This window comes from Lampetra fluviatilis, chromosome 75, assembly GCF_964198595.1.
Source record: "Lampetra fluviatilis chromosome 75, kcLamFluv1.1, whole genome shotgun sequence".
NCBI lineage: Eukaryota > Metazoa > Chordata > Hyperoartia > Petromyzontiformes > Petromyzontidae > Lampetra > Lampetra fluviatilis.
Window position 1 is genome coordinate 1,127,311 of NC_136349.1, and position 70,459 is coordinate 1,197,769.

Consider the following 70,459-nt stretch of genomic DNA (forward strand, 5'->3'; position numbering starts at 1 on the left):
TCGCTGAGTGTGGAGTCGCTGAGTGTGGAGTCGCTGTGTGTGGAGTCGCTGTGTGTGGAGACGCTGTGTGTGAGACGCTGCTGTGTGGAGACGCTGTGTGCGGAGACGCTGTGTGCGGAGACGCTGAGTGTGGAGACGCTGTGTGTGGAGCCGCTGTGTGTGGAGACGCTGTGTGTGAGACGCTGTGTGTGGAGACGCTGTGTGTGGCGACGTTGTGTGTGAGACGCTGTATGTGGAGACGCTGTGTGTGAGACGCTGTGTGTGGAGTCGCTGTGTGTGGAGACGCTGTGTGTAGACGCTGATTGTGGAGACGCTGTGTGTGGACACGCTGTGTGTGGAGACGCTGTGTGTGGAGACGCTGTGTGTGGAGACGCTGTGTGTGGACACGCTGTGTGTGGAGACGCTGTGTGTGGAGACGCTGTGTGTAAGACGCTGTGTGTGGAGAAGCTGTTTGTGAGACGCTGTGTGTGGAGAGGCTGTGTGTGGAGAAGCTGTGTGTGGAGATGCTGTGTGTGGAGACGCTGTGTATGAGACGCTCTGTGTGGAGACGCTGTGTGTGGAGACACTTTGTATGGAGACGCTGAGTGTGAGATGCTGTGTGTGGAAACGCTGTGTGTGAGACGTTGTGTGTGAGACGCTGTGTGCGGAGACGCTGTGTGTGTGAGACGCTGTGTGTAAGACGCTGTTTGTGAGACGCTGTGTGTGGAGTCGCTGTGTGTGGAGACGCTGTGTGTGGAGACGCTGTGTGTGTAGACGCTGTGTGTGGAGACGCTGTGTCTGGACACGCTGTGTGTGGATACGCTGTATGTGGAGACGCTGTGTGTGAGACGCTGTGTGTGGAGACGCTGTTTGTGAGACGTTGTGTGTGGAGAGGCTGTGTGTGGAGAAGCTGTGTGTGGAGACGCTGTGTGTGGAGACGCTGTGTGTGAGACGCTCTGTGTGGAGACGCTGTGTGTGGAGACACTTTGTGTGGAGTCGCTGTGTGCGGAGACGCTTTGTGTGGAGACGCTGTGTGCGGAGATGCTGTGTGTGAGACGCTGAGTGTGAGATGCTGAGTGTGGAGACACTTTGTGTGGAGATGCTGTGTTTGTGAGACGCTGTGTGTGGAGAGGCTGTGTGTGGAGACGTTGTGGTTGGAGACACTTTGTGTGGAGACGCTGAGTGTGAGACGCTGAGTGTGGAGTCGCTGTGTGTGGAGACGCTGTGTGTGGAGACGCTGTGTGTGTAGACGCTGTGTGTGGAGACGCTGTGTGTGGACACGCTGTGTGTGGATACGCTGTGTGTGGAGATGCTGTGTGTGAGACGCTGTGTGTGGAGACGCTGTGTATGAGACGCTCTGTGTGGAGACGCTGTGTGTGGAGACGCTGTGTGTGGAGACGCTGTGTGTGGACACGCTGTGTGTGGAGACGCTGTGTGTGGAGACGCTGTGTGTAAGACGCTGTGTGTGGAGAAGCTGTTTGTGAGACGCTGTGTGTGGAGAGGCTGTGTGTGGAGAAGCTGTGTGTGGAGATGCTGTGTGTGGAGACGCTGTGTATGAGACGCTCTGTGTGGAGACGCTGTGTGTGGAGACACTTTGTATGGAGACGCTGAGTGTGAGATGCTGTGTGTGGAAACGCTGTGTGTGAGACGCTGTGTGTGAGACGCTGTGTGCGGAGACGCTGTGTGTGTGAGACGCTGTGTGTAAGACGCTGTTTGTGAGACGCTGTGTGTGGAGTCGCTGTGTGTGGAGACGCTGTGTGTGGAGACGCTGTGTGTGTAGACGCTGTGTGTGGAGACGCTGTGTCTGGACACGCTGTGTGTGGATACGCTGTATGTGGAGACGCTGTGTGTGAGACGCTGTGTGTGGAGACGCTGTTTGTGAGACGTTGTGTGTGGAGAGGCTGTGTGTGGAGAAGCTGTGTGTGGAGACGCTGTGTGTGGAGACGCTGTGTGTGAGACGCTCTGTGTGGAGACGCTGTGTGTGGAGACACTTTGTGTGGAGTCGCTGTGTGCGGAGACGCTTTGTGTGGAGACGCTGTGTGCGGAGATGCTGTGTGTGAGACGCTGAGTGTGAGATGCTGAGTGTGGAGACACTTTGTGTGGAGATGCTGTGTTTGTGAGACGCTGTGTGTGGAGAGGCTGTGTGTGGAGACGTTGTGGTTGGAGACACTTTGTGTGGAGACGCTGAGTGTGAGACGCTGAGTGTGGAGTCGCTGTGTGTGGAGACGCTGTGTGTGGAGACGCTGTGTGTGTAGACGCTGTGTGTGGACACGCTGTGTGTGGATACGTTGTGTGTGGAGACGCTGTGTGTGAGACGCTGTGTGTGGAGACGCTGTTTGTGAGACGCTGTGTGTGGAGAGGCTGTGTGTGGAGAAGCTGTGTGTGGAGATGCTGTGTGTGGAGACGCTGTGTGTGGAGAAGCTGTGTGTGGAGATGCTGTGTGTGGAGACGCTGTGTGTGAGACGCTCTGTGTGGAGACGCTGTGTGTGGAGACACTTTGTGTGGAGACGCTGAGTGTGAGATGCTGAGTGTGGAGACACTTTGTGTGGAGACGCTGTGTTTGTGAGACGCTGTGTGTGAGTCGCTGTGTGTGGAGACGCTGTGTGTGGAGACGCTGTGTGTGGAGACGTTGTGGTTGGAGACACTTTGTGTGGAGACGCTGAGTGTGAGACGCTGAGTGTGGAGACGCTGTGTGTAGAGTCGCTGTATGTGGAGACGCTGTGTGTGGAGTCGCTGTGTGTGAGACGCTGTGTGTGGAGACGCTGTGTGCGGAGACGCTGTTTGTGAGATGCTGAGTGTGAGATGCTGAGTGTGGAGACACTTTGTGTGGAGACGCTGTGTGTGGTGACGTGTGTGTGCGATGCTGTGTGTGAGACGCTGTGTGTGAGACGCTGTGTGTGGAGACGCTGTGTGTGAGATGCTGAGTGTGAGATGCTGAGTGTGGAGACACTTTGTGTGGAGACGCTGAGTGTGAGATGCTGAGTGTGGAGACGCTGTGTGTGGAGACGCTGTGTGCGGAGACGCTGTGTGTGGAGACGGTGTGCAGAGTCGCTGCGTGTGTGAGACGCTGAGTGTGGAGACGCTGTGTGTGGAGTCGCTGAGTGTGGAGTCGCTGAGTGTGGAGTCGCTGTGTGTGGAGACGCTGTGTGTGAGACGCTGCTGTGTGGAGACGCTGTGTGCGGAGACGCTGTGTGCGGAGACGCTGTGTGTGGAGACGCTGTGTGTGAGACGCTGTGTGTGGAGTCGCTGTGTGTGGCGACGTTGTGTGTGAGACACTGTATGTGGAGACGCTGTGTGTGAGACGCTGTGTGTGGAGTCGCTGTGTGTGGAGACGCTGTGTGTAGACGCTCATTGTGGAGACGCTGTGTGTGGACACGCTGTGTGTGGAGACGCTGTGTGTGGAGACGCTGTGTGTGGAGACGCTGTGTGTGGACACGCTGTGTGTGGAGACGCTGTGTGTGGAGACGCTGTGTGTAAGACGCTGTGTGTGGAGAAGCTGTTTGTGAGACGCTGTGTGTGGAGAGGCTGTGTGTGGAGAAGCTGTGTGTAGAGATGCTGTGTGTGGAGACGCTGTGTATGAGACGCTCTGTGTGGAGACGCTGTGTGTGGAGACACTTTGTATGGAGACGCTGAGTGTGAGATGCTGTGTGTGGAAACGCTGTGTGTGAGACGCTGTGTGTGAGACGCTGTGTGCGGAGACGCTGTGTGTGTGAGACGCTGTGTGTAAGACGCTGTTTGTGAGACGCTGTGTGTGGAGTCGCTGTGTGTGGAGACGCTGTGTGTGGAGACGCTGTGTGTGTAGACGCTGTGTGTGGAGACGCTGTGTGTGGACACGCTGTGTGTGGATACGCTGTATGTGGAGACGCTGTGTGTGAGACGCTGTGTGTGGAGACGCTGTTTGTGAGACGTTGTGTGTGGAGAGGCTGTGTGTGGAGAAGCTGTGTGTGGAGACGCTGTGTGTGGAGACGCTGTGTGTGAGACGCTCTGTGTGGAGACGCTGTGTGTGGAGACACTTTGTGTGGAGTCGCTGTGTGCGGAGACGCTGTGTGTGGAGACGCTGTGTGCGGAGATGCTGTGTGTGAGACGCTGAGTGTGAGATGCTGAGTGTGGAGACACTTTGTGTGGAGATGCTGTGTTTGTGAGACGCTGTGTGTGGAGAGGCTGTGTGTGGAGACGTTGTGGTTGGAGACACTTTGTGTGGAGACGCTGAGTGTGAGACGCTGAGTGTGGAGTCGCTGTGTGTGGAGTCGCTGTGTGTGGAGACGCTGTGTGTGGAGTCGCTGTGTGTGAGACGCTGTGTGTGGAGACGCTGTGTGTGGAGTCGCTGTGTGTGGAGTCGCTGTCTGTGGAGACGCTGTGTGTGAGATGCTGTGTGTGAGAGGCTGTGTGTGGAGACAGTGTGTGTGTGAGACGCTGTGTGTGGAGACGCTGTGTGTGAGACGCTGTGTGCGGAGATGCTGTGTGTGTGAGATGCTGTGTGTGAGACGCTGTGTGTGAGACGCTGTGTGTGGAGTCGCTGTGTGTGGAGACGCTGTGTGTGGAGACGCTGTGTGTGGAGACGCTGTGTGTGAGATGCTGTGTGTGAGAGGCTGTGTGTGAGAGGCTGTGTGTGGAGACAGTGTGTGATGACGCTGTGTGTGTGAGACGCTGTGTGTTGTGACGCTGTGTGTGTGAGACGCTGTGTGTGGAAACGCTGTGTGTGAGACGCTGTGTGCGGAGACGCTGTGTGTGTGATACGCTGTGTGTAAGACGCTGTGTGTGAGACGCTGTGTGTGGAGTCGCTGTGTGTGGAGTCGCTGTGTGTGGAGACGCTGTGTGTGGAGACGCTGTGTGTAGACGCTGATTGTGGAGACGCTGTGTGTGGACACGCTGTGTGTGGAGACGCTGTGTGTGGAGACGCTGTGTGTGGAGACGCTGTGTGTGGAGACGCTGTGTGTGAGACGCTCTGTGTGGAGACGCTGTGTGTGGAGACACTTTGTGTGGAGACGCTGAGTGTGAGATGCTGAGTGTGGAGACGCTGTGTGTGGAGTCCCTGTGTGCGGAGACGCTGTGTGTGCAGACGCTGTGTGCGGAGAAGCTGTGTGTGAGATGCTGAGTGTGAGATGCTGAGTGTGGAGACACTTTGTGTGGAGACGCTGAGTGTGAGATGCTGAGTGTGGAGACGCTGTGTGTGGAGACGCTGTGTGTGGAGACGCTGTGTGTGTAGACGCTGTGTGTGGAGACGCTGTGTGTGGACACGCTGTGTGTGGACACGCTGTGTGTGGAGACGCTGTGTGTGAGACGCTGTGTGTGGAGACGCTGTATGTGAGACGCTGTGTGTGGAGAGGCTGTGTGTGGAGAAGCTGTGTGTGGAGATGCTGTGTGTGGAGACGCTGTGTGTGGAGAAGCTGTGTGTGGAGATGCTGTGTGTGGAGACGCTGTGTGTGAGACGCTCTGTGTGGAGACGCTGTGTGTGGAGACACTTTGTGTGGAGACGCTGAGTGTGAGATGCTGAGTGTGGAGACACTTTGTGTGGAGACGCTGTGTTTGTGAGACGCTGTGTGTGAGTCGCTGTGTGTGGAGACGCTGTGTGTGGAGACGCTGTGTGTGGAGACGCTGTGTGTGGAGACGTTGTGGTTGGAGACACTTTGTGTGGAGACGCTGAGTGTGAGACGCTGAGTGTGGAGACGCTGTGTGTAGAGTCGCTGTATGTGGAGACGCTGTGTGTGGAGTCGCTGTGTGTGAGACGCTGTGTGTGGAGACGCTGTGTGTGGAGTCGCTGTGTGTGGAGTCGCTGTGTGTGGAGACGCTGTGTGTGAGATGCTGTGTGTGAGAGACTGTGTGTGGAGACAGTGTGTGATGACGCTGTGTGTGTGAGACGCTGTGTGTGGTGACGCTGTGTTTGTGAGACGCTGTGTGTGGTGACGTGTGTGTGAGATGCTGTGTGTGAGACGCTGTGTGTGAGACGCTGTGTGTGGAGTCGCTGTGTGTGGAGACGCTGTGTGTAGACGCTGTGTGTGGAGACGCTGTGTGTGGACACGCTGTGTGTGGAGACGCTGTGTGTGGAGACGCTGTGTGTGGAGACGCTGTGTGTGGAGACGCTGTGTGTGAGACGCTCTGTGTGGAGACGCTGTGTGTGGAGACACTTTGTGTGGAGACGCTGAGTGTGAGATGCTGAGTGTGGAGACGCTGTGTGTGGAGTCCCTGTGTGCGGAGACGCTGTGTGTGGAGACGCTGTGTGCGGAGACGCTGTGTGTGAGATGCTGAGTGTGAGATGCTGAGTGTGGAGACACTTTGTGTGGAGACGCTGAGTGTGAGATGCTGAGTGTGGAGACGCTGTGTGTGGAGACGCTGTGTGCGGAGACGCTGTGTGTGGAGACGCTGTGTGTGGAGACGCTGTGTGTGGAGACGCTGTGTGTGGAGACGCTGTGTGTGAGACGCTCTGTGTGGAGACGCTGTGTGTGGAGACACTTTGTGTGGAGACGCTGAGTGTGAGATGCTGAGTGTGGAGACGCTGTGTGTGGAGTCCCTGTGTGCGGAGACGCTGTGTGTGGAGACGCTGTGTGTGGAGACGCTGTGTGTGAGATGCTGAGTGTGAGATGCTGAGTGTGGAGACACTTTGTGTGGAGACGCTGAGTGTGAGATGCTGAGTGTGGAGACGCTGTGTGTGGAGACGCTGTGTGCGGAGACGCTGTGTGTGGAGACGCTGTGTGCAGAGTCGCTGCGTGTGTGAGACGCTGAGTGTGGAGACGCTGTGTGTGGAGTCGCTGAGTGTGGAGTCGCTGAGTGTGGAGTCGCTGTGTGTGGAGTCGCTGTGTGTGGAGTCGCTGTGTGTGGAGACGCTGTGTGTGAGACGCTGCTGTGTGGAGACGCTGTGTGCGGAGACGCTGTGTGCGGAGACGCTGAGTGTGGAGACGCTGTGTGTGGAGACGCTGTGTGTGGAGACGCTGTGTGTGAGACGCTGTGTGTGGAGACGCTGTATGTGGAGACGTTGTGTGTGAGACGCTGTGTGTGGAGAGGCTGTGTGTGAAGACGCTGTGTGTGAAGACGCTGTGTGTGGAGACGCTGTGTGTGAGACGCTCTGTGTGGAGACGCTGTGTGTGGAGACGCTTTGTGTGGAGACGCTGAGTGTGAGATGCTGAGTGTGGAGACGCTGTGTGTGGAGTCCCTGTGTGCGGAGACGCTGTGTGTGGAGATGCTGTGTGCAGAATCGCTGCGTGTGTGAGACGCTGAGTGTGGAGTCGCTGTGTGTGGAGTCGCTGTGTGTGGAGACGCTGTGTGTGAGACGCTGCTGTGTGGAGACGCTGTGTGCGGAGACGCTGTGTGTGGTGACGTGTGTGTGCGATGCTGTGTGTGAGACGCTGTGTGTGAGACGCTGTGTGTGGAGATGCTGTGTGTGGAGACGCTGTGTTTGGAGACGCTGTGTGTGGAGACGCTGTGTGTGAGACGCTCTGTGTGGAGACGCTGTGTGTGGAGACACTTTGTGTGGAGACGCAGAGTGTGAGATGCTGAGTGTGGAGACGCTGTGTGTGGAGTCCCTGTGTGCGGAGACGCTGTGTGTGGAGACGCTGTGTGCGGAGACGCTGTTTGTGAGATGCTGAGTGTGAGATGCTGAGTGTGGAGACACTTTGTGTGGAGACGCTGTGTGTGGTGACGTGTGTGTGCGATGCTGTGTGTGAGACGCTGTGTGTGAGACGCTGTGTGTGGAGTCGCTGTGTGTGGAGACGCTGTGTGTAGACGCTGATTGTGGAGACGCTGTGTGTGGACACGCTGTGTGTGGAGACGCTGTGTGTGGAGACGCTGTGTGTGGAGACGCTGTGTGTGGAGACGCTGTGTGTGAGACGCTCTGTGTGGAGACGCTGTGTGTGGAGACACTTTGTGTGGAGACGCTGAGTGTGAGATGCTGAGTGTGGAGACGCTGTGTGTGGAGTCCCTGTGTGCGGAGACGCTGTGTGTGGAGACGCTGTGTGTGGAGACGCTGTGTGTGGAGACGCTGTGTGTGAGACGCTGTGTGTGGAGAGGCTGTGTGTGAAGACGCTGTGAGTGGAGACGCTGTGTGTGAGACGCTCTGTGTGGAGACGCTGTGTGTGGAGACGCTTTGTGTGGAGACGCTGAGTGTGAGATGCTGAGTGTGGAGACGCTGTGTGTGGAGTCCCTGTGTGCGGAGACGCTGTGTGTGGAGATGCTGTGTGCAGAATCGCTGCGTGTGTGAGACGCTGAGTGTGGAGATGCTGTTTGTGGAGTCGCTGAGTGTGGAGTCGCTGAGTGTGGAGTCGCTGTGTGTGGAGTCGCTGTGTGTGGAGACGCTGTGTGTGAGACGCTGCTGTGCGGAGACGCTGTGTGCGGAGACGCTGTGTGCGGAGACGCTGAGTGTGGAGACACTTTGTGTGGAGACGCTGTGTGTGGTGACGTGTGTGTGCGATGCTGTGTGTGAGACGCTGTGTGTGAGACGCTGTGTGTGGAGTCGCTGTGTGTGGAGACGCTGTGTGTAGACGCTGATTGTGGAGACGCTGTGTGTGGACACGCTGTGTGTGGAGATGCTGTGTGTGGAGACGCTGTGTTTGGAGACGCTGTGTGTGGAGACGCTGTGTGTGAGACGCTCTGTGTGGAGACGCTGTGTGTGGAGACACTTTGTGTGGAGACGCAGAGTGTGAGATGCTGAGTGTGGAGACGCTGTGTGTGGAGTCCCTGTGTGCGGAGACGCTGTGTGTGGAGACGCTGTGTGCGGAGACGCTGTTTGTGAGATGCTGAGTGTGAGATGCTGAGTGTGGAGACACTTTGTGTGGAGACGCTGTGTGTGGTGACGTGTGTGTGCGATGCTGTGTGTGAGACGCTGTGTGTGAGACGCTGTGTGTGGAGTCGCTGTGTGTGGAGACGCTGTGTGTAGACGCTGATTGTGGAGATGCTGTGTGTGGACACGCTGTGTGTGGAGACGCTGTGTGTGGAGACGCTGTGTGTGGAGACGCTGTGTGTGGAGACGCTGTGTGTGAGACGCTCTGTGTGGAGACGCTGTGTGTGGAGACACTTTGTGTGGAGACGCTGAGTGTGAGATGCTGAGTGTGGAGACGCTGTGTGTGGAGTCCCTGTGTGCGGAGACGCTGTGTGTGGAGACGCTGTGTGCGGAGACGCTGTGTGTGAGATGCTGAGTGTGAGATGCTGAGTGTGGAGACACTTTGTGTGGAGACGCTGAGTGTGAGATGCTGAGTGTGGAGACGCTGTGTGTGGAGACGCTGTGTGCGGAGACGCTGTGTGTGGAGACGGTGTGCAGAGTCGCTGCGTGTGTGAGACGCTGAGTGTGGAGACGCTGTGTGTGGAGTCGCTGAGTGTGGAGTCGCTGAGTGTGGAGTCGCTGTGTGTGGAGTCGCTGTGTGTGGAGACGCTGTGTGTGAGACGCTGCTGTGTGGAGACGCTGTGTGCGGAGACGCTGTGTGCGGAGACGCTGAGTGTGGAGACGCTGTGTGTGGAGACGCTGTGTGTGGAGACGCTGTGTGTGAGACGCTGTGTGTGGAGACGCTGTGTGTGGCGACGTTGTGTGTGAGACGCTGTATGTGGAGACGCTGTGTGTGAGACGCTGTGTTTGGAGTCGCTGTGTGTGGAGACGCTGTGTGTAGACGCTGATTGTGGAGACGCTGTGTGTGGACACGCTGTGTGTGGAGATGCTGTGTGTGGAGACGCTGTGTGTGGAGACGCTGTGTGTGGAGACGCTGTGTGTGAGACGCTCTGTGTGGAGACGCTGTGTGTGGAGACACTTTGTGTGGAGACGCAGAGTGTGAGATGCTGAGTGTGGAGACGCTGTGTGTGGAGTCCCTGTGTGCGGAGACGCTGTGTGTGGAGACGCTGTGTGCGGAGACGCTGTGTGTGAGATGCTGTGTGTGGAGTCGCTGTGTGTGGAGACGCTGTGTGGAGACGCTGTGTGTAGACGCTGATTGTGGAGACGCTGTGTGTGGACACGCTGTGTGTGGAGACGCTGTGTGTGGAGACGCTGTGTGTGGAGACGCTGTGTGTGGAGACGCTGTGTGTGCGACGCTCTGTGTGGAGACGCTGTGTGTGGAGACACTTTGTGTGGAGACGCTGAGTGTGAGATGCTGAGTGTGGAGACGCTGTGTGTGGAGTCCCTGTGTGCGGAGACGCTGTGTGTGGAGACGCTGTGTGCGGAGACGCTGTGTGTGAGATGCTGAGTGTGAGATGCTGAGTGTGGAGACACTTTGTGTGGAGACGCTGAGTGTGAGATGCTGAGTGTGGAGACGCTGTGTGTGGAGACGCTGTGTGCGGAGACGCTGTGTGTGGAGACGGTGTGCAGAGTCGCTGCGTGTGTGAGACGCTGAGTGTGGAGACGCTGTGTGTGGAGTCGCTGAGTGTGGAGTCGCTGAGTGTGGAGTCGCTGTGTGTGGAGTCGCTGTGTGTGGAGACGCTGTGTGTGAGACGCTGCTGTGTGGAGACGCTGTGTGCGGAGACGCTGTGTGCGGAGACGCTGAGTGTGGAGACGCTGTGTGTGGAGACGCTGTGTGTGGAGACGCTGTGTGTGAGACGCTGTGTGTGGAGACGCTGTGTGTGGCGACGTTGTGTGTGAGACGCTGTATGTGGAGACGCTGTGTGTGAGACGCTGTGTGTGGAGAGGCTGTGTTTGGAGACGCTGTGTGTGGAGACGCTGTGTGTGAGACGCTCTGTGTGGAGACGCTGTGTGTGGAGACACTTTGTGTGGAGACGCTCAGTGTGAGATGCTGAGTGTGGAGACGCTGTGTGTGGAGTCCCTGTGTGGGGAGACGCTGTGTGTGGAGACGCTGTGTGCGGAGACGCTGTGTGTGAGATGCTGAGTGTGAGATGCTGAGTGTGGAGACACTTTGTGTGGAGACACTGAGTGTGAGATGCTGAGTGTGGAGACGCTGTGTGTGGAGACGCTGTGTGCGGAGACGCTGTGTGTGGAGATGCTGTGTGCAGAGTCGCTGCGTGTGTGAGACGCTGAGTGTGGAGACGCTGTGTGTGGAGTCGCTGAGTGTGGAGTCGCTGAGTGTGGAGTCGCTGTGTGTGGAGTCGCTGTGTGTGGAGACGCTGTGTGTGAGACGCTGCTGTGTGGAGACGCTGTGTGCGGAGACGCTGTGTGCGGAGACGCTGAGTGTGGAGACGCTGTGTGTGGAGACGCTGTGTGTGGAGACGCTGTGTGTGAGACGCTGTGTGTGGAGACGCTGTGTGTGGCGACGCTGTGTGTGAGACGCTCTGTGTGGAGACGCTGTGTGTGGAGACACTTTGTGTGGAGACGCAGAGTGTGAGATGCTGAGTGTGGAGACGCTGTGTGTGGAGTCCCTGTGTGCGGACACGCTGTGTGTGGAGACGCTGTGTGCGGAGACGCTGTGTGTGAGATGCTGAGTGTGAGATGCTGAGTGTGGAGACACTTTGTGTGGAGACGCTGAGTGTGAGATGCTGAGTGTGGAGACGCTGTGTGTGGAGACGCTGTGTGCGGAGACGCTGAGTGTGGAGACGCTGTGTGTGGAGACGCTGTGTGTGAGACGCTGTGTGTGGAGACGCTGTGTGTGGCGACGCTGTGTGTGAGACGCTCTGTGTGGAGACGCTGTGTGTGGAGACACTTTGTGTGGAGACGCAGAGTGTGAGATGCTGAGTGTGGAGACGCTGTGTGTGGAGACGCTGTGTGCGGAGACGCTGTGTGTGAGATGCTGAGTGTGAGATGCTGAGTGTGGAGACACTTTGTGTGGAGACGCTGAGTGTGAGATGCTGAGTGTGGAGACGCTGTGTGTGAGACGCTGTGTGCGGAGATGCTGAGAGTCGCTGAGTGTGGAGACGCTGTGTGGAGACGCTGTGTGTGGAGACGCTGAGTGTGGAGTTGCTGTGTGTGGAGACGCTGTGTGTGGAGACGCTGTGTGTGGAGACGCTGTGTGCGGAGACTCTGAGTGTGGAGACGCTGAGTGTGGAGACGCTGTGTGTGGAGACGCTGAGTGTGGAGTCGCTGTGTGTGGAGACGCTCAGTGTGGAGTCGCTGTGTGTGGAGACGCTGAGTGTGGAGTCGCTGTGTGTGGAGACGCTGTGTGTGTGTGGAGACGCTGTGTGTGGAGACGCTGTGTGTGGAGACGCTGTGTGTGGAGTCGCTGTGTGTGGAGATGCTGTGTGTGGAGACGCTGTGTGGAGACGCTGTGTGTGAGACGCTGTGTGTGAGACGCTATGTGTGGAGATGCTGAGAGTCGCTGAGTGTGGAGACGCTGTGTGGGGACGCTGAGTGTGGAGACGCTGTGTGTGGAGACGCTGTGTGTGGAGACGCTGTGTGCAGGATAAGTGAGGTGCAAAGTAGATGAGACATCAGTGACTGTACAGATAGTTATAGGAGTGCCTACAACTGGCGCAAGAATAGGTGAATAAAGTGTAAGCAGGTGACTTGTTACAACGTGTCTGTGTATTGATTCTTTTAAACACTACGAGTGAATGGGTGGATGAGTAGGTAATGAGTGGGTAAATTACTGGGTGGGTGAGTAATTGGGTGAATGAGTGGGTGAATAAATGGGTGAGTGAGTGGATGAATGTGTGTGTGAATGACTGGGTGAGTGAGTGTGTGCATGAGTGGGTGGGTGAGTGAGTGGGTGAATGACTTTGTGAGTGAGTTGGTGATAAGTGGGTGAATGAGTGGGTGAATGAGTGGGTGAATGAATGGTTGAGTGAGTGGGTGAATGAGTGGGTGAATGACTGGGTGAATGAGTGGGTGAGTGAGTGGGTGAGTGAGTGGGTGAATGAGTGGGTGAGTGAGTGGGTGATGAGTGGGTGAATGAGTGGGTGAGTGAGTGGGTGGGTGAGTGAGTTAGATGGGTGAATGAGTGGGTGAATGAATGGTTGAGTGAGTGGGTGAATGAGTGGGTGAATGAGTGGGTGAGTGAGTTAGATGGGTAAATGAATGGTTGAGTGAGTGAGTGGGTGAATGAGTGGATGAGTGAGTGGGTGAGTGAGTGGGTGAATGAATGGTTCAGTGAGTGGGTGAGTGAGTGGGTGAGTGAGTGGGTGAATGAATGGTTGAGTGAGTGGGTGAATGAGTGGGTGAGTGAGTGAGTTGAGTGGTTGAATGAATGGTTGAGTGAGTGAGTGAGCGAGTGGGTGAGTGAGTTAGATGGGTGAATGAGTGGGTGAATGAATGGTTGAGTGAGTGGGTGAATGAGTGGGTGAATGACTGGGTGAATGAGTGGGTGAGTGAGTGGGTGAGTGAGTGGGTGAATGAGTGGGTGAGTGAGTGGGTGATGAGTGGGTGAATGAGTGGGTGAGTGAGTGGGTGGGTGAGTGAGTTAGATGGGTGAATGAGTGGGTGAATGAATGGTTGAGTGAGTGGGTGAATGACTGGGTGAATGAGTGGGTGAGTGAGTGGGTGAGTGAGTGGGTGAATGAGTGGGTGAGTGAGTGGGTGATGAGTGGGTGAATGAGTGGGTGAGTGAGTGGGTGAGTGAGTTAGATGGGTGAATGAGTGGGTAAATGAATGGTTGAGTGAGTGGGTGAATGAGTGGGTGAATGAGTGGGTGAGTGAGTTAGATGGGTGAATGAATGGTTGAGTGAGTGAGTGGGTGAATGAGTGGATGAGTGAGTGGGTGAGTGAGTGGGTGGGTGAATGAATGGTTCAGTGAGTGGGTGAGTGAGTGGGTGAGTGAGTGGGTGAATGAATGGTTGAGTGAGTGGGTGAATGAATGGTTGAGTGAGTGAGTGGGTGAATGAGTGGATGAGTGAGTGGGTGAGTGAGTGGGTGAATGAATGGTTCAGTGAGTGGGTGAGTGAGTGAGTGAGTGAGCGAGTGGGTGAGTGAGTTAGATGGGTGAATGAGTGGGTGAATGAATGGTTGAGTGAGTGGGTGAATGAGTGGGTGAATGACTGGGTGAATGAGTGGGTGAGTGAGTGGGTGAGTGAGTGGGTGAATGAGTGGGTGAGTGAGTGGGTGAATGAGTGGGTGAGTGAGTGGGTGGGTGAGTGAGTTAGATGGGTGAATGAGTGGGTGAATGAATGGTTGAGTGAGTGGGTGAATGGGTGGGTGAATGAGTGGGTGAATGAGTGGGTGAATGAGTGGGTGAGTGAGTTAGATGGGTGAATGAATGGTTGAGTGAGTGAGTGGGTGAATGAGTGGATGAGTGAGTGGGTGAGTGAGTGGGTGAATGAATGGTTCAGTGAGTGGGTGAGTGAGTGGGTGAGGGAGTGGGTGAATGAATGGTTGAGTGAGTGGGTGAATGAGTGGGTGAGTGAGTGAGTTGAGTGGTTGAATGAATGGTTGAGTGAGTGAGCGAGTGGGTGAGTGAGTTAGATGGGTGAATGAGTGGGTGAATGAATGAATGAATGGTTGAGTGAGTGAGTGGGTGAATGACTGAGTAAGTGAGAGTCAAGATCGGCCTCTGTGGAGAAGGCTCCTGAAGGACGCTGCTACTGGGCAGTTGGAGGCAGTCGCCCTCCAGCAATAACGGAGGGCGGAGGAGCGACGCTCACAACAACGAGCGGAGCGCCGGGTGGCTAAAACGCAGCGAATTGGTACAGTAGGGTGCACAGCTGGTGGTGGTGCACCTAGCCTGGCACAGCAGTCAGTGTAGTACTATATAGTATTATATAGTGTAGTACTATATAGTACTATATAGTGTAGTACTATATAGTGTAGTACTGTACACTATATAGTATTATATAGTGTGTAGTACTATATCGTGTACAGTACTATTGAGTGGGTGAATGGATGGTTGAGTGAGTGAGTGGGTGAGTGTAGTTCTGTACACTATATAGTATTATATAGTGTAGTACTATATAGTGTGTAGTACTATATAGTGTAGTTCTGTACATTATATAGTACTATATCGTGTAGTACTATATAGTGTAGTACTATATTATTTGTTTTATTTTTATTCTTTTATTATTTCCCTTCTACGTGACTTTACCGAAAGAACCAAGGTTATTCTTGTTGTTACTAGTTATTAATAGTTTGTGTTATTGTTGTCGTTATTATTATTGTGTGTTGTTATCGTTGTTATTATTTTATGTGGTTATTGTTACTGCTGTTATTGGTGATGCTATTGTCATCATTGTTATTGTTGTTCTAAGTTGTTGTTGTTGTTACCAGTACAGCACAAACCGGTTGCGTGTTGGAGAGCAAATCCCCGACATTCACAATCGTGACGAATTGGCCACGTTCTGTTTACGTGACCTTAAACCTTACTGTCTGTGTCGGGTGGTGGCGAGGTTTAACGACACAACGTTTATATTTACACGATCTAACAACAACAAGTCAATCTGAATTTTGCATCATTTTTTACATTTCCCGCCAAAAGAATCCCTACAAATTCAAATGCCCCCCTCCCCCCACGTCAGCCAATCAACGCCGCTGCCGCCGAAATGCCCGAGACCTCCACCAATCATGGAGCTCGGCGGCGGTGACGTCTTCGCATTCAAATTTTAACGGCTCCTCCCTCCCCCCTCCAAATGACCCCCCCCCCCAACTGCCCGCTGATCAAATCACCACTACCATTCGGTATCCGTGCGCGTCTCTCTGCAAATAGTGCGCGGCGGCGGCGTCGGTCCGAATCGATCGTTGGACAAACAACGCCACAGAAGGCCCCCCGTCGCAAGATCGGCTAACGCGTCTCTTTAATTCGTTATCGATTAGAATATTTTTTTTTATCGATACGAGGGTGGTTTTAAAATTAATCGAGGCGGATGTGGCGATTTCGGCGGTGATGCGGTCGTATATAAGTAGCGGCGCCCCTCCCCCCCCTCACTTCTCAGTGAGCGGCGGCTCAACGCATAAAAATAGTCCTGGCGCGCGCGCTGCAGAAACGTTTAAACTTTTACTTTATAAAGGGGATTGTTGAGTTTTAATAATTAAAATTATATTTTTAAACAGTTGGAACGAGAGGTAAGTGTCCGGTATTGTTATGCAAACATTTTATTTTGATATTTAGTTTAACATTTTGTTGTGTTTACCTCTGGCGCTGCGGGTGGTGGTTACGTTTTCCCGCGCTTTTTTAAAATGTTTATTTCTGTGGTTAAAGTTACACTTCAAATTAATAGTTAAAGTTCAACTTCACATCTATAATTAAAGTTAAACGGTTACGTTGCTTCACCGGTTTTGTGTGTACGGTTATTAAAGTTAAAGTTCTTATACCGCGTTGCAATGTTGTGTGTGTGTATACAACGTAGTTTAGTGTATCTCATGCACATTTCTGAGTTAAAGTTAAACATTTCATATATATAATAGATATTGTATATATAATATGTAGAGAAATAGATAACTCGATCTGATAAGGTGGCCCACTTAAGTTGTGTGGTTTGTTGATGTTGTCTGCGTTAACTTATAACGTGAAACAAACCTCAATGTTCATAATTTTAGGTCTTAATAAGAGTTACTATAGTTAATAGTAATAACAATATCGTCGTTAAACCTTTACAACAATTTACCTAGGCAGCTTTCCCACCTCATTTCTTTCCCTCCTGATGACGATCGATTGTGTTGTGATCGAAACGTGTTTTTTGTTTATTTAATGTTTATACATTTTAACTTATCTACGTAACTTTACCGAAAGACTGCAGGGATTACTATAATCTATTTAACACGTAAGCTTTCGCGACCAATATTCATAATATCGCGTTATTATTTATAAATGTGTCGTCACCCTTCACCACCCGACACGGCTAATCAGCAACAACAAAGTGTCACTCTTCAACACACCGGTTGGCTAAAGTAGTGAACTATTTAGACTTTTTATATTCTTGGTTCTTTCGGTAAAGTCACGTAGATAGAAAATAAAAAGAATTAAATTAAAAATACAATAACAATTATTTTATTTGTGTGTATATGCACAATAAAAATAATGAATTAAAATACTAAATAAATTATTATTTTTTCTATATTTTTCCTACGTAACTTTACCGAAAGAATCAAGAATAGTACTGTATAGTTTAGTACTATCAAATATAGTGAATATACTACATCGTACTAAATATCACTAGTATATAGTATCGATTTAAAGCTTTCGTGACTGCAGGGATTCATCTTATTGGTTCTTTCGGTAAAGTCACGTAGAAGGGAAATAATAAAATTAAAACATAATAAAATAATTCTCACGACGTTTCGGCCACAACGCAAGCAGCCGTCCTCAGGTGAAGACCAGGTCTGTCGGGGAGACAGCGTCTGAAGACCAGGTCTGTCGGGGAGACAGCGTCTTTACCGAAAGGACCTGGTCTTCACCTGAGGACGGCTGCTTGCGTTGTGGCCGAAACGTCGTGAGAATAATTTTATTATGTTTTAATTTTATTATTTCCCTTCTACGTGACTTTACCGAAAGAACCAAGAAGATAGTATATAGTACTGTGAAGTTTAGTGAATTTACTATATAGTATGAATATTAGTTCAAAATAGACTGCTATATGTCCGTAATAATTTCTAGTATATTCATCATCACCGTTGTTTAAACATCATCGTCGTCATTATACCAATTGTTTTTATGAACGTCACAATATATCGTTGTTATCACTAATATAGGATGTTTTTGTTGTTTGGTTAGATCGCGTAAATCTAAATGTGTCGTTAAACCCGCCACCACCCGACATAGCCAATTATCGAGGGTTGTCACGTAAACAGAACGTCGACAATTCGTTACTGGTACAGCACTAACCGGTTACGGTGTTGTGGAGAGCAAATCCACAACATTTACAATCTTCAGTACCAGGACGTTTTAGCCATCAATTAACAACGGGCATCTTCAGGCGACGGACAGATTTGTTCTTAAATTAATGGATAGACGTGATGTATTATGGATAATATGGATGGAAAAAAAACCCTGTATTTTGGATAATGTTGGTCGCGAAAGCCCACGTGTTAAATTAACTTACAAACTTTAAACCCGATGACACGGAGTGGCGAAGTATGATCGAGCCACAAACTAATATTTACCTTTAACATTAGAAACAAAACATTACTCTGTACGGTTTTTTCTGCCATATATATAAGTGTTTAACAGTTATTGTGTCACTATGAGACCTCCTTTACCAGTGGCAAAATATAGTAACAGGTTTTTACCCTTTCAACTGGTACAAAAACTAACACCTTTATACAAGGCATCATGTTTGCAATAACCACAACACAAGCAGTCAAAATGCAAACAAAAAGAAACAACTCTGATGATGATAATGATATGCACTGCCCTTGAAGTTGATTGGTCCACATCCGAGACAGCTTTTCTTAGAGCCTAGTCTCCATTGGTGTTGGACCAGATGACGCCAAAAGGCGTACAACTCAAAAACAGTGCACTCTCAGAGTATTGAGAGCTCGGGGTAAGCATTTACACTATGAGACCTCCTTTACCAGTGGCAAAATATAGTAACAGGTTTTTACCCTTTCAACTGGTGCATTGTTATTGTGTCGCTATAAAGTTTTTAGATTAAACAGTGTAATTGGTATTGTGATGAACATATAGTCTACTATAACTAGACATAATTGTACACAGACATGGTTATAGTGGAGACAACCAGACATAGAAGGCATGGTGATAATGTCGTGATGATGACAGATGGTTGGCTACAGAGACAAATGTATAGACAGAACTGTATACAGACAGGTCTATGGAGAGACAGCCAGAGATGGACAGACCGAGACAGACAGAAGGCAGACTGTGGTAGTGATGATAATAATGTTGTGATGATGACAGATTGTTGGCTACAGAGACATGTATGGACAGAACTGTATACAGACAGGTCTACAGAGAGACAGACAAGAGACACCGAGACAGAATGCAAATAGGGTGCAGTGATCATGGTGATAATGTGATAACAGACAGTTGAATGCAGAGACAAATGTACGGACAGAATTGGCCCCGATGGTCTGGTTAATGCTACGCTGACGATCGTTGTCCTTTTTGTAGGTGTCTCTGGGTGCGTTTGCGGGCTAGAGATCGGCGGTGGTGGTGCGGTGGTGAACACCGGGCCCACCAAACAACCATGGAGCTCCATGGCAAGATCATCGTTATCAAGCGAAACGGCAGCCATGGCATCGGCTTCCCCCTCAGCGTACGCAGCTGCATTATTGGCAGGTGAGGTGGTTGGTGGGAGGTGGTGATAGTGGGGGGAGGTGGTCGTGATAGTGGGGGGAGGTGGTGGTGCTGGTGGTGAAAGTGGTGGCAGGTGGTGGTGATATTTAGGGGGAGGTGGTGGTGGTGGTGATAGTGGGGAGGGTGGTGGTGATAGAGGGAGGTGGTTGTGATAGTGGGGGGAGGTGATAGTGGTGGTGATAGTGGGGGGGAGGTGGTGATGGTGGTTATAGTGGGGGAGGTGGTGATGATAGGCGAGGTGGTGGTGGTGGTAGTGAGGGGAGGTGGTGATAGTGGGGGGAGGTGGTGGTGATAGTGGGGGGAGGTGGTGGTAGTGTATAGTGGTGGTGATAGAAGGAGGTGGTTGTGGTGATAGTGGGGGGAGGTGATAGTGGTGGTGGTTGTGGTGATAGTGGGGGGAGGTTGTGGTGATAGTGGGGGAGAGGTGGTGGTGATAGTGGGGGGAAGGTGGTGGTGATGGTGGGGGAGAGGTGGTGGTGATAGTGTTGGGAAGGTGGTGGTGATAGTGGGGAGAGGTGGTGGTGATAGTGGGGGAGGTGGTGGTGATTGTGGGGGGGGTGGTGGTGATAGTGGGGGGAAGGTGGTGGTGATAGTGGGGGGGAGTTGGTGGTAGTGTAGTCGTGCAGTGTATAGTAGCATAGTTCATAGCGTATTTATCATCTGAAAGCGCCGCGCGCGATCCCGTGACTCTCTTTGTTTTGATGGCCAGCCAAAATCCGCCACTGTTGCTGCGAGCACGACGGCCGGAAATCTTTGGGGTGACGACAGTTTTAGGCTTGAGTCGTGTCGCGTGTGTGTGTCCGTCCATGTCCCTGCGCACATGTTCTCAGGTCTCCCGATTGCGACATCCGCATCCAGTTCAACGAGGTCCAGCTGATGCATTGTCGCCTTGATGTGCAGGATGACGGGCAGGTAAGGGGCTCTCCACTATGACCGATTAACCGCTCACTTACCTACTCATTCACTCACACTCACCCACTCACCCACTCATTCACTCACACACTCACCCACTCATTCACTCACACACTCACCCACTCATTCACTCACACACTCACACACTCATTCACTCACACACTCACCCACTCATTCACTCACACACTCACACACTCATTCACTCACACACTCACCCATTCACTCACACACTCACCCACTCATTCACTCACACACTCACCCACTCATTCACTCACACACTCACCCACTCATTCACTCACACACTCACCCACTCACTCACACACTCATTCACTCACACACTCATTCACTCACACATTCACCCACCCACTCACCCACCCACTTGACCTGTGCCTCCACCTTCTGGTGAGGTTTTACCGATCCAGGACGACAACACTCACCCACCCACCTACTCATTCACCCACTTAACCACCCATTCTTCCATCCACTCACCCAGCCACAAATTCACTTATCCACTCATTCACTCACTCACCCACTCATTCATCCACTCATTTATCCACTCACCCACATTTACACGTGATCTAACCCGGTTAACCCGCAAAGTCTGAGCTGTACTTTCTGCTTGTTGAGCGTTTTCATTCGTGTTGTATCGTGCGTTTCGTTTATTTATTGTTGTTGTTGAACTTTTCTTACCTCGTGGGACATCCGCTTGTGACGTGGCAAAAAAAGCGTCATTGCATCGTCAGATTTCCAAACTAAGGTTTTCACGATTCCAGAATGCCAACCCCTCCGTCCGTCCCTCCGTCCGTCTGTCTGTCCGTCGGTCCGCACCACCACCAGGTGGTGCTGTGCAGCCTGTCGGATGCTGGCAGGACTCTGGTGAACGGTAGTCCGGTGCCGCCCGGTGGAGTGGCGCTGGCGCACGGAGATGTCTTTACGGTGCACCACCGCTCCTTCAGGTGAGTGTCGTGTAGAGTAGTTTATAGTGAAGTGTATAGTCGGGTATAGTAGTTTATAGTAGTGTATAGTAGGGTATAGTAGTTTATAGTAGTGTAGTGTATAGTAATGTATAGTAGGGTATTGTCGTGAAGTGTATAGTGGTGTAGTATATAGTAGTGTAGAGTAGTTTAGTGTATAGTAGTGTAGTGTATAGTAGTGTGTGTAGTGTATAGTAGTAGTGTAGTGTGTAGTAGTATAGTGTGTAGTAGTAGTGTAGTAGTGTAGTGTGTTGTAGTGTAGTGTATAGTGTAGTGTATAGTAGTAGTGTAGTGTGTAGTCTCACCCAGTGTCAGATCAGAGAACGCCAACAGGTGAAACATCACAAGGGCAATGCACTCTCAGGGCATTTATAGCTCGGGGTGAGTAGCTACAACATGGGATCTTTTTTGGCAATATCAAAGTATGAAAAATTAAGAACAGCTTATAGGTCTTACCCTTTCTGGCAATAAAACACGTCAAGATGTTCAAACACCAAATATATAAATTTTGCAAGATGCTCACACTGAGTTATGAATGCCCTTATATTGCATTACTGTTTGCCCTTGGCCATTCTCTGGTCTTACACTGGTGGAGACTAGGCCCTAAAGAAAGCTGTCTCTGGTAATCAGTTTAAAAGACTGCCATATATTACACTGGTCAACAAAAAAAATAATTTTCTGGCCTGGACTTTTGCAGCTGTTTTAGACTAATTTAAAGGTGCTGATTTCAAATCTGATCTCAGATTTGCTGTATCACATCTCATTTTTATGCTATCGGCATACCCCATTTTCATTGATTTTACCCGAAATTAACTCTGTCGCTTATGATTGCAAGTTGTTGCGAGTCAGTGACTGCTTTAGTGTTAAAATATGGTGCTGTATTTTTAGGATAGTGTGTTTATAATATAATTTTATGTAGATATCCACATCTATTTAATATTTTTCTTCTGCAGTTTTTATTGAAAATGCGATATTTGATATCTCAAAAACCTGATGTGATAGACAAAAATTGATGCCAGATTTGGAATCAGCACCCCAAAATTACCTTAAAACCGTTGGAATACCTTATGCCAGAAAAAGTGTGTTGACCAGTGTTATCAGAGCATTTTTGTGTTTGCATGTCCACCACAAGTACGTGTCGTTAATGCAGACATGATGCCTTGCAAAATGTTTCTATTTGGTGGTTGAACATCTTAACACCGAAATTTTGATTTAAATCTTTCGTGACTGCAGGGATTCATATTGTTGGTTCTTTCGGTAAAGTCATCACGTAGAAGGGAAATAATAAAATAATATTTATATAAAACAATAAAAATTCTCACAACGTTTCGACTGCAACACAAGCAATCATCATCAGGTGTGAAATCCACAGCAAGCAAATTAGAAAAAAGTCGTGAGAATTTTTGTTGTTTTATTTTTAATTATTTTATTATTTCCCTTCTACGTGACTTTACCGTAAAAACCAAGAATATCTTAACACCTCTTTTATTGCCCGAAAGGTTAAAACCTATTCTTATTTTTTCCATACAAAAATAGTTGATGACTTGATCGAACTTATATTTAAAGACGTACCCATCGGAAACCGCCCAATTTCAAGATTCTCTTCTTTTTTTATTAAAAAGAACAAAAATGAATTCACTTAATTATTTTCGAGGGGAAGCTCTCCTATCTTTTACTGTTTTCGAATGATTCAGATTTGAACATCATAAAATACGTTTTTTGTCGTTCAAAATTGCTTGAATCCGAAATATCTTAAACAATGAAATATAGAACAATGGTTCTCGCTTTAATTGTATTTACAGTCTAACGCTCTATCAAAGAATGGTTTTTTAATGACACCACGCACACACAAATGTGTTCATTGGCACTTAAAATCGAGACTTTGAGGGCCTTCAAATAAACAATCTCGGTTTTTCAGATGTTTTCTGTTGTTTGTGTCCTAAAAGCCATTTGTGTACCAAATTCCAGCTTTCTACCCTGCAGGAAATACCCTAGAGGTTTTCCAGACGTACAGATTAAGGTCTTTACTTTTATAGATAGTAGTACATGGTGTAATATACATTGTATATGTTACACTCGTATCGGCGAACCCCAACTTAAGCAAGTTCACACTTACGCGTGGGTACACGGAACCTAAACCCTGCGTACTCTGACACCTTACTGTAGTGTAGTGTATAGAAGTGTAGTAGTATACAGTGTAGTGTATAGTAATGTGGTAGTGGATTGTATAGTGTAGTGTTTAGTAGTGTATAGTGTAATGTATAGGAGCATAGTAGTATAGTGTAGTGTATAATAGTGTAGCGTATAGTAGTGCAATGTATAGTAGTGTATAATATAGTGTACAGTGACAGTGGGCCGAATGTGTCGTAGTAGGAGAAGCCCCCGATATGAAAAAGTCGGCAGGTCCTTAATATTATTTTTTCCACGTGGCGATCAAAACGACATTCTGAACGAGTAATGGTGCCGGCCAGAATACGGTTGAGTTTTGTGTGTTTTTGGTTTACGGAGTGGTTCATCGGCCCTGCTGCTGCTGCTGCAGGTTTGAGCTGCCTCCGGATGCCGCTGCTTCTGCAGATGCTGCTTCTGATGCACCGGCAGCTGCTTCTGCTGCACCACCAGTTGCTACTGGGCCCGTACCACCTGACGATGGTAAGAACCCGGTGTAAGGACAGCATGCATGGGTGTGGCTGGCTGGGGTGGGTGAGTGAGAGAGTGACCGAGTGATGAGAGAGTGGTTTAGGTGAGTGGGCTTCTCCTACTACGACACAACCAGAGTTGGTGCGGTGTGTCGTAAACATCGCCACTGGGGAGACAAAGGCGGCCGGGTGTGTTGTTGGCCACCCACCACCTCGTGTGCCACAGTGCCGGCCTTCATCGGTGCTACTCGCTCTAACAGCACTTGCCCCAACAGTCTTTTTGAGAGGCTATCCAGGGGATCTTTGTGTACAAGAGTGAGCTTGTGTGTGATGTTTCGGTGAGCGCGAGTGCTTGTACGAGCATGAGTGGGAGTGTTTCTGGACTCTAACACCGTCGCGTGTGTGTGTATGTTACAGCATTGACTGCCGCCATCTCTACCACTTCCACGGTTGAGGCTGATACTTTAATCGCAGAGACAGCCGACCAGACAGCCAAGACTGCAGTGCAGACAGCTGACCAGACAGCTAAGACTCCAGCGAAGACACCCAGACAGACAGCTGACCAGACAGCCAAGACACCAGTGCACACACGCAGACAGACAGCCGACCAGACAGCTATGATTCCAGTGCAGACACCCAGACAGACATCTAAGACCCCAGTGCAGACACCCAGAGAGACAGCCGACCAGACTGCTAAGACACCAGTAAAGACACCCAGAGAGACAGCCGACCAGACAGCCAAGACACCAGCGAAGACACCCAGACAGACATCTAAGACCCCAGTGCAGACACCCAGAGAGACAGCCGACCAGACTGCTAAAACTCCGGTGAAGACACCCAGACAGACAGCTAAGACTCTAGTGCAGACAGCCGACCAGATAGCTATGATTCCAGTGCAGACACCCAGACAGACATCTAAGACCCCAGTGCAGACACCCAGAGAGACAGCCGACCAGATTGCTAAGACTCCAGTGAAGACACCCGGACAGACAGCTAAGACTCTAGTGCAGACAGCCGACCAGATAGCTATGATTCCAGTGCAGACACCCAGACAGACATCTAAGACCCCAGTACAGACACCCAGAGAGACAGCCGACCAGACTGCTAAGACACCAGTGCAGACAGCCGACCAGACTGCTAAGACTCCAGTCAAGACGCCCCGACAGACAGCCGACCAGACTGCTAAGACTCCAGTGCAGACAGCCAGACAGACATCTAAGACCCCAGTGCAGACACCCAGAGAGACAGCCGACCAGATTGCTAAGACTCCAGTGAAGACACCCGGACAGACAGCTAAGACTCTAGTGCAGACAGCCGACCAGATAGCTATGATTCCAGTGCAGACACCCAGACAGACATCTAAGACCCCAGTACAGACACCCAGAGAGACAGCCGACCAGACTGCTAAGACACCAGTGCAGACAGCCGACCAGACTGCTAAGACTCCAGTCAAGACGCCCCGACAGACAGCCGACCAGACTGCTAAGACTCCAGTGCAGACAGCCGACCAGACTGCTAAGACTCCAGTCAAGACGCCCCGACAGACAGCTAAGACCTCAGTGAAGACACCCGGACAGACAGCCGACCAGACTGCTAATACACCAGTGAAGACACCCGGACAGACAGCTAAGACTCTAGTGCAGACAGCCGACCAGACTGCTAAGACTCCAGTCAAGACGCCCCGACAGACAGCTAAGACTCCAGTGAAGACACCCGGACAGACAGCCGACCAGACTCTTAAGACACCAGTGCAGACACCCAGAGAGACAGCCGACCAGACAGCTAAGACTCCAGTCAAGACGCCCGGCCAGATAGCCGACCAGACAGCGAAGACTCCATTGAAGACACCCCAACAGACAGCTAAGGCTGCAGTGCAGACACCCAGACAGACAGCGATGACACCAGTGCAGACACGTAGACAAACAGCCAATACACCATTGCGGACACCCAAATGGGCATTGTCCACCAAGGAGGTTGACCTTGATAAGCCGTCCATGGATGAAACAGATATGCAGAATTCGTCTGTTGACGATACGGACCTGCAGACGCCATCCATTGATGAGGCAGACCTGCAGAAGTCGTCCATTGATGATGCAGACCTGCAGACGTCATCCATTGATGAGGCAGACCTTGAGAAGTCGTCCATTGATGACGCAGCAGACCTGCAGAAGTCGTCCATTGAAGATGGAGACCTACAGAATTCATCCATTGATGAGGCAGACCTTCAGAAGTCGTCCATTGATGACGCAGCAGACCTGCAGAAGTCGTCCATTGATGAGGCAGACCTGCAGAATTCATCCATTGATGAGGCAGACCTGCAGAAGTCGTCCATTGATGACGTAGCAGACCTGCAGAAGTCGTCCATTGAAGATGGAGACCTACAGAATTCATCCATTGATGAGGCAGACCTGCAGAAGTCGTCCATTGATGACGCAGCAGACCTGCAGAAGTCGTCCATTGATGAGGCAGACCTGCAGAATTCATCCATTGATGAGGCAGACCTGCAGAAGTCGTCCATTGATGACGTAGCAGACCTGCAGAAGTCGTCCATTGAAGATGGAGACCTACAGAATTCATCCATTGATGAGGCAGACCTGCAGAAGTCGTCCATTGATGACGTAGCAGACCTGCAGAAGTCGTCCATTGAAGATGGAGACCTACAGAATTCATCCATTGATGAGGCAGACCTTCAGAAGTCGGCCATTGAAGATGCATCAGACCTGCAGAGGTCGTCCATTGATGAGGCAGACCTACATACGTCGTACATTGAAGATGCAGTAGACCTAGACCTGCAGAAGTCATCCATTGATGAAGCAGACTTACATAATTCGTCCATTGAAGATGGAGACCTACAGAATTCATCCATTGATGAGGCAGACCTTCAGAAGTCGGCTATTGATGATGCAGCAGACCTGCAGAGGTCGTCCATTGATGAGGCAGACCTACATACGTCGTACATTGAAGATGCGAACTTGCAGAAGTCGTCCATTGATGAGGCAGACCTGCAGAAGTCGTCCATTGATGAAGCAGACTTCCAGAAGTTCATTGAAGATTCAGACCTGCAGAATCCGTCCATTGATGAGGCTGACCTACAGAAATCATCCATTGATGAGGCAGACCTGCAGACGTCCATTCGAGATGAATCAAACCTACAGAAGTCGTCCATTGATGAGGCTGACCTACAGAAATCATCCATTGATGATACAGACCTGCAGACGTCCATTCAAGATGAATCAAACCTACAGAAGTCGTCCATTGATGAGGCTGACCTACAGAAATCATCCATTTATGAGGCAGACCTGCAGAAGTCCATTCAAGATGACTCAAACCTACAGAAATCATCCATTTATGAGGCAGACCTGCAGAAGTCGTCCATTGATGAGGCAGACCAACAGCAGTCGTCCATTGAAGACACAGTAGACCTGCAGAAGTCATCCATTGATGAGATCGACCTACAGAAGTCGTCCATTGATGAGGCAGACCTACAGAATTCCATTCAAGATGAATCAGACCTACAAAAGTTGTCCATTGATGAGGCTGACCTACAGAAGTCATCCATTGAAGACACAGTAGACCTACAGAAGTCATCCATTGAAGACACAGTAGACCTACAGAAGTCATCCATTGAAGACACAGTAGACCTACAGCAGTCGTCTATTGATGAGGTACATCTGCAGAAGTCCATTGAAGACGCAGATCTGCAGAAGTCGTCCATTGAAGATGCAGTAGACCTACAGCAGTCGTCCATTGATGAGGTAGATCTGCAGAAGTCCATTGAAGATCCAGATCTGCAGAAGTCGTCCATTGAAGATGCAGACCTCCAGAAGTCATCCATTGATGAGGCAGACCTTCAGAAGTCGGCCATTGATGAGACGTCCCTCAGGAACATCACCCTCGCGTCGAAGTCGCCCCTCCGCGAGGTGGACCTTTCGGGCCAGCGGCCGCTCCCCCGTCCCGAGGTCGACCCGGACTCTAAGTCACCCTCCTCCGACACCGCCAAGGCCGATGCCAAGGCCGCGCTGCTGCTATGTTCGTCGTCGTCGTCACCCCTTGTCGGCCGCCACCTCTTAGAGGTGGGGTCCGTGAGGAGCGTGCTGCTGCTTAGCAGCAGCTCGCCTGCCCGCGCCTCCAAGGAGAACGTTCCCCTTGCGCGGGACGCGGTGGACAAGAGCCCGGGGGAGTCGTCCCCCTTTCCTCTCGTCAAGGACGGCAGGAAGAGGACCGCGGCGGGGGTGGAGACGGACGGCCCTGCTACGTCCGACTGCGGTGAGTTCACTTGCTGTGGGTTCACGATGGCCGTGTCTGTGACAGGTGCTGGATTCACTCTGTGTGGTTTCATGATAGCTGTGTTAGAGACACGGGGGTCCTGCATTCGCTGTTCGTTATTTAGGTCTGAGTGTCTCTCAGTGGGTTCATGATGGGTGTGTTGGAGACACTGAGGTCCTGGATTCACTCTGGGTTCATGATGGCTGTGTCACAGACACAGGTCCTGGATTCACTCTCTGGGTCCATGATGGCTGTGTCACAGACACAGGTCCTGGATTCACTCTGGGTTCATAATGGGTGTGTCGGAGACACTGCGGTCCTGAATCACTGTTCATGCTGGCCATGTCGGAGACACTGAGGTGCTGAATTCACTATTCTTTGTTTAGGTCTGAGTGTTTCTCTCTCTGGGTTCATGCTGGCCGTGTCGGAGACACTGAGGCAGAGGTCGCAAACCGGTTTTGATTCCTTACCCGTACCCGGCCGCAGCAGGGTCGCAAACGGGTACCCGTACCCGGTCGGGTACGGGTACCCGTTCCCTACCCGTACCCTACCCCAAATGAGTGACAAACGGTGACTCACCAGTGACTTACGGCCTACCCGTACCCGGCCGCACCAGGGTCGCAAACGGGTACCCGTACTCAGCCGGGTACGGCTATCGGGTAGGGTACGGGTATCGGGTACCCGGTTGCGACCTCTGCACTGAGGTGCTGGATTCACTGTTCATTTCTTGTGTCCGAGTATCTCACTCTGGGTTCACAATTGCCGTGTGTCTCCCATACACACCCCCACTAATACCTCCTCCCCCCCACCTTAGATGCAAGGCCTGCCTGGACATCTCCTACGGGGCGTCGCCGTTCCTCTGTGGGTGCTCGCGGCACCCCAGAGACAAACGCAGCTATCTGCCACGCAGCGCGCTTAGTCAACACGGTGGGTGGTGTGATGGTGTGGGTGGTGTGGGTAGTGTGATGGTGTGGGTAGTGTGATGGTGTGGTGGTGTGGGTGGTGTGGTGGTGTGGGTGGTGGGGTGAATGGTGGGTGGCGGATATGTGACCCACCATTGCGACCCCTACTTAAAATTCAATCTCACATCACTTGAAGAAAGACAAGAAATCTACATTGGGGCCCTGTGCACCCATAATAATGATTATTGGCTAATCTGTGCGATACTTAGCTAATTCATTCACCCCGTTATCAAATCCAAGAAACTAGGACATCCATCTAAGCCTTTTAACTATCCCAAGAACAAAAATTGGAATAGGTGATGAAGCCTTTGCCATTTCAGCATCAACGTTGGGATCGAACCCACAACGGCCTCCATAGCAGGCGAGGGAGATAACATCTCACCACGGAGGGAGAGAGAGAGACGCAGACTCCACATATACAGCAAGGCGTCAGGGGTGGGATCGAACCCACTTCCGCCTGTATACTAGGCGAGGTAGTTAACATCTACCTATATACTACACTTTGGTGGCTAACCATAGTACAAAGACGGTCACTGCATTGTGCGCGTTCCGATGCACTTCTGCGGCCATTTGGACCGCTCTTCAGATATTAGGAAGCCACTGTGGCTATGCACTCTGAAATCGAGAGCTTCAGAACTACTTTTTGTGTTGAGTTTGTTCCACTTCTCCCTGCACCTCCGCTTAGCAGGGTTGGCTACGTACGGTGCGAAAGAAGTTATACATACATACTGCACTATACACTGCACGTACTACACTACGTACGGTGCGAAAGAAGTTCAACATACACACTGCAGTATACACTACGATACACTACACATACTACACGCTTAGTGCGTCGGCTATGTACAGTGTGAAAGAAATTCAAATTGCATATTTACTGCCCATAGACTAACACTTCCCATAGACTCAACACTGGGCATAAACGCAATACTGCACCTCCGATTAGTACGGTTGGCTATGTACAGTGCGAAAGAAGTTCAACATACTTACATACATCACCGTGGCAATACACTACTCGGCTACTGCTCTTGACGTGGTCGTCTGCCGGCTTGGCTTGACCGCCCGAACATGAATTTGGAAGTATCTTCTTGGTTCTTTCGGTAAAGTCACGTAGAAGGGAAGTAATAAAATAATAAAAATCAAACATAATAAAATAATTCTCACGACGTTTCGGCCACAACGCAAGCAGCAGTCCTCAGGTGCGTTGGCTATGTGGCCGAAACGTCGTGAAAATTATTATTTTATTATGTTTTATTTTTATTATTTTATTACTTCCCTTCTACGTGACTTTACCGAAAGAACCAAGAAGATACTTCCACATTCAAGCAGCCGTCCTCAGGTGAAGAATGAATGTCATTCTTCACCTGAGGACGGCTGCTTGCGTTGTGGCCGAAACGTCGTGAGAATTATTATTTTATTATGTTTTTTTTTAATTATTTTATTACTTCCCTTCTACGTGATGACTTTACCGAAAGAACCAAGAAGATGAATCCCTGCAGTCACGAAAGCTTTAAATCGAAATGAATTTGGAAGTAGTTGTCGTCTCTGCAGCTGTACGTAACGTAAACAAAATAGACGACTACCCTATTTGACACGAACGATGCGTTGCCGCCCCCCCCCCCTCCTTTTGGGCAGGCTCCGGCGTTCTCGCGAGGCCGCTACCGCCAGAGTAGCCCACTCGTGCCTCGTCCCCGCGGCCGCCGCCCCTCCCTCAGGCCCTCCATCCTCATGAGGAGGTCGGAGCAGCTTGGGGGGGGCCGCATGGCCGAGTTGACGGAGGAGGAGGTGGAAGTGGTGACTGAGGAGGTGGTTGCGAAGGAGGCAGAGGAGCAGCAGCAGAAGGAAGGGGCGGGAAGAGACGCGGGGGCACGGAGAGGTATGGAATGTTGTCCGTGTCTTGTGTGCGTGAACGCCTGACGGCCTTTATTTAACCGGGTGAAAGAGAGTCCTTTGAGATTCACCACCCGACCCCCGACACCTCGACCTGACCCACACTCCCCTTTTCTGCGCAGTCTCCACTCAGAAGCGGACGTCGGAGGTGGAGGTGGTAGAGGTGGACGAGGACGAGGTGGTGACGAAGGAGGCAGAGGAGCAGCAGCAGAAGGAAGGGGTGGGAAGAGACGCGGGGACACGGAGAGGTATGGATGGAGGGGGTGGGGGGGAATTTTGTTCGTGTCTTTTGTTGCGACGTGGCGTTGTGTCCGTCTGACGTCCGTCATCGGGATTCCCAACCTGTACCGTCACCCTGTCACGCCACCGTGATAATTCCTGCCCGCTCTCTCTCGCCCAGAGGTCGCAACCGGGTACCCGATACCCCCGTACCCTACCCGATACCCGGCTACCTGTACCCGGCCGGGTACGGGTACCGGTTTGCGACCCTGGTGCGGCCGGATCCGGGTACGGGTAGACCGTGAGTCACTGGTGAGTCACCGTTTGTCACTCATTTCCCAACGTCTTGTCTCTTCTCACAATTCAAGTTCCTAGAATCAACCCACCCGCGCCTGCAACAAGGCTTCATCCCAGAGGTCGTAATCGGGTACCCGATATCCTACCCGTACCCAGTCGGGTACGGGTAGGGTACGGGTGCGGCCGGGTACGGGTATTGAATCAAAACCCGTTTGCGACCTCTGCTCTCGCCTCCCCGGACCAACGCTCTCCGTCCACTTGTCCACCACGCCCACCACCTGACACCTCGACCCCCCCCCACCACCTTTTCTCCGCAGTCTCCATCCGGAAGCGGAAGTCGGAGGTGGTGGAGGAGGAGGACGAGGTGGTGACGAAGGAGGAGGAGGCAGAGGAGCAGCAGCAGAAGGAAGAGATGGGAAGAGACGCGGGGGCACGGAGAGGTATGGGTGGGGGTTGGGGGTGTCTTCTGTTGCGACGTGGCGTTGTGTCCGTCTGACGTCCGTCATCATGGTTGTGAATCTGTACCGTCACCTTGCCACGTCACAGTGGAATCTTCTGCCCGTTCTCTCTCGCCTCTTCCGACCAACGCTCTCCATCCACTTGTCCACCACGCCCATGACCTGACATCTCGACCCCCCCCCCCACCTTTTCTCTGCAGTCTCCATCCGGAAGCGAAAATCGTTGGAGGTGGTGGTGCTGGAGGAGGAGGTGGTGGAGAAGGAGGAGGAGGAGGAGGTGGTGGAGGAGAAGGTGGAGGATGATGATGCGGAGGAGGAGGTGGTGGTGGTGGTGGAGGTGGTAGAGAAGGAGGACGAGGTGGTGACGAAGGAGGAGCAGCAGAAGGAAGGGGTGGGAAGAGACGCGGGGACACGGAGAGGTATGGGTGGGTGGGGGGGGAATGTTGTCCGTGTCTTGTGTGCGTGTCCGACTGACGGCCTTTATTTAACCGGGTGAAAGAGAGTCCTTTGAGATTCAGCGCTGTCTTTGAGATTTACCACCTGACACCTCGACCCCCCCTCCACCTTTTCTCCGCAGTCTCCATCCGGAAGCGAAAGTCTTTGGAGAAGGAGGTGGTGGTGGAGGAGGAGGAGGTTGATGATGTGGAAGAGGAGGTGGAGAAGGAGGTGGTGGTGGAGGAGGAGGTGGTGACGAAGGAGGAGGAGGAGCAGCAGCAGAAGGAAGGGGTGGGAAGAGACGCGGGGACACGGAGAGGTATGGATGGGGGGTGGGAATGTTCGTGTCTTCTGTTGCGACGTGGCGTTGTGTCCGTCTGACGTCCGTCATCATGGTTGCGAATCTGTACCGTCACCCTGCCACGCCACAGTGGAATCTTCTGCCCGCTCTCTCTCGCCTCTTCCGACCAACGCTCTCCGTCCACTTCACCACGCCCCGCTCCCCGCCACCTCGACCACCCCCCTTCCCACCACCTTTTCTCCGCAGTCTCCATCCGGAAGCGAAAGTCATTGGAGGAGGTGGTGGTGGTGGAGGAGGAGGAGGAGGTGGTGGAGGTGTTGGAGGAGGAGGTGGAGGATGATGATGTGGAGAAGGAGGAGGTGGAGGTGGTAGAGAAGGAGGAGGAGGTGGTGACGAAGGAGGCAGAGGAGCAGCAGCAGATGGAAGGGGTGGGAAGAGACGCGGGGACACGGAGAGGTATGGGTGGGGGGGGGAGAATGTTGTCCGTGTCTTGTGTGCGTGTCCGACTGACGGCCTTTATTTAACTGGGTGAAAGAGAGTCCTTTGAGATTCAGCGCTGTCTTTGAGATTTACCACCTGACACCTCGACCCCCCCCCCCACCTTTTCTCCGCAGTTTCCATCCGGAAGCGAAAGTCTTTGGAGAAGGAGGAGGTGGTGGTGGAGGAGGAGGACTGGAAGGAGGATGATGATGATGTGGAGGAGGAGGAAGAGGGCAAGAAGGGGGCTGTCGCCCCTTCTTCTGCTGGTGCCTCTCCCTTGTCATTCCTTCTGCCCCCCCGCAAGCTCAAGAAGGGCAGGAAGGGCAGGAAGGGCAGGGTGGTGTCGTTTGGTATCCAGCTGAGCCCCGAGCTCTTTGACAAGACACTGCCACCCTCCACGCCGCTCAGAAGGGGAGCGTCGCCCGCCAGAACCCCCAGGGCCCGGGTGTCCACGCTGGCCTGCGGTGTCATCCAAGTGAGCTCCGGGGGGTGTGTGGTGGTGGTGGTGGTGACGGAGGTGGTGGCGACGATGAGTTGTGGTGGTGGTGGTGATGGTGTTGATGGTGGAGCAGAGGTCGCAAACGGGTTTTGATTCCTTACCCGTACCCGGCCGCACCAGGGTCGCAAACGGGTACCCGTACCCTACCCGATACCCGGCTACCCATACCCGGCCGGGTATCGGGTAGGGTACGGGTACCCAATTGCGACCTCTGGGATGAAGCCATGTTGCAGGCGCGGGTGGGTTGATTCTAGCATCTTGAATAGTGAGAAGAGACAAGACGTTGGGAAATGAGTGACAAACGGTGACTCACAAGTGACTCGCTGCCTACCCGGCCGGGTATCGGGTAGGGTACGGGTATCGGGTACCCGATTGCGACCTCTGGGATGAAGCCATGTTGCAGGCGCAGGTGGGTTGATTCTAGGATCTTGAATTGTGAGAAGAGACAAGACGTTGGGAAATGAGTGACAAACAGTGACTCACCAGTGACTCACTGCCTACCCGTACCCGGCCGGGTATCGGGTAGGGTACGGGTATCGGGTACCCGATTGCGACCTCTGTAGTGGAGGCGGTAGAGGTGGTGGCTGCGATAAACTTTTTTCCTGCTATATGAACTTTCTCTGCTACGTTCGCACTTCGGTAGCCTCATTCTACCGATGAATTCACTAACCTGATTCATTCTTCTCTCCCTTTTGTGCTGCGACTACAGGAGGAGGGGGATGATGAGTTCTGTTCACACAAGAGGTCTGTGTCCACCTCCAAAAAGCTGTTCCCTTTCAAAGTGACCTCGCGCAAGATATCTTCTCCGAGAGCCTCACCCAAGATGGCTTCTAGAGCCTCCCCCAAGATGGCTTCTCCTAGAGCCTCCCCCAAGATGGCTTCTCCTAGAGCCTCGCCCAAGATGGCTTCTAGGACCTCGCCCCAGATGGCTTCTAGGACCTCGCCCCAGATGGCTTCTGCTAGAGCATCCCCCAAGATGTCTTCCCCTAGAACCTCGCCAAAGATGGCTTCTATAGCCTCGCCCAAGATCGCTTCTCTGAGAGCCTCGCCCAAGATGGCTTCTCCTGGATCCTCACCCAAGATGGTTTCCCCTGGAGCCTCACCCAAGATGGTTTCTCCTAGAGCCTCGCCCAAGATGGCTTCTGGAGCCTCGCCCAAGATGGTTTCTCCTGGAGCCTCGCCCAAGATGGCTTCTCCGAGAGCCTCGCCCAAGATGGCTTCTCCTAGAGCCTCGTCCAAGATGGCTTTTAAAGCCTCACCCAAGAGCGCTTCTCCTGGAGCCTCACCCAAGATGGCTTCTCCTGGAGCCTCACCCAAGATCGCTTCTCCTAGAGCCTCGCCCAAGATGGCTTCTCCTAGAGCCTCACCCAAGATGGCTTCTCCTCGAGCCTCACCCAAGATGGCTTCTCCTGGAGCCTCGCCCAAGATGGTTTCTCCTCGAGACTCAACCAAGATGGCTTCTCCTGGAGCCTCGCCCAAGATGGTTTCTCCTCGAGACTCAACCAAGATGGCTTCTCCTGGAGCCTCGCCCAAGATGGCTTCTCCGAGAGCCTCGCCCAAGATGGCTTCTCCTCGAGCCTCACCCAAGATGACTTCTCCGAGAGCCTCGCCCAAGATGGCTTCTCCTGGAGCCTCACCCAAGATGGCTTCTCCTGGAGCCTTGCCCAAGATGGCTTCTCCGAGAGCCTCGCCCAAGATGGCTTCTCCGAGAGCCTCGCCCAAGATGGCTTCTCCGAGAGCCTCGCCCAAGATGGCTTCTCCTGGAGCCTCGCCCAATATGGTTTCTCCTGGAGCCTCGCCCAAGATGGCTTCTCCGAGAGCCTCGCCCAAGATGGCTTCTCCTCAAGCCTCACCCAAGATGGCTTCTCCGAGAGCCTCGCCCAAGATGGCTTCTCCGAGAGCCTCGCCCAAGATGGCTTCTCCTGGAGCCTCGCCCAATATGGTTTCTCCTGGAGCCTCGCCCAAGATGGCTTCTCCGAGAGCCTCGCCCAAGATGGCTTCTCCTCAAGCCTCACCCAAGATGGCTTCTCCGAGAGCCTCGCCCAAGATGGCTTCTCCTAGAACCTCGATCAAGATGGTTTCTCCTGGAGCCTCGCCCAAGATGGCTTCTCTTGGACCCTCGCCCAATATAGCTTCTCCTGGAGCCTCGCCCAAGATGGATTCTCTCACTCGAACCCCCTCGTCTGTGGCGGTGATGGCTTCTCCTGAGCTCTCTTCGCCATCGGCGGCTTCTCTAATGCCCATTCCCGAGAGGGCCTCACCAAAGCTGTCCTCAACCAAGATGGCAACCTCAACCCGCACCCCCGTTCGTGTGTCTGGCCGTTTCTCCGTGTCCGTGGTGGAGACCCCGTCGCCCGTCCCGACTCTGCGGCAAAACCGTGACAACGACCGTGGCGATGGTGATGACAACAATGGTGACGACGCCCAGGAGACAGCAGTTGGTGGCGGTGGTGGCGGTGATGGTGGTGGCGGTGATGGTGGTGGCGGTGATTGTGGCGGGTGTACGGTGGAGCGGCGAGGAAGGGGCAGGAGGAGGAGGAGTGCCCCAGCGGTCCGGACAGCGAAGGAAGTTTCAGCGGTGGTGGCTGTAGGGAGGACACGCAGGAGTGTGGGAGGTAGGTGGAGGTGTGTGTTTGTGTACATGTGTGTGTTGGCACAGTGTGGGCAGTGGTAGTATCGTATCGGTTAGCGTGCTGCCCTTGGAATCCGACGATCCGAGTTTGATTCCTACTCGTGGCCAACACCAGTGACGATTATAAACCGGTCCTGGGTGGGTCTGAGCGGGATTCGAACTTGGGTCCCCGGGTTTGCAGCGCAGCAGCCACTACTACACTCCCGCTCCCCACACAGACAGACAACACTCACACATTCACCCACTCGCACACTCACTCACACACCCACCCAGTCGCACAACCACCCTCTTACCCACCCATCCACCCTGTCACTCACCCACCCACCTACTCACCCACCTACTAAATTCCCTCACTTACCCACCTACCCACCCACTCGCCCAGTTCTACATGCACAGCTCGAAGATGACCGTACCTTCGTTAGTGGGAGTGGTGTCTCAGTGTAGAGATTGCCTCCATAAACCCACCCCTATTTGTTATTGTGCAGGCACGTTGAGCGGCTCTTTGGCCGCCCGTGGCGAGACATCGGCCCATGTGGCAAAGACCCCCGAGAGCCATTCTCCATGGTCCGGGAATGAAGGGGAAGTGGACCCCTACGACTTACTGTGCACCCCCGAAGGGAGCGGTGAGACACTCGCACACTACCACCCACCCACTAACACCCACTAACACGACCACCCACTAACACCCACTCATTCACTACCGCCCACTAATACGACCACCCACTAACACGACCACCCACTAACACCCACTAACACGACCACCCACTAACACCCACTCATTCATTCACTCATCCCACACATCCAACCCCTCCCCCAAGACTTACGGTTGTGTGCGTCTTCATGGGTCACAACACATTACACTATAAACTACACTACTATACATTACACTACTATACACTACACTACTATACATTACACTATTATACACTACACACTACACCACTATACACTACACCACTATACACTACACTGCTATACACTACACTTCGTAGTCGCGAATGAACTTCAACATACATACTGCCCTATATGCACAACGTTACGATACACTAAACACTGTACACTACACTACTGTACCATACACCACGATACACCACCACTATACACTACACTACCCACGACATCACTATATACACACATTTGAGGCTGAGTCGACCTAGGGGAGGCCCAAGACCGTTTCAGTCCATTGTCACTGGTGTTGGCCGTGAGCGGGAATTAAACTCGTGTGTCACTGTGTTCGTAGTACAGCCCATGCATGACAACTCACCATGCACCCTCTTCCCCGCACCTCCCCAGGTGAGATGACCGTGTCTCCCCTGAGTTCCGATGGCAACCTCCGCCGGGCCGTCCGTCCCGTCTCTCATCCCGCGTCGTCGGACCGACCGGGCGTCCGTCGTGTCGCCCCACGGCCTGATGTGGTCGCGACGGAGTGGTGGGTGGCAGAAGAAGCCTTGGTGGACCCCTCTTCGCTTCCGCGGATTTCCTTGGAAGCGAATACAGGGACGGACTCCGCGGTCGACGCTGGGGCCGTGACGGAGATGTGGATGCTCGGGGAGGATGACAGCCAAGTAGGTATTATGGAAGTTCTCTCTCAGAAAAGATCTCGCAGGGGGAAATCTGCGGAAGCCACTGCTCAAGATATTAGCGAGGTAAAAATGGTGGAAGTTCCCTCTGAAGAGAGATCTGGCGGAGTGAAATCTGCGGAAGCCCCTGCCCAAGATGTTAACGAAGCAGAAATCGTGAACGTTCCCTCTGAGAAGAGATCTCGCAGGGGGAAATCTGCGGAAGCCCTTGCTGAAGATGTGAATGAGGTAAAAAGCGTGGAGGTTCCCTCTCAGAATAAATCTCGCAGGGGGAAATCTGCGCAAGCCCCTGCCCAAGATACTAGCGAAGTAGAAGTTGTGGAGGTTCCCTCTCAGAATAAATCTCGCAGGGGGAAATCTGCGGAAGCCCTTACCCAAGATATTAGCGAGGCAGAAATCGTGGAAGTTCCCTCTAAGAAGAGCTCTCGCAGGGGGAAATTTACGGACGCCCCTGCTCAAGATATTAGCGAGGTAAAAATGGTGGAAGTTCCCTCAGAAGAGAAATCTGGCGGAGTGAAATCTGCGGAAGCCCCTGCCCAAGATGTTAACGAAGCAGAAATCGTGAACGTTCCCTCTGAGAAGAGATCTCGCAGGGGGAAATCTGCGGAAGCCCCTGCTCAAGATATTAGCGAGGTAAAAATGGTGGAAGTTCCCTCTGAAAAGAGATCTGGCGGAGTGAAATCTGCGGAAGCCCCTGCCCAAGATGTTAACGAAGCAGAAATCGTGAACGTTCCCTCTGAGAAGAGATCTCGCAGGGGGAAATCTGCGGAAGCCCTTGCTGAAGATGTGAATGAGGTAAAAAGCGTGGAGGTTCCCTCTCAGAATAAATCTCGCAGGGGGAAATCTGCGCAAGCCCCTGCCCAAGATACTAGCGAAGTAGAAGTTGTGGAGGTTCCCTCTCAGAATAAATCTCGCAGGGGGAAATCTGCGGAAGCCCTTACCCAAGATATTAGCGAGGTAGAAATCGTGGAAGTTCCCTCTAAGAAGAGCTCTCGCAGGGGGAAATTTACGGACGCCCCTGCTCAAGATATTAGCGAGGTAAAAATGGTGGAAGTTCCCTCAGAAGAGAAATCTGGCGGAGTGAAATCTGCGGAAGCCCCTGCCCAAGATGTTAACGAAGCAGAAATCGTGAACGTTCCCTCTGAGAAGAGATCTCGCAGGGGGAAATCTGCGGAAGCCCCTGCTCAAGATATTAGCGAGGTAAAAATGGTGGAAGTTCCCTCTGAAGAGAGATCTGGCGGAGTGAAATCTGCGGAAGCCCCTGCCCAAGATGTTAACGAAGCAGAAATCGTGAACGTTCCCTCTGAGAAGAGATCTCGCAGGGGGAAATCTGCGGAAGCCCTTGCTGAAGATGTGAATGAGGTAAAAAGCGTGGAGGTTCCCTCTCAGAATAAATCTCGCAGGGGGAAATCTGCGCAAGCCCCTGCCCAAGATATTAGCGAAGTAGAAGTTGTGGAAGTTCCCTCTCAGAATAAATCTCGCAGGGGGAAATCTGCGCAAGCCCCTGCTCAAGATATTAGCGAAGTAGAAGTTGTGGAAGTTCCCACTCAGAAGAGCTCTCACAGGGTGAAATTTACGGACGCCCCTGCTCAAGATATTAGCGAGGTAAAAATGGTGGAAGTTCCCTCAGAAGAGAAATCTGGCGGAGTGAAATCTGCGGAAGCCCCTGCCCAAGATGTTAACGAAGCAGAAATCGTGAACGTTCCCTCTGAGAAGAGATCTCGCAGGGGGAAATCTGCGGAAGCCCCTGCTCAAGATATTAGCGAGGTAAAAATGGTGGAAGTTCCCTCTGAAGAGAGATCTGGCGGAGTGAAATCTGCGGAAGCCCCTGCCCAAGATGTTAACGAAGCAGAAATCGTGAACGTTCCCTCTGAGAAGAGATCTCGCAGGGGGAAATCTGCGGAAGCCTTTGCTGAAGATGTGAATGAGGTAAAAAGCGTGGAGGTTCCCTCTCAGAATAAATCTCGCTGGGGGAAATCTGCGCAAGCCCCTGCCCAAGATATTAGCGAAGTAGAAGTTGTGGAAGTTCCCTCTCAGAATAAATCTCGCAGGGGGAAATCTGCGCAAGCCCCTGCTCAAGATATTAGCGAAGTAGAAGTTGTGGAAGTTCCCGCTCAGAAGAGCTCTCACAGGGTGAAATTTACGGAAGCCCCTACTCAAGATATTAGCAAAGTAGAAGTTGCGGAAGTTCCCTCTGAGGAGAGATCTGGCGGAGTGAAATCTGCGGAAGCCCCTGCCCAAGATGTTAACGAAGCAGAAATCGTGAACGTTCCCTCTGAGAAGAGGTCTCGTAGTGGAAAATCTGCGGAAGCCCTTGCTGAAGATGTGAATGAGGTAAAAAGCGTGGAGGTTCCCTCTCAGAATAAATCTCGCAGGGGGAAATCTGCGCAAGCCCCTGCCCAAGATATTAGCGAAGTAGAAGTTGTGGAGGTTCTCTCTCAGAATAAATCTCGCAGGGGGAAATCTGCGGAAGCCCTTACCCAAGATATTAACGAGGCAGAAATCGTGGAAGTTCCCTCTAAGAAGAGCTCTCGCAGGGGGAAATTTACGGACGCCCCTGCTCAAGATATTAGCAAAGTAGAAGTTGTGGAAGTTCCCTCTGAGGAGAGATCTGGCGGAGGGAAATCTGCAGAAGCCCCTGCTCAAGATATTAGCGAGGTAAATGTTGTGGAAATTCTCTCTAAGAAGAGATCTCGCAGGGGGAAATCTGCGGAAGCCCCTACTCAAGATATTAGCAAAGTAGAAGTTGTGGAAGTTCCCTCTCAGAAGAGATCTAGGAGGGGGAAATCTGCGGAAGCCCCTACCCAAGATGTTAGCGAGGCAGAAATCGTGGAAGTTCCCTCTGAGAAGAGGTCTCGCAGAGGAAAATCTGCGGAAGCCCCTGCTGAAGATGTGAACGACGTAAAAATCGTTGAAGTTACATCTCAGAAGAGATCTCGCAGGGGGAAATCTGCGGACGCCCCTGCTCAAGATGTTGATGAGGCAGATGTCGTGAAAGTTCCTTCTGAGAAGAGGTCTAAGAGGGGGAAATCTGAGGAAGCCCCTGCTCAAGATATTAGCAAAGTAGAAATTGTAAAAGTTCCTTCTGAGACGAGGTCTAGGAGGGGGAGATCTGAGGAAGCCCCTGCTCAAGATATTAGCAAAGTAGAAATTGTAAAAGTTCCTTCTGAGACGAGGTCTAGGAGGGGGAGATCTGAGGAAGCCCCTGCTCAAGATATTAGCAAAGTAGAAATTATAAAAGTTCCTTCTGAGACGAGGTCTAGGAGGGGGAGATCTGAGGAAGCCCCTGCTCAAGATATTAGCGAAGTAGAAATTATAAAAGTTCCTTCTGAGACGAGGTCTAGGAGGGGGAGATCTGAGGAAGCCCCTGCTCAAGATATTAGCGAAGTAGAAATTATAAAAGTTCCTTCTGAGACGAGGTCTAGGAGGGGGAGATCTGAGGAAGCCCCTCCTCAAGATATTAGCGAGGCACAAATCGTGAAAGTTCCCTCTGAGAAGAGGTCTCGCAGGGGGAGATCTGCGGAAGCCATCTCAGAAGTTCCACCTCAGCTGCTGGCTGCTAAGAGAGCAACGCGGGGCCGCTCGAAGACACCCGAGGAAATTCCCTCGACCAGAATGTCTAGGAGGGAGAAATCCACGGAAGCCACGGCTCAACATGCGAGCGAGAGAGAAATCGTGCAAGTTCCCTCGGAGCCGGCCGTGAAGGTGAAGACCATGAGGGCGGGACGGCTGAGGACGAAGCAGGTGAGATGATATCAACATCATCAACAACCTCAACAACATCATCACCACTATAATCATTGTCTCCATCATCATGAACAACATCAACGTTGTCTCCATCATCGTGATCAAAATCATCGTCATCGTCGTCATCATTGTCTTAATCACAAACAACATCAAGATCGTCATCGTCCACATCATCTCCATCATGAACAACATCACCATCATCATCAAAATCATGAACAACATCACCATTGCCGTCATCAAAATCATGGTCTCCATCATGATAAACATCTTCATCAACATCACCATCTTCATCATGGCCAACATCACCTTCATTGTAAACATTACCATCATCTCGTTCATCATGAACAACGTCATCAACACCATCTCCAATGTGAACATCAACATAATCTCCATCATCATGAACAACATTAACATTGTCTCCATCATCATGAACACCATCAACATCATCAGCATCACAACCATCAACACAACCATCAGCAACATCACAACCATCATCACTATCAACATCACAACCATCGGCAACATCACCACCACCAGCTACATCCGTACTAGCATCATCACCAACATCATCAACATCCACACTGTCGGTATCACAACCATCGTCAATCAACACCAGTACCATCATGAATATCACAACCGTCATCAACATTACAATCATCATCAACATCACAACCAACATAACCGTCAACATCACAACCAACATCAATACCATCATCAACATCACAACCATCATCACTATCAACATCACAACCATCATGAGCATCACAGCCATCAACATTACAACTATTAGTACCATCATCATCGCAACCATCAACATCACAACCACAAATCATCGCCAATAGCACAACCATCGGCACCATCACGACCATCATCAATATCACATCCATTATCACTATCAACATCACAACCATCATCACTATCAACATCACAACCATCATCACTATCAACATCACAACCATCGTCAACATCCACATCAGAACCATCATCACAACCATCAACACCACAACCATCGTCAACATCCACATCAGAATCAACATCACAACCATCGCCAACATCACCAGCGTCTTCACTATCAACATCACAATCATCATCATCATCACCACCATCACGACTGCCACCACCATCATCACCACTGCCACCACCATCATCACTACTCTCACCAATGTCCCCCCACACTCTCCATGTCTCCCTGTCCAAAGGCTGAAACCCCCCGGGACTGCTCTCTGGAGACAAGTGGAGGAGAGGTGAATGCCCAGAAGTCTCCACCCCGTGTCTCCCGTCGCCCGGGCCTGAGCCCAATCGCAGAGATCCGCACTCCCTTTGTGGGCGAGAAGGAGAGCGCCGGTGAGTTGGTTAGCGATGGGTGGGTGAGTGTGTGAGTGAGTGTGTCAGTGTGTAGGTGGGTGGGTGGTTTAGTGAGTCGGTGAATAAGTAAGTGTGTCAGTGAGTGGGTGAGTCAGTGGGTGGGGGGTGAGCGTGTGAGTGAGTGTGTCTGTGTGTAGGTGGGTGGGTGGTTTAGTGAGTCGGTGAATGAGTAAGTGTGTCAGTGAGTGGGTGAGTCGGTGGGTTGGTGAGTCGGTGGGTGGGTGGGTGAGTGTGTCACTGGGTGGGTGAGTTAGTTAGCGGAGGGTGGGTGGGTCAGTGGGTGAGTTAGTTCGCGGTGGGTGTGTGAGTTAGTGGGTGGGTGAGTGAGTGTGTCAGTGGGTGAGTTAGCAGAGGGTAGGTGGGTGTGTGTCACTGGGAGAGTGATTTTGTCAGTAGCCTTCTACATGGGTTGTTGGGGCAAGCTCCTGTTAGTTGCGAGTAGTAGCGCCGACGTAAGCCGGCGCTGCGGCACACGAGTTGGTGGCCAACACCAACATGCCCGGCCGCCTTTGTCTCTCCCCAGTAGCGATGTTTACTTACACACCACTGTGCCAGCTAACTCACTAGAGGCTGAGTCGACCTAGGGGAAGCCTCAGACTGGTTGAGCCTCCACACACGCAGACACCTACCTTTAATAGGCGCTCGCTAACGGAGGAGTTGGGGGTCCGACATCTGTGTGCCGTGAGCAGAGGTGCCGGCGTTGAGCCTCCGCATGAAGACATTGAGGGAGACATCACCACCACCAGCAGCATCACCACCAGCATCACCACCACCACCAGCATCACCACCAGCAGCAGCAGCATCACCACCAGCAGCAGCAGCTGCTGCTCAGCCGCGCCCCAGACAGCCGGGCCGCACCAAGCGACCCGCTGGGCAAGGCAGCGCTGGCGGCAAAGCCAAGATGGCCAGGAACACGCGGGGAGGAGCAGAGGAGGTGGAGGAGGAGGGGGAGGGCGGTAACAGAGCCAAGAGGAGAGGGTGGAGCCAGGTCATTTTGGAAGCGTCGACAAGTCCGACTCCTGCTGCTGCTGCTCCTGCTGCTGCTGCTGCTCAAGGGGCAGCAGCAGCGGGGGCAGCGAGGGGCAGGCCGAAGGTGAAGAGGCAGGCGGTGGTTGAGGAGGAGCGAGGAGAAGAGATGTCGCCACCTAAGAGGAGGACGACACGCACCGGTGAGTGGCGATGGAGGTGGCGGATGTGGTGGCGTTGGAGGATTTGGAGGCGGTGGTGGCTGCATGACGCTGCTGTGTGGAAGCTACCTGGTCTGTCGCTCCACACGAAGCTTCGGGTCTTCTCTGCCACGGTCATTCCCTCCCTTCCCTATGGTTGTGAAACGTGGACTCCTCGAATGAAACATCTGCGCCAGTTAGAAACATTCAGGCTGGCCTGCCAACAATCCATCCCGGGTTTAACCTGCAGGCTGGATTGTGTGAGGAGCTCACAAATCCTCGGAGATTTTGACACATTCCCATTGGTGAGATCCTCCGGTAGGCGAGGCTGCGTTGGCTGGGTCATGTAGCACCCATGCCCAGCCATCGCATGCTTAATCAGCTTCTTTTGGCCAGATAGAGGCGGCTAAATGAGCACAACACGGGCTGGAGAAGAGATGGAGCTGATGCGGTATAGGAGGATTTGGAATGGAGTGAACTTTGGCATGACCGGTACCAGCGGTGTTAAGATCAGCTTCTGCGGAGGAGGCTCGTGAAGGACGCTACTGGGCAGTGCCAGACTAGGTGCACCATGAGGCTACTGGGCAATTGGGGGTAGTTGCCTTCCAACAACAGCGTAGAGCAGAGGAGTGACGCTGCTCACAACGAGAGAAGCGCCGGGCGGATAAAAATGCAGCAAGTTGGCACAGTAGGGGGCCCAGGTGGTGCATCGGCCAGTCATCTCAGTCAACCCACAGCATCTGGGTCTGTCCCGTGACCTGCACCTAGCCTGGCACAACAGTCAACTCATGGCAACTGCTGGGTCTGTTTCTTGACCTGTCAGCAGCGAGCCTTTGGCACTTCACGTGGTGCCAAAGTGCGTGCACCTGGCCTGGCACAGGCGCCCGTGGGCATGTCACCGTCACTAATTGGCGAATGGCGGGTATTGGTGTGTACACGTACACACACACGTGTGTCCACACCTCCCTTTAATGGGCGCTCGCTAACAGTGTGTGGAGGTACCAGAGGTGGTGGCGTTGAGACTCCGTGTGCATCATCGTCATCACCACCAACAACAACAACCACCATTTGCCACTAAGTGGCGGTGACATCACCAATGAGCTTGTGCCAGTCTATAAAGGCAATTTAAGGCCACGTAAAGTGTCGAACGCCCGCTGGCAGGAGGTCACGGGACACCCAGGTGCCATGGGTTGACTGTTGTGCCAGGCTAGGTGCAGGAGGTCACGGGACAGACCCAGGTGCCATGGGTTGACTGAGATGACTGGCCGATGCACCACCTGTGCCCCTTACCGTGCCAACTTGCTGTGTTTTAGCTGCCCAGTGCTCCGCTCGTTGTTGTGAGCAGCGTCATTCTGCCCTCCGTTGTTGGAGGGCGACTGCCTCAAACTGCCCGGTCGCGTCCTTTACGAGCCTCCTTTACAGAGGACGATCTTGACACCGCTGGTACCAATCTTCGCCAAGTTCACTCAGCCCCACATCTTCTTGTACCACATCACTCCATCTCTTCTCTAGCCTGTGCCGTGCCCATTTGGCTCCCTCTCGGCTGCTTGGGCACGTGGTGGCTGGGCATGCGGGCTAAATGACCCAGCCAGCGGAGCCTTGCCTGCCGGAGGAGCTCACTGATGGTAATGTGTCGAGATCTTTCATCTCGAGGATTTGTGAGCTGCTCGCACAATCCATCCTGGTTAAACCCAGGATGGATCGTAGGCATGCCAGCCTGATTGTTTATAGCCGGCACAGATGTTCTATTAGAGGAATCCACGATTCACATAACCATGGTCAAGAAGACCCGAAGCTTCATGTGGAGCGACAGACCAGATTGCTTCCACACAGCATTGTGCAGCCGATGAAAAGTTAAATGCCACCCGACTGATTCGGAACTTTGTCATAAGCACACTGCCAGGTTTGGGAAACCACTCTCTTCACAACTGCTCCATCACCAATGGGGAGCTGAGGGGATGGAGTGTTTGGTCGCACAAATTACCTGGGCAGGTGCTTAGTTTTGGTGGGGCTGATGGTAAGGCCCCACCTCTTAGTGGCACACTCCAGGTTCAGCAGCAGCGCCTCCAACTCCTCTGAGTGAGCAGCAATCACCCGATCATCAGCATACATAACGTGGTTGACCAATAGGGAGCCATCCCTCGACCTCACCTGGGCATCGATCAGCCTCTCGTATCTGTACCAGATCGAAATTCCTCTGGTACGTCCATGGAAAAACCATCATGACCTTCAACACCACCATCATCACCGCCCTCCGATTAGCATGGTGCGAAAGAAGTTCAACATACGTACATCACCATTACCAACATCATCATCATGACCACCACCTCATCCTCCCCCACCCCTCTTTCTGCGCACCCCCTCCCAAACCACAGGTTCAGCCTCTACCATCACCCAGCCCGGCGCCGGTGTCGAACCCAGGCAAGGAACTCTGAGGCTGAGAACAGCGCGAGCTCGGCGATAGCACGGCCGGGCGGTGCGCCCGCCCACGGCACCTACGGAGCCTTTGTCATCGGTTCGAGTGTGAGTGGGTGGGTGGGTGGAGAGATGTTATCTCCCTCGCCCAACGCTGACAATGCCTGCCACTGTATATTTGGAATTGCGTGTCTCTCTCTCTCTCATCATCATCGCGGTAGCTAGGTTGATGTTCACTACCTCGCCTAGTATACAGGAGGTCGTGGGTTCAATCCCGGACGCTGACAATGCCTGCCACTGTATATTTGGAATTGCCTGTCTCTCATCATCATCATCGCGGTAGCAAGGTTGATGTTCACTACCTCGCCTAGTATACAGGAGGTCGTGGGTTCAATCCCACCCCTGGTGCCTTGCTGTATATTTGAAGTCTGCGTCTCTTTCCCACCGTGGTGAGATGTTATCGCAGGAGGTCGTGGGTTCGATCCCGAACTCTGACAACGCCGGCCGATGTAGAGAGAGTCTGCGGTCTCTCTTTCCCCATTGCCGAAGGGATATTTTCTCCGAGTTTTTCCCTCCTCATAAAATATTGACGTCACACGTTCTGAGTGTAATTGGCTTCCGCGTATACATTTCCAAGTGACGATAAGCCACTTTGTTGAGCCATCATTTGTGGTAGCCAGGTCGCTCGCTGTAAAATAGCTACGTAGCTTAGTGGTTAGCGCCACGCTGCGCTCCGAAACCGGCAGAGACCAGGGTTTGATTCCCGCTCACGGCCACCAACACCAGTAAGCGACGATTATCTCAACTGGTCCTGGGCCTCCCCTAGGTCGACTCCGCCTCAACTCAGTATCCCGTGCAGTGGCGTGTCGTGAACATCGCCGCTGGGGGAGACAAAGGCGGCCGGACGGGCGTGGTGTTGGCCACACCTCCTCGTGTGCCACAGTGATGCCCTTCATAAGTGCTACTGCTGCACGCTACTAAACAGCACTTGCCCCAAACAGTCTGTCACAGGCTGTACGGGAGATCTTTGTTTGTGTGTTGTTAGAAAAGCAGATCCCTGGCTGTAATATTCAAACACCCTCTGTGTGCCTAGGATTTCTTCCTCGTGTCTCCGACACAACCATTATGAACCCCCTGTGAGAGAGAGAGACGCCCAGGGCTTGAACCCAGGCTCGCCTTGCGGTGCTAATTTAAGGACTTGGCACGGCCAATTATTGCATCGTCCTAAATCTTTATTGTATTCAAATCTTTATTTTTGTAATTTGTCTTTTTACCTTATATTTACAAAGTGTTTGGCGTCTTAATTTGTTTGTGCTTCCCTAGCAACGTTGTTTTTAAAAAGCTCTTGTTAAAACTTAATACTTATGCTTTTAATTAATCTCTAGTTGTATTACAGAGGAGAAGGACCTGTGTGTGTATGTGTCTCTGTGTGTGTGGGGGGAGCGGTAGTGTAGGAGCCCTACGCTGCGACGCTACGAACACAATAATCCGGGTTCGATTCCCGCTCACGGCCAGCACCAGTGACGAATATCTGAGTCGGTCGTGGGCCTCCCCTAGGTCGACTCGGCCTCAAATGAGTACCTGGTGCAGTGTGTGTATACCCTCACTAGGGAGACAAAGGCGGCCGTGCGTGGTGCTGGCCACCCACCCCCTCGTGTGCCAGTGTTAGCGTTCATAGGTGCTACTACTCGCTAACAGCACCTGCCCCAACAGTCTGTTAAGGCGACATGGGGGGGGGGATCTTTGTTTATTGTGTGGATGGAGCGGTGGCGCAGTGGTTACCGCTACGCTACGAACTCGGGTCGCCGGGTTCGTAGCGTTCACGGCCTCTTAAACACCAGGAGTGGCAGCGATTATCTGAACCGATCCTGGGCCTCCCCTCATCCTCCGCCATATCCCCCACATATCTCTCCATCCCCTCACTTCCCCCCCCCCACATCCCCCCTCTCTATGACCTGTGTTGAACCCCCCATCCTCGTCAATGGGACCAGTCTGAGTAAGCATGGTGGCTAGGGGCCGCTGTAGGTTTGGGATGAACGGGGATTCTATTTTGGCTTGGCCTCCCTCTGTACCACCGCTGATTTACATCGCCCCGTTTCCCCTCGGTGCAAAAATGGATGGAAGGTTTCGTTTTTAATTTTGTTGTCTTTATGATGATGATGATCATGATGATGCTGTTTTTGTTTCCCCACCCCCTCCACCGTGTAAGTATCCGTAGAGAGCTGGTGGTTTTATATTTGGTTTAAATAAAAAAGGTCCTGGTCCCCTTTTAAGCGTTACACACTCATCTTTTCTTTAAAGGAATTTATATTGCCCCCTTACTCAAGGCGCTTTACGCAGAATTAACAATTAGTAAGTATGGATGTGATAATGGTGGTTAGATGAGGTGAATGAAATAGATGTGAGGAAGCAATGGGTGGGTAATCTGTGGTGGTGGTGATGTGTGAATTCGGTGGAAGCGAAATTGATGGCGGTAAATGATTAATGGATTGAATTAATGGGGTTAATGAGTAATGGACATAATCAATTATTCCATCTAGATTTTAAGTTTTCCTGACTACAAGGATCCATACTCTTTGGCTCTTTCGGTAAAGTCACGTAGGTATAAAATAAATTAAATCACGAAGTTTCAATTGCAACACAAGCAATCATCATCAGGTGGGAAAAGCACAGCAAGAATTTTTTTTTGCCGGCTCCAACAAGGAGCCCAAAAACCGAGCAAAAAAATATCTTGCTGTGGTTTTCCCACCTGATGATGATTGCTTGTGTTGCGATCGAAACGTCGTGATTTATTTTATACCGACGTGACGTTACCGAAAGAAGAGTATGAGAATTATTATTCTGACAGTAAATTATGATGAATGGATTGCATGACTGGGAAATGTTAAGTGATGATTAAACTGGCTCGGTGTTTGGGCTCCTTGTTGGAGCCTATGAAGGTATTCGTTTTCTGTTTAGGTGGAGATCACCCCCCCCCCCCCTTGTTCTGTCCTGTCTTGTTTGTTTGTTTTTCCGTACTCGAGGTTTTTACTTTGGGGTTATATCTTCGCGTGCATATACAGTGGTGTTTCAGTTTTCAGTTTCATTTATTTGGTATAGCCCTGTGAGCCATTCGGCTCTTGAATCGGGTGCAACCACAACAAACAAAAAACTAAAACATGAACAAGAAAACATCTGAAAGTGACTATGCGCAAACATAAAAATCCAGGAAAAAACTGCAAAGTCTTCCAGAAACAAGCGTCGTGCACCAACGCTGTGCAAAAATCCCAGTTTAAAAGACGATGCTTATGTATTATCAGAGCATGTTTGTTTGCATTTTCACCACAAGTACTTTCTGTGGTTAATGCAGTACAGTAAAACCTTGGATTGCGAGTAACTTGGTCAGCGAGTGTTTTGCAAGATGAGCAAAATTTTATGTAAATATAAATTTGATAAACGAGCGAGGTCTTGCAATACGAGTAGTACGTGTTTACGCTTTGTCTGCCGAGCGTCACGTGATCACAACTGATATACGAGTCCTTTGATATACGAGTGCTTTGGATTACAAACACTTATGCTCGCAACCCAAGGTTTTACTTTACTTGATCCCTTGCAAAAGGTTAATCTATTTGATGTTTGAACATCTGAACACAACTGCTGTTTTATTGCCAGAGAGGGCGAAAACGTAATCCTATTTTACATACTTTTGATACTGGCTAGAAAGGCATCCCATGATGTAGCTGCTCACGCGGAGCTATAAATGCTCTGAAACTTGCATGGTCTTTGGACTGTTTGCCTTTTGGCGTTCTCTGATTTGACACTGGTGAGACATTGTAACAATATTCTTTGGGTCTTTCGGTAAAGTCACGTAGATAGATTGATGACGACCGCTTGTGTTGTGATGGAAACGTCGTAGTTTTTTGTTGATTTAATTTTTTACTAATTTGAACCTCTCTACGTGACTTTACCGAAAAACCCAAAGAATATAAATTCCTGCAGAAACGAAAGCTTTAAGTCAAGATTTAACATAATATGTTACAATGGATCACAGTTAATCAACATAAGTAGAATGTCCGTAAGTAGACAAGTCCCTGCCAGTATCAAAGGTAAGAAAAATAGGAATATGTTTTAAATTTTAGTGCCATGCTTGTGACGTCTGGTTGTGTGCAGCCCATGGGCTTGTAATTACCAACCATGCTGTTCCGTCATTGGCGCATCATCCACAAAACATAGATGCATGCCCGGTCCAAGCAAGAACATCTGCTGGACTACATCGTGATGGAACAGGGGATGCAGGCCCATGCCCTTGACACCAGGACCAAACGTGGAGCTGATCTGCTCACTGGCCATTGGCTTGGCATCTGTAAGATGCACCTGCCATTCTTCCACGCCGGTGGTGGGTTTACATCGAGTACCCCCATTAAAACCCACAGCGGCGTGGTCTCAGCTAACGGATGAAAGTTGCAAGCGAGAATTTAATCATCGCTTGCAGCTGGGGTTGGCATCGACCCCCTCTCTTGATGCCGAGGAGAATTGGGCGAGGTTTAGGACTGTGGCTCGTGTAGCTGCTTTGCGAGCACGGTCCAAACCTCCCCAGAGACATTTGGTTGAAGGAGGTGTTCCGGCTGGCTGAGAAAAAGCAACAGGCCCATTCCCAATATGTACAGCATCCCATGTCCATGAATGAGGAGGCTCAGAGGTGCAGAGAGCCTTGCGGCACTAAGTGCTGGTCGCAGGTTGCTGTGGAGAGGAAATCTTCAATAGCCCGCAATGATAATAAAGTAACTACTACACCGAGCACCATCCTGAGGTGAAAGAAAGGTGATCCAATATTTGACCCCAGCAACAGGTTTGAAGGTTTGCTGAGCATTTCTTGAGATCTTCGGGGAGGGGAAATCCCTCAGCCCAGAAAACATCATGGGGCAAAGTGGGCACGACCCTCCTGAGGCTGCCATGCCTCAAATATGGAAGAAGTAGCGACCCCCTGTGAGTGGCTGGCTGAAGTACGGAGGGAAGGTGGTGTTTTTGTGCAGACTGCCAAATATGGCAACAGTCTGGACTATTGGACAGATTCCGCAGAAATGGAACGACGGCCCTTTTTAAGAAGGGGGACCGCACAGACTCGCAACGACAGGGGCTTCTCCCTCAGTGTTCCGGGAACATTCCTAGCAAGCATTATTCAATATCGCCTTGCCAGGCATGCTTAATAGAGGATTGCGGAGCCCCAATGTGGTTTCAGGCCAGGGCAGTCCTGCGCAGATGCTATAGTGAGTATAGTCGGAGCCTTTCCCTGCTCACCTTCGTGCGTGACAGGAATGTCCTCTGGCTCCTACATTTGTAATAAATCAGCTCGACGACAAGCGATTGTGTCTCCGTATGTATTCCTTTGTCTGCTGGACAGCTCGCGTTCCGCTCAGTTCCTCCAGTTCCTCCCCACCAACCGGCGACCCCCCCAGCATAAGGTCTCATTACATCACGCCCCCAGTGTAAAAGACTAGCCGTCCCGGCGAAATTAAGGAAAGTCTATAATACGAGAGACATAGTAACACAGTAACAGACAAGTGGAACAAGAGCAACACAACAAAGAAATGGTAATAATCAACGGAAGGGGAGGGATTTGGATCTGGTACGTGACGCCGGACCATCCCCTACATGACGCTTGTGCCAGGCTAGGTGCACTATGAGGCCACGTGAAGTATCGAGCGCCCGCTGGCAGGAGGTCACGGGGCAGACCCAGGTGCCACGGTTCGACTGACTGAGACGACTGGCCGATGCACCACCTGTGACCCCACTGTGCCAACTTGCTGTGCTTTAGCCACCCGGCGCTCCACTCGTTGTGAGCGTCGCTCCTCCGCCCTCTGTTGTTGGAAGGCGACTGCCTCTAACTGCCCAGTAGCGTCCTTCAAGAGCCTCCTCCACAGAGGCCGATCTTGACACCGCTGGTACCGGTCATTGGCAAGTCCACTCAGCTTCACGTCCTCCTGTACCACATCACTCCATCTCTTTTCTAGCCCGTACCGCGTCCGTTTAGCCCCCTCGATCCGGCTGAACAAAAGCTGTTTAGGCATGCACAAACACTAACACATACATAATTAATTATATAACATTCTTAATTACACCAAACCCATATTTTTAGTTAATCACACTTAATTACCTGCATTAACATAATTGACCTAATTTTCACAATTTTTTATTTTCTCATCTTTCATTTTTACATTTTATTTGTTTTTTAGAACAATTAATACAACGTCACCCCCGTCACCCCCGTCACCCACCATTACCCAAAACCTCTGGCATACCAGGCGAGGCAGATAACATATTTGTATATCGAGATGTCTCTGTAAAGGCTGCTGAATGACTCTCCATTGACGTTCCGTAGATTCCACTCTTTGTTGAATGTTCTTATTCTGTTAAACCTCAAAACACAAAAAAAATCAAAAGACTCACCACCACCACGTATCTATCACCTAGGTGGGTAAGCGGGTGAATGGGTGAGTGATTGAGTGGGTAAGTGAGGGAGTGGGCAGGTGAGTGTGTGAGTGAGTGGGTGGGTAAGTAGGTGGATGAGTGGGTGTGTGAATGAGTGAGTGGTTGAGAAAGTGGGTGGATGAGTGGATCGGTGAGCGGGTGAGATAACGGATGGGTGAGAGAGTGGGTGGGTGAGAGAGTGGGTGGGTGTGAGAGTGAGTGGGTGGGTGAGTGAGTGGGTCGGTGAAAGAGTGGGTGGGTGTATGAGTGGGTGGTTCAGTGAGTGGGTGGGCGAGTTGGTTGGTAAGGGGGCGAACAGGTGAGTGAGCGAATAATGGTGTCACAGTTTGCATATCTTCATGTTCCTGTTGGCGTCGAGGACGATAAGGTTAGATTCGTGTATAGTGAAGGTCAGGATGTTAAGATCGGGCATTGGCTGAGTCCACGCCGTTTCATTCACAGCCCTGCGAGAAGAACAGAGACACCATAGACTCATCATTGCACCATAGACTTAGCACTGCCAAGCATAGTTTCAACACTGTCATCCATAGACTCAGCACTGCCACCCATACACTTGTAGTGGTGTTAACTACTCGCTGTTCGCAAACTGTGAGAGAGCGGATCGTAAACAAGGTTTTCCCGCTCAATCAAACGGGCAGGGTCAAATGGGGTGAGGTAGGATCCAAACGCCAGATTGGGAAGGACCAATCGGAGGGTCCCACAAGGTGGCCGGGGATTGGACAACCCGGCCACGAACAGGTACAAAGCCAGAGCGCTGAGAGCTCTTGGCCAGTTCTGCTACACGAAGACCCAAGTCGGCCGAAGACATCTAGGACCCTGGACCAAGCCCTCCAGCCCTTATCAGGGCTCGGGCTCAGTGTAGCCAGTGGTCGGGGAGAGATCCCCTAGGTCCAGCCAGAGGACGCTGGGATAGCAGGGAGATTAGATAGCCTGCAAGGTCCGGAGACTGTGTCTCCTCAGGGTAACGGGTGAGGGGACCATATACCCCCTTTGTGTGATAGGGACTGTGTATTAAGATAATAAACAGTGTGTGCCATAAAGAAGTTTAGAAGTCCGTCCTTTACAACACTACACACTCAACACTGCCACCCATAGTCAGCACTGCTACCCATAGAGTCAGCAGACACCCATAGACTTAACACTGCCACTCAGACTCAACACTGCCACCCATAAACACAGCACTGCCACCCATAGACTCAGCATTGTCACCCATAGACTCAGCACTGCTACCCATAGACTCAGCACTGTCACCCATAGACTCAGCACTGTCACCCATACACTCAGCACTGCCACCCAAATAATCAACACTGCCACCCAAATAATCAACCCTGCCACCCATAGAATCAACACTGCCACCCATAGACTCAGCACTGTCACCCATTGACTCAGCACTGCTACCCATAGACTCAGCATTGCATCACAGACTCAGCACTGCCACCCATAAACTCAGCACTGCCATTCTAGACTCAGCACTGCCACCCAGAGACTCAACACTGCCACCCATAGCGTCAGCACTGCCACCCATAGACTCAACACTGCCACCCGTAGATTCAGCACTGCCACCCATAGACTCAAAATTGCCACCCATAGACTCGACACTGCCACCCGTAGAGTCAGCACTGCCACCCACACACTCAACACTGTCACCCATAGAGTCAGCACTGCCACCCATTGACTCAGCACTGCCACCCATGAGACTCAACACTGCCATCCATAGAATTAACACTGCCACCCATAGACTCAACACTGCCACCCATAGAGTTAACATTGCCAACTTTATACTGAACACTGCTACCCATTGCCTCAACACTATCACCCATAGACTCAACACTGCCACCCATAGACTCAACACTGCCACCCATAGAATTAACACTGCCAACTTTATACTCAACACTGCCACCCATAAACTCAACACTGCCACTCATAGACTCAACACTGCCACCCATAGACTCAACACTGCCACCCATAGACTCAACACTGCCACCCATAGACTCAACACTGCCACCCATAGAATTAACACTGCCAACTTTATACTCAACACTGCCACCCATATTCTCAACACTGCACCATAGAATCAGTATTGCCACCTAACACTGCCACCTACAGACTCATCACTTCCACCCATAGGCTCAACACTGCCGATAGACTCAACAATACCAATAGACCTCCTTAACCAGTGGCAAAATATAGTAGTAGGTTTTTACCCTTTAAACTGGTACAAAACTGACACCTTTATACAAGGCATCATGTTTGCAATAACCGCAACACAAGCAGTCAAAATGCAAACAAAAATAAACTCTGATAATGGTAATGATATGCACTGTCCTTGAAGTTGGTTTGGTCCACACCTGAGACAGCTTTCCTTAGAGCCTAGTCTTCATTGGTGTTGGACCAGATGACGCCAAAAGGCATACAACTAAAAAACAGTGCACTATCAGAGTATTGAGATCTCGGGCTAAGAATTTACACTATGAGACCTCCTTTACCAGTGGCTAGGCTCTAAGGAAAGCTGTCTCGGGTGTGGACCAATCAATTTCAAGGACAGTGCATATCATTACCATTATCAGAGTTCTTTATTTTTGTTTGCATTTTGACTGCTTGTGTTGCGGTTATTGCAAACATGATGCCTTGTATAAAGGTGTCAGTTTTGTACCAGTTTAAAGGGTAAAAACCTACTACTACAATACCAATAGACTCGACACTGGTACCCATAGACTCAACACTGCCCATAGATTCAGCACTGAGACCCATACACGTAACACTGCACCATATAATTAACAGCACTGCCCATAGACTCAACACTGCATAATAGACTCAGTACTCACTCATAGACTCAGCACTGCCACCCATAGGCTCAACACTGCCGATAGACTCAACACTACCAATAGACTCGACACTGCTACCCATAGACAAGGCACTGCACCATAGACTCAGCACCGAGACCCATAGACTCAACATTTCCACCCATAGACTCAGCACTGCCACCCATAAACTCAGCACTGCCATTCTAGACTCAGCACTGCCACCCAGAGACTCAACACTGCCACCCATAGCGTCAGCACTGCCACCCATAGACTCAACACTGCCACCCGTAGATTCAGCACTGCCACCCATAGACTCAAAATTGCCACCCATAGACTCGACACTGCCACCCGTAGAGTCAGCACTGCCACCCACACACTCAACACTGTCACCCATAGAGTCAGCACTGCCACCCATTGACTCAGCACTGCCACCCATGAGACTCAACACTGCCATCCATAGAATTAACACTGCCACCCATAGACTCAACACTGCCACCCATAGAGTTAACATTGCCAACTTTATACTGAACACTGCTACCCATTGCCTCAACACTATCACCCATAGACTCAACACTGCCACCCATAGACTCAACACTGCCACCCATAGAATTAACACTGCCAACTTTATACTCAACACTGCCACCCATAAACTCAACACTGCCACTCATAGACTCAACACTGCCACCCATAGACTCAACACTGCCACCCATAGACTCAACACTGCCACCCATAGACTCAACACTGCCACCCATAGAATTAACACTGCCAACTTTATACTCAACACTGCCACCCATATTCTCAACACTGCACCATAGAATCAGTATTGCCACCTAACACTGCCACCTACAGACTCATCACTTCCACCCATAGGCTCAACACTGCCGATAGACTCAACAATACCAATAGACCTCCTTAACCAGTGGCAAAATATAGTAGTAGGTTTTTACCCTTTAAACTGGTACAAAACTGACACCTTTATACAAGGCATCATGTTTGCAATAACCGCAACACAAGCAGTCAAAATGCAAACAAAAATAAACTCTGATAATGGTAATGATATGCACTGTCCTTGAAGTTGGTTTGGTCCACACCTGAGACAGCTTTCCTTAGAGCCTAGTCTTCATTGGTGTTGGACCAGATGACGCCAAAAGGCATACAACTAAAAAACAGTGCACTATCAGAGTATTGAGATCTCGGGCTAAGAATTTACACTATGAGACCTCCTTTACCAGTGGCTAGGCTCTAAGGAAAGCTGTCTCGGGTGTGGACCAATCAATTTCAAGGACAGTGCATATCATTACCATTATCAGAGTTCTTTATTTTTGTTTGCATTTTGACTGCTTGTGTTGCGGTTATTGCAAACATGATGCCTTGTATAAAGGTGTCAGTTTTGTACCAGTTTAAAGGGTAAAAACCTACTACTACAATACCAATAGACTCGACACTGGTACCCATAGACTCAACACTGCCCATAGATTCAGCACTGAGACCCATACACGTAACACTGCACCATATAATTAACAGCACTGCCCATAGACTCAACACTGCATAATAGACTCAGTACTCACTCATAGACTCAGCACTGCCACCCATAGGCTCAACACTGCCGATAGACTCAACACTACCAATAGACTCGACACTGCTACCCATAGACAAGGCACTGCACCATAGACTCAGCACCGAGACCCATAGACTCAACATTTCCACCCATAGACTCAGCACTGCCACCCATAGACTCAACACTGCCACCCATAGACTCAGCACTGCCACCCATAGACTCAGCACTGCACCATAGACTCAGCACTGAGACCCATATACTCAACATTGCCACACATAGACTTAACAACACAACTCCAACCTGTGGTAGAGTAGCCCATTGGTTCCTTTCAAGTAGACTCCACCCTCGGAGTCCACCTCTATTTTATGATGCTTCGTCGGAGCGTCTGGACCCCTCACCCACGTCGTGTCGGCGCAGTCAACGTTGGGCTTATGCCACATCCGTAATTTGCCGTCGCCGGCCCAGCATTCGTGGGGTGAGCAATCTATGGAATCCATGTGGAAGTCATTTCTCTGGAGACTTATCGAGGTCTTCAACCAGGATGGGCGCTCGCCGGGCGCAGACGCCTTGGCGCAGACGATGCCATAACGTGTGCCCGTGTAGACGTTGACGTAGATGTAGCCCGGAGCTCCGCCCGTGAATTCTGCTACGCCATCTGCACGCATCCGTTCATATATATACATTTGTTTAGAAAATTCAAGTATATATAGAGTGCACATCATTGGACCTCCATTGCCAGTACCAAAATATGGTAATAGGTTTTTCTCCTTTTTTCTGGCAACAAAACAGGTGTTAATTTGTTAAAAGACCAAAACTGAAACCTTTTACAAGGAATCATGTCTGCATTAACCACAATGCTTGTAGTCAGAATGCAAACACCGTTTGAGACGAGGCTCAAAAGAAAGCTGTCTCTGGTGTGGACCAATCAGTTTCAAGGACAATGCATATATTATCAGAGTATGTTTTTTTTGTATTCTGACCACAAGCATTGTGGTTCCTTGTACAAGGTTTCAGTTTGGTGCTTTAACATCTTAAATACCTGTTTTGTTGCCAGAAAAAGGGGAAAAACGTATTATCATATATATATACAGGGTGGTTTATATGTTAAGAAAGTTTTGTACGTACTTAATTGTGATATAATATTACCCCAGGAACGTAACCTCCCCAATTAACATTTATTCCTATGGGAAAGTGGGTTTCACTTAGCGCTGCTTCACTTAAAGTGGCATTTTCAGGTTCATATACAAGGTGCAGCTCTGCCTGTGCATTGCTCCACTCCACTTGCACACATTCATTAATGTGTATATATACGATGTGGTTCAATGTATGTACACACATATTTTAAAAAACATTCCATCGTAAATTTCCCCAGGAATGTAACCTGCCCTATTAACATTGTTTCCTTATAGAAAGTGGGTTTCTACTTATAAAGGGTGGTTCGTATATAGAGTCGCCTAAAGTCAGGATGCATAGGAACTCTATGGATCTCTATTAATTCCATGAATCTCTATGGATCTATATTAATCTCTAAGAGTCTCTATGTATCTCTATGAGTGTTTATGTATCTCTATGAGTGTTTATGTATATCTATGGATCTGAATGTATCTCTATTTATCTCTATGAGTCTCTGAGTATCTCTACGGGTCTCTGAGTATTTATATCGGTCTCTCTATGGGTCTCTGTGTATATCTGTGTATCTGTATGGATCTATGTGTATCTCTATGTGTATTTGTGTATCTTAATAAGTCCCTGTGTATCTTTGTGTATCTCTATGGATCTCTGTGTATCTCTGTGTCTCTATGGGTCTCTGAGTATCTCTATGTAACTCTAAGGGTATCTGTTTATCTATATGGGTCTCTGAGTATATATATGGGCCTCTGCGTATCTCTATGGGTTTCTGTATATATCTGTGTATATATGTATCCCTGTGTATGTCTATCGGTATCTATGCATCTCTGTCTATCTCTATGGGTATCTGTGTATCTACGTGCATTTTAATGGGTCTCTGAGTATCTCTATGGGTCTTTTGGTATGTCTGTGTATCTTTATGGGTATCTGTGTGTCTCTATGGGTATACGAGTATCCCTGAAGTTATCTGTGTATCTTAATGGATCTCTGTGTATCTATATTTGTCTCTGAGTAACTATATGGGTATCTGTGTTTCTCTGTGTATCTCTATGGATCTCTTTGTATCAACATGGGTATCTGTGTATCTCTATGGGTCTCTGTGCTTCTCTGTGGATCTCTGTGTATCACCATGGGTCTCTGTGTTTCTCTATTAATCTCTAAGAGTATATATCTACTTTTATGTGTCTATGTGTAATATGAGGATGCACCCGGGGAGTAACTGGGCCATGGTGATGGGCTCTGCAGCCCGCAACCAATGGGACGTCGAGCCAGGGGCGTAGCCCTGTGGCTGCATAGCAACATCTGAAAGGTTCCAGGGGGCGAGGCTGATGATTGGCTGCGTGGTATCACGTGGGCCAGGTGTTATAAGGGGTGGAGAGAGACAGCTCCGGGTCAGTGTGGAGAGGGGCTGAGGATGGACCACGTCTGTGCCACCGGCACGCCAGCGGCCACGTGGCAGGCCGGACGCTGTCTCCCACACACACCGTCAACCAGCGGTGTGAGGGAGCGAGGCAGCGAGCGAACGCCACGCTCGGGGAATGGAGTAACGGAGGAAAGAGGAACCCAGCTTGTGAGGGAGCTGTGGAATGAGGAACGAATAAAGAAAAGACACGATATCGTCCGGAGCGGATTTATTATATATATCAACGTGCATGTATTTCTATCAGTCGTTATGGGTCTCTATGTAGATTTATGGGTCTCAATGTGTCAATGAGTAGGATGATACAGCCAGGCTAACCCAACAAAAACAGCACTTGACTCCCACACTAACAATAGCAGTGGGATGTTTAGACGCAAATAGAAGATGATTGGTACAGCAGTCTTCTTGGTTCTTTTGGTAAAGTCACGTAGAAGGGAAATAATAAAATAATAAAAATAAAACAATAAAATACAATTCTCACGACGCTTCATCCACAATGCAAGCAGCCGTCCTCAGGTGAAGAACAGGTCTTTCGGAAAGACAGCATCTGAATGATCACCACCAAGCTTGGCAGCGTATATTCAAGCTGGGTTGGAGGGGGAAGAACGCCTTGACAAAGGAATTTGCATGTCAAGAGGAATTTTGCATACTTATGGGAAATGCAGATATGGGATTAGTCACTACTTGTGGAATGTGTAGGAGGTGGGGGGGGGGTTTCAAAGTCATATTATGCTCGTGCATTATGTAGGATTAGCAGCATCAAAGGGAGGGAGTAGGGTTAGCAGTAATAGAGGGAAGGAATGTTAATAGTAAGGAGCTGCAGCAGCTAAACCACCACCTATAAAACTAAAATATAAACTACATCAGTATCATCAATATACTAAATATCCTCTCCAATAAGCTGAGCTACTAACAGTAAGTCATACATTACAATTCTATGTCGCAAACAATATAAGTGAGTGGTTGGGTGAGTGGGTGGGTGAGTGGATGGGTGGGTGTGTGAGTGAGTGAGTGAGTGGGTGGGTGGGTGAGTGGGTGGGTGGGTGAGTGGGTGGGTGAGTGACTAAGTGGGTGATTGAGTGAGTGGGTGAATGGGTAGGTGGGTGAGTGGATGAGTGAGTGGGTGAGTGGGTGGGTGAGTGGGTGGGTGGGTGAGTAGGTGGGTGGATGAGTGAGTGAGTGAATGGGTGAATGGGTGAATGGGTGAGCGGGTGGGTGGGTGAGTGGATTAGTGAGTGAGTGGATGATTGAGTGAGTGGATGATTGAGTGAGTGGATGAGTGAGGGAGTTGGTTAGTGCGTGAGTGAGTGGGTGAGTGGGTGAGTGAGTGAATGGGTGGATGAATGGATGGATGAGTGGTTAAGTGAGTGGGTGGGTGAGTAGCTGACTGAGTGGGTGAGTGGTTGGGGTGGTAGGCGAGTGGGTGGGTGAGTGAGTGAGTGGGTGAGTGAGTGGGTTGGTGGGAGAATAGGTGAGTAGGTGGATAGGTGAATAAGCGAATTTTAATAGTAAGGAGCTGCAGCAGCTAAACCACCACGTAAAAAACTAAAATATAAACTACATCAGTATCATCAATATACTAAATATACTCCCCAATAAGCTGAGCTACTAACAGTAAGTCATACATTACAATTCTATGTCGCAAACAATTTAATATGCCTCCAGATAAACTTGGGTGAGTGGTTAAGTGAGTGGTTGGGTGAGTGGGTGGGTGAGTGGATGGGTGGGTGGGTGAGTGAGTGGGTGGGTGGGTGAGTGGATGGGTGGGTGAGTGGGTGGGTGAGTGACTGAGTGGGTGATTGAGTGAGTGGGTAAATGGGTGAGTGGGTAGGTGGGTGAGTGGATGAGTGGGTGAGTGGGTGGGTGAGTGGGTGGGTGGGTGGGTGAGTAGGTCGGTGGGTGAGTGAGTGAGTGAATGGGTGAATGGGTGAGCGGGTGGGTGGGTGAGTGGATTAGTGAGTGAGTGGATGATTGAGTGAGTGGATGATTGAGTGAGTGGATGAGTGAGTGAGTTGGTTAGTGCGTGAGTGAGTGGGTGAGTGGGTGAGTGAGTGAATGGGTGGATGAATGGATGGATGAGTGGTTAAGTGAGTGGGTGGGTGATCGGTTGAGTGAGTAGGTGAGTAAGTGTGTGGTTGGGGTGGTAGGCGAGTGGGTGGGTGGGTGAGTGAGTGCATGAGTGAGTGGGTTGGTGGGAGAATGGGTGAGTAGGTGGATTGAGTGAATAAGCGAGTGACTGAGTGGGTTAGTGAGTAAATGGGTGAATGGGTTAGTGGGTGGGAAGGTGAGTGAATGAGTGAGTGGATGAGTGAGTAAGTGGGTGAGAAAGTGAGTGGGTGAGTCGGTGAGTGGGTGAGTTGGTGGATGAATGGGTGAGTGAGTGAGTGGGTGGGTGGGTTGGTGAGTGGGTGGGTGAGTAGATGAGTGACTGAGTGGGTGAGTTAGTAAATGGGTGAATTATTTGAGTAGGTGGGTGGGTGAGTGCATGAGTGAGTGAGTGAGTGGATGGGTGAGTTGTTAAGTGAGTGGTTTGGTGAGTGGGTGGGTGGGTGAGTGGATGAGTGGGTGAGTGAGTGGGTGAGTGGGTGAGTGGGTGAGTGGGTGGGTGAGTGGGTAAGTAGGTGTGTGGGTGAGTGAGTGAGTGAGTGAGTGAGGAGTGAGTGAGTGAGTGAATGGGTGAATGGGTGAGCGGGTGGGTGGGTGAATGGATTAGTGAGTGAGTGGATGATTGAGTGAGTGGATGAGTTAGTGAGTTGGTTAGTGCGTGAGTGAGTGGGTGAGTGAATGGGTGGATGAATGGATGGATGAGTGGTTAAGTGAGTGGGTGGGTGAGTAGCTGACTGAGTGGGTGAGTGATGAAATGGGTGAATGGGTGAGTGAATGAGTGAGTGAGTGGATGAGGGAGTGAGTGAGTGAGTAGATGAGTGACTGAGTGGGTGAGTTAGTAATTGGGTGAATGATTTGAGAAGGTGGGTGGGTGAGTGCATGAGTGAGTGAGTGAGTGGATGAGTGAGTGAGTGAGTGGATGAGTGAGTGAGTGAGTGAGTGCGTGAGTAAGTAGGTTTGTGGGTGAATGGGTGAGTGGGTGGGTGAATAGGTGAGTGAATGGGTGAGTGGGTGGGTGGGTGAGTGAGTGAGTGGATGTGTGAGTAAGTGGGTGAGAGAGTGATTCGGTGAGTGGGTGAGTGGGTGAGTTGTTGGATGAATGGGTGAGTGGGTGAGTGAGTGATGGATGAGTGAGTGGGTGGGTGAGTAGATGAGTGAGTGAATGGGTGAATGGTTTGAGTGGGTGAGTGCATGAGTGAGTGAGTGGATGAATGAGTGAGTGGGGAGTGAGTGGGTGGGTGAATGGGTGTGTGAGTAGATGGGTGAGTGAATGTGTGAGTGAGTAGGTGAGTAAGTGGGTTTGTGGGTGAATGGGTGAGTGGGTGGGTGAATAGGTGAGTGACTGAGTGGATGAGTGAGTGAATGGGTGAATGGGTAAGTGGGTGGGTGTGTGAGTGGATTAGTGAGTGGGTGAGTGGAAGAGTGAGTGAGTGGGTGAGTGAGGGAATGGGTGAATGGGTGAGTGGGTGAGTCGGTGGGTAGGTGAGCGGATGAGTGAGTGAGTGGGTGAGCAGGTGAGTGACTTAGTGGATGAGTGGGTGAGTGTGTGGGTGGGTGAATGAGTGAGTGAGTGAATGGGTTAGTGGGTGGGTGAGTGGATGAGTGAGTGCGTGGATAAGTGAATTATTGAGTGAGTGGGGGAGTGAGTTGTTGGGTGGGTGGGTGAATGTGTGGATGAGTGGATGGGTGAGTGGTTAAGTGAGTGGTTGGGTGAGTGGGTGGGTGAGTGGGTGGGTGAGTGGGTGGGTGGGTGAATAGGTGGGTGGGTGAGTGGGTGAGTGACTGAGTGGGTGATTGAGTGAATGGGTGAGTGGATAGGTGGGTGAGTGGATGATTGAGTAGGTGAGTGGGTGGGTGAGTGTGTGGGTGGGTGAGTAGGTGGGTGGGTGAGTGAGTGGGTGGTGAGTGGTTGAGTGAGTGGATGAGTAAGTGTGTGGTTGGAGGGGTGGGTGAGTGAGCGAGTGGGTGAGTGAATGGGTGGGTGAATGGGTGAGTGAGTGAGTGGGTGAGTGAGTGAGTGAGTGGGTGCAAGAATGGGTGAGTAGGTGGGTGGGTGAATAAGCGAGTGGGGGGGGGGGCGAGGCCACCCTTTTGGCCCGGCCCCCCCTCCCTCCCGATACGTTCCATACATTGGCTACCATAGTCTGATGAGCTCCCCCCTCCCTCTCCTCCCCACCTCAACTCGCTTTTAAGGGATTACATCTTGAATCATTGCCTCACTTGATGCAGCTAATCTGGCTGTGACGGTCCCACCTGATGACGGAGACTTGTGTTGCCTCCGAAACGTCGTGATTTTTTATTTTATTTTATTTTCATTCATTTTGATGTTTTACCTACGTGACTTTACCGAAAAAACCTACGAAGAAAAAGCGAGTGACTGAATGGGTTAGTGAGTGAATGGGTGAATGGGTTAGTGGGTGGGAGGGTGAGTGAATGAGTGAATGAGTGGATGAGTGAGTAAGTGGGTGAGGGGTGAGTGGGTGAGTCGGTGAGTGGGTGAGTGGGTGAGTGGGTGAGTTGTTGGATGAATGGGTGAGTGGATGAGTGAGTGAGTGCGTGGGTGGGTGAGTGGGTAGGCGATTAGATAACTGAATGAGTGGGTGAGTGAGTGATCTGTGAATGGTTTGAGTGGGTGGGTGGGTGAGTGCATGAGTGAGTGAGTGGATGAGTGAGTGAATGAGTAGATGAGTGAGTGAGTGAGTATGTGGGTGAGTGAGTGAATGAGTAAATGGGTGAGTGGGTGGGTGTGTAAGTGGATGAGTGAGTGGGTGAGTGGACGAGTGAGTGAGTGGGTGAGTGAATGGATGAATGATTGAGTGGGGGCGTGAGTAGGAGAGTGAGTGAGTGTGTGAGAGAGTGGGTGGGTGAATGGGTGAGTGGGTGGTGAGTGGATGAGTGGGTGAGTGGATGAGTGAATGAGTGAGTGGATGAATGATTGAATGGGGGGGATGAGTAGGAGAGTGACTGAGTGAGTGGGTGAGAGAGTGGGTGGGTGAATAGGTGAGTGGATGAGTGGGTGGGTGAGTAGTTGAGTGAGTGGATGAGTAAGTGTGTGGCTGGGGGGTGGATGAGTGGGTGGGTGAGTGAGTGAGTGAGTGAGCGAGTGGTTGAGTGAGTGGGTGGGTGAATGGGTGTGTGAGTGGTTGGGTGAGTGGATGAATGAGTGAATGGATGAATGAGTAAGTAAGCGGATGAGTGAGTGGGTAAGTGGGTTTGTGGGTGAATGGGTGAGTGGGTGGGTGAATAGGTGAGTGACTGAGTGGATGAGTGAGTGAATGGGTGAATGGGTGAGTGGGTGGGTGTGTGAGTGGATGAGTGAGTGGGTGAGTGGACGAGTGAGTGAGTGGGTGAGTGAGTGAATGGGTGAGTGGGTGGGTGGGTGAGCGGATGAGTGAGTGAGTGGGTGAGCAGGTGAATGAGTTGGTGGATGAATGGTTGAGTGGGTGAGTGTGTCGGTGAGTGGGTGAGTGAGTGAATGAGTGAATGGGTGAGTGGGTGGGTGAGTGGATGAGTGAGTGAATGGATAAGTGAATGAGTGAGTGAGTGGGGGAGTGAGTGATTGGGTTGGTGGGTGAATGTATAAGCGTATGGGTGAATGGGTGGATGAGTGGATGGGTGAGTGGTTAAGTGAGTGGTTGGGTGAGTGGGTGGGTGAGTGGGTGGGTGGGTGAGTGGGTGGGTGGGTGAGTAGGTTGGTGGGTGAGTGGGTGAGTGACTGAGTGGGTGATTGAGTGAATGGGTGAATGGGTGAGTGGGTAGGTGGGTGAGTGGATGAGTGTGTGGGTTAGTGGGTGGGTGAGTGTGTGGGTGAGTAGGTGGGTGGGTGGGTGAGTGAGTGAGTGAATGGGTGAATGGGTGAGCGGGTGGGTGGGTGGGTGAGTGGATTAGTGAGTGAGTGGATGATTGAGTGAGTGGATGAGTGAGTGAGTTGGTTAGTGCGTGAGTGAGTGGGTGAGTGAATGGGTGGATGAATGGATGGATGAGTGGTTTAGTGAGTGGGTGAGTGAGTAGCTGAGTGACTGAGTGGGTGAGATAGGAAATGGGTGAATGGGTGAGTGCGTGGTTGGGTGAGTGAATGAGTGAGTGAGTGGGTGAGAGGGTGAGTGAGTGAGTCGGTGAGTGGTTGAATGGGTGAGTTGTTGCATGAATGGGTGAGTGAGTAAGTGCGTGGGTGGGTGAGTGGGTAGGTGAGTAGATGAGTGACTGAGTGGGTGAGAGAGTAAATGGGTGAATGGTTTGAGCGGGTGGGTGGGTGCATGAGTGAGTGAGTGAGTGGATGAGTGAGTGAGTGAATGGGTGAATGGGTGAGTGGGTGAGTCGGTGGGTGAACGGATGAGTGAGTGAGTGGGTGAGCAGGTGAGTGAGTGAATGGATGAGTGAGTATGTGGATGAGTGAGTGAGTGGGTGAGTAAGTGGGTTTGTGGGTGAATGTGTGAGTGGGTGGGTGAAAGGTTGAGTGACTGAGTGGGTGAGTGAGTGAATGGGTGGATGGGTGGGTGAGTGTGTGAGTGAGTGATTGAGTGAATGAGTGAATGGGTGAGTGGGTGGGTGAGTGAGTGGATTAGTGAGTGAGTGGATGATTGAGTGAGTGGATGAGTGATTGAATTGTTTAGTGCGTGAGTGAGCGGGTGAGTGAGTGAATGGGTGGATGAATGGATGGATGAGTGGTTAAGTGAGTAGGTGAGTGAGTAGCTGAGTGACTGAGTGGGTGAGATAGGGAATGGGTGAATGGGTGAGTGTGTGGTTGGGTGAGTGGATGAGTGAGTGAGTGGTTGAGTGAGTGACTGGGTGAATGGGTGAGTGGGTGAGTGGATGAGTGAATGAGTGAGTGGATGAATGATTTAATGGGGGGTGAGTAGGAGAGTGAGTGAGTGGGTGAGAGAGTGGGTGGGTGAATAGGTGAGTGGGTGAGTGGGTGCGTGGGTGAGTGAGTGAGCGAGTGGTTGAGTGAGTGGGTGGGTGAATGGGTGTGTGGGTGGGTGGGAGAGTGAATGAGTGAGTGAGTGAATGCATGAGTGAGTGGGTGAGTGGGTGAGTGAGTGAGTGGGTGAGTGAGTGGGTGGGAGAATGGGTGAGTAGGTGGGTGGGTGAATACGCGAGTGACTGAATGGGTTAGTGAGTGATTGGGTGAATGGGTTAGTGGGTGAGAGGGTGAGTGAATGAGTGAATGAGTGAGTGAGTGGGTGAGTCGGTGAGTGGGTGAGTGGGTGAGTTGTTGCATGAATGGGTGAGTGGGTGAGTGAGTGAGTGAGTGAGTGAGTGCGTGGGTGGGTGAGTGGGTAGGTGAGTAGATGAGTGACTGAGTGGGTGAGTGAGTGAATGTGTGAATGGTTTTAGTGGGTGGGTGGGTGCATGAGTGAGTGAATGAGTGGATGAGTGAGTGAATGAGTGGATGAGTGAGTGAGTGAGTGAATGGGTGAATGGGTGAGTGGGTGGGTGTGTAAGTGGATGAGTGAGTGGGTAAGTGGACGAGTGAGTGGGTGAGTGAGTGAATGGGTGAGTGGATGGGTGAGTGGATGAGTGAGTGGATGAATGATTGAGTGGGGGCGTGAGTAGGAGAGTGAGTGAGTGGGTGCGAGAGTGGGTGGGTGAATGGGTGAGTGGGTGAGTGGGTGATGAGTGGTTGAGTGATTAGGTGAGTAAGTGTGTGGTTGGGGGGTGGGTGAGTGGGTTGGTGAGTGAGTGAATGGGTGAATAGGTGAGTGGGTGAGTGGGTGAGTCGGTGGGTGAGCGGATGAGTGAGTGAGTGGGTGAGTAAGTGGGTTTGTGGGTGAATGTGTGAGTGGGTGGGTGAAAGGGTGAGTGACTGAGTGGGTGAGTGAGTGAATGGGTGAGTGGGTGGGTGAGTGAGTGGATTAGTGAGTGAGTGGATGATTGAGTGAGTGAATGGGTGAGTGAGTGAGTGAGTGAGTGGGTGGATGGGTGGGTGAGTGTGTGAGTGAGTGAGTGAGTGAATGAGTGAATGGGTGAGTGGGTGGGTGGGTGAGTGGATGAGTGAGTGGGTGAGTGGACGAGTGAGTGAATAGATGAGTGAGTGAATAAATGAATGAGTGAGTGAGTGAGTGGGGGAGTGAGTGGGTGGCTGAATGGGTAAGCGTGTGGGTGGGTGAATGGGTGGATGACTGGATGGGTGAGTGGTTAAGTGAGTGGTTGGGTGAGTTGGTGGGTGAGTGGGTGAGTGGGTGAGTAGGTGGGTGGGTGAGTGGGTGAGTGACTGAGTGGGTGATTGAGTGAATGGGTGAATGGGTGAGTTGGTAGGTGGGTGAGTGGATGAGTGAGTGGGTGGGTGGGTGAGTGGGTTGGTGGGTGAGTAGGTGGGTGGGTGAGTGAGTGAGTGAGTGAGTGGATGATTGAGTGAGTGGATGAGTGAGTGAGTTGGTTCGTGCATGAGTGAGTGGGTGAGTGAGTGAATGGGTGGATGAATTGATGGATGAGTGGTTAAGTGAGTGGGTGGGTGAGTAGCTGAGTGAGTGAGTGGATGAGTGAGTGGGTGGGTGGGTGAGTGGGTGGGTGAGTAGGTGAATGATTGAGTGGGTGAGTGAGGGAATTGGTGAATGGGTGAGTGGGTGGTTGGGTGAGTGGATGAGTGGGTGAGTGAGTGAGTGAGTGAGAGTGAGTGAGTGAGTGAGAGTGAGTGGATGAGTGAGTGAGTGAGTGGATGAGTGAGTGAGTGGATGAGTGAGTGGGTGGGTGGGTGGGTGGGTGGGTAAGTGGGTGGTGGGTGAGTGGGTGGGTCGGTAAATGAGTGGGTGGATGGGTGGGTGAGTAGATGAGTGACTGACTTGGTGAGGGCGGGGGTGAGTGCATGGGTGAGTGGGTGGGTGGGTGAATATGTGAGTGGTTGAGTGAGTGGGTGGGTGGGTGAGTGAGTTAATGGGTGAATGGGTGAGTGAGTGGGTGAGTGAATGGTTGAGTGGGTGAATGGGTGGATGAGAGGGTGAGTGAGTAAGTGGGTGAGTAATTGTGTGGGTGGGTGAGTGCGTGAGTGGGTGAGTGGGTGAGTCGGTGAGTGATTGAGTGGGTGAGTTGGTGAGTGAGTGTGTGAGTGAATGAGTGAGTGGTTAAGTGAGTGAGTGAGTGAATGGATGGGTGAAGGAGTGATTAAGTGGTTGGGTGAGTTGCTGTGGAATATCATTGGTACCGCGGCATACATTTGTAATGCGGGCGTAAGCGACCTTCCGGATGTGACGTCACGGTGAGGCGGAGCCAGGTGACGTGGGTGAAAGTTTGGGGGTCCTTAAGCGGGTAAACCGGAAAGAGAAGTCAGTCGGGGTGTGAATGGAAAGGAGTGGGGCCACGGGGGCGTACAAGAGGAGGGGGCACCGTTGGAGCGGGAGCCAACCCCGGGAACAGTAGGGAGCTACTAGGAGGTGTAAAGCTGCAGATAGTAAAGCCAGTAAGGCTGTGTGTGAGAGGCAGCGGTGTGGCTGCCAAGAGTCGCAGGAGCGACGAGGGGGAGAGACAGCACGAGGCTGTCAGAGCTGCGGAGTAGCAGAGAGGGAGAGAAGAGCTGCGGCAAGAACAGCCAAGGGGGCTGTGTGAGATAACAGCAGCGGAGCTGCTGTGGGGCTACGAGTGCGACAAGGATCAGCAGCGGGGCTGCTGATGGTGACTGGAGCAACATCGGAGCCAGCACTGTGGGGACTGAACGAATAAGAGAGACAGCCGTGTGGGAATACAGTACGGACCAAATAAAGGACACTGAGCCAGAGATCGTGGTCAAGTCTTTTATTATACTGGTGTCAGAAGTGAAACGGCATGTCTAAGCAAGTAAGGAAGAAAATTCCTCCGGCGCCAGCATCGGCTTCTTCGTCCGACGACGACGAATTCCCTCCGACCACGGATTCTGCTGGGGTGGTGGAGGAGAGCCCTGCTGAAGCGAGCACGGGGACGGGCGTGGAAGATGTCGGCGCGATGGCGGGTCCGTCAACAACATCGGACGCTGATCAAAGATGGCAACAGGTGGCAGAACAACTGGAGACACTCAAGGACGTCCTGGCGCATCTATGTCACCTCGTCATGCCAAGGACAACGGCGGAAGGAGAAGGTGCTCCACGGGCCGCCACGTTGCCTGCCCTGCCGCCGCCATTGGCCACGCGGCAAGAGGACGCCATCTTGCGCGCTTCGCGGCGCCAAACCGCCATCTTGGCCACGCCGCGGGCCGACGCCATTTTGAATTTGCCTCCAGAACAACCATCATTGGAAGACGGCATAAAGAGGAGTCGGAGTCGCCACCTTACTACAGTTAAGGAATTCTCCATCGGGGGCGATTGGAGCGCTTTCGCCTGCCGATTTTTGGCGGCGGTTCGTTCAGCAAGATGGACCGATGCGGAGGCTTTGGAAGTGTTGCCGACTCTACTGGACGACGAATCTGTTCGATTTTTCCGTTCCATAACGGCCGATAAGAAGAAGACTTTATGTGGAGTTTTTGAGGAAATGGCCGACGCCTATGAGCCACCTGACGACGCGCATCGGCGATTCGCTCAACGACAACGAGCACCCGAAGAATCGCCCGTGGCGTTCAGGGGTGCGGTGTTGGAGCTGGCCATGGCAGCATATCCTGAGACGCCACAGGATCTGCTCGAGCCTCTCATATTGGGAAAAATGCTGGAGCTGTCTCGGGATCTGGGGATCCCCATGCCTGTGTGTGGGCATGAGAAGCTCACGTCCCGGGCGGCAGCAAAGTGTCTGGATGCGCAGTTTAATCTCCGTCGCTGGAAGCAAGTGGCGG

The 70,459-nt window shown here is 51.3% G+C and overlaps 3 protein-coding genes across 3 annotated transcripts; all 3 read left to right on the top strand.

Moving 5' to 3' along the window:
* The first annotated feature begins 18,849 nt into the window (after positions 1–18,849).
* Positions 18,850–23,562, top strand: MKI67 (marker of proliferation Ki-67). Its single transcript, XM_078883936.1, has 4 exons — positions 18,850–18,992; positions 19,841–19,922; positions 20,760–20,878; positions 23,436–23,562. The coding sequence occupies exons 1-4, from the start codon at positions 18,901–18,903 to the stop codon at positions 23,560–23,562; spliced, it is 420 nt and encodes a 139-aa protein (XP_078740062.1). The 5' UTR covers positions 18,850–18,900.
* Positions 23,563–35,413: 11,851 nt separating this feature from the next.
* Positions 35,414–40,546, top strand: LOC144953374 (uncharacterized). The gene is made up of 4 exons (XM_078883937.1): positions 35,414–35,954; positions 36,457–36,594; positions 37,265–40,209; positions 40,538–40,546. The coding sequence occupies exons 1-4, from the start codon at positions 35,414–35,416 to the stop codon at positions 40,544–40,546; spliced, it is 3,633 nt and encodes a 1,210-aa protein (XP_078740063.1).
* On the top strand, positions 40,203–46,339 carry LOC144953362 (uncharacterized). The gene is made up of 4 exons (XM_078883925.1): positions 40,203–41,295; positions 42,498–42,642; positions 43,353–43,832; positions 46,205–46,339. Exons 1-4 carry the CDS (start codon positions 41,167–41,169, stop codon positions 46,291–46,293), a joined length of 843 nt encoding a protein of 280 aa, XP_078740051.1. The 5' UTR covers positions 40,203–41,166; the 3' UTR covers positions 46,294–46,339.
* Positions 46,340–70,459: the final 24,120 nt, after the last annotated feature.

Bases quoted from the DNA above. Each gene is read 5' to 3' on its own strand.
- MKI67 (XM_078883936.1), top strand. From the start codon at position 18,901: ATGGAGCTCCATGGCAAGATCATCGTTATCAAGCGAAACGGCAGCCAT. The intron at 18,993-19,840 runs GTGAGGTGGTTG...ACATGTTCTCAG, and splicing joins CGCAGCTGCATTATTGGCAG to GTCTCCCGATTGCGACATCC. The intron at 20,879-23,435 runs GTGAGTGTCGTG...CTGCTGCTGCAG, and splicing joins GTGCACCACCGCTCCTTCAG to GTTTGAGCTGCCTCCGGATG.
- LOC144953374 (XM_078883937.1), top strand. From the start codon at position 35,414: ATGGTTTCTCCTGGAGCCTCGCCCAAGATGGCTTCTCTTGGACCCTCG. The intron at 35,955-36,456 runs GTAGGTGGAGGT...GTTATTGTGCAG, and splicing joins GACACGCAGGAGTGTGGGAG to GCACGTTGAGCGGCTCTTTG. The intron at 36,595-37,264 runs GTGAGACACTCG...GCACCTCCCCAG, and splicing joins GTGCACCCCCGAAGGGAGCG to GTGAGATGACCGTGTCTCCC.
- LOC144953362 (XM_078883925.1), top strand. From the start codon at position 41,167: ATGTCTAGGAGGGAGAAATCCACGGAAGCCACGGCTCAACATGCGAGC. The intron at 41,296-42,497 runs GTGAGATGATAT...CCCTGTCCAAAG, and splicing joins GACGGCTGAGGACGAAGCAG to GCTGAAACCCCCCGGGACTG. The intron at 43,833-46,204 runs GTGAGTGGCGAT...CCCAAACCACAG, and splicing joins GAGGAGGACGACACGCACCG to GTTCAGCCTCTACCATCACC.